Here is a 63,076-nt window from a genome sequence, read left to right on the forward strand (position 1 = left end):
ATTTTAATGTTCAATCAATAAAAGTTTTAGATTTTAGCCCGCTGGCCCGCCAGCCCGCCAAGTTTTCACACTGCTAGCCCGCTACACTGTTAGCCCGCCAACTTCACACTGCCAGGTAATGTATCATAACATTTTTATGTTCAATCAATAAAGTTTTAGATTTTAGCCCGTTGGCCCGCCAGCCCGCCCAGTTCACACTGCTAGCCCGCTACACTGTCAGCCCGTCCAATTCACACTGCTAGGAAATGTATCATGAGGTTTTAATGTTCAATCAATAAAGTTTTAGATTTTAGCCCGCTGGCCCGCAAGCCCGCCAAGTTCACACTGTTTAGCCCGCTACACTGCTAGCCCGCCCACTTCACACTGCCAGGTAATGTATCATAACGTTTTCATGTTGAATCAATAAAGTTTTAGATTTTAGCCCGCTGGCCCGCCAGCGCGCCCAGTTCACACTGCTAGCCGCTTCACTGTTAGCCCGCCCACTTCAACACTGCCAGGTAATGTATCATAACATTTTTATGTTCAATAAATAAAGTTTTAGATTTAGCCCGCTGGCCCGCCAGCCCGCCCAGTTCACACTGTTAGCCCGCTATACTGCTAGCCCGCCCAGTTCACACTGTTAGCCCGCTAGACTGCTAGCCCGCCCAGTTCACACTGTTAGCCCAATAGACTGCTAGCCCGCTCAGTTTATACTGTTAGCCCGCTAGACTGCTAGCCCGTTAGCCCGCGTACTTCACGGACATGTAAAAATGTATGAATTTACTCAAAGGGGAGAGGGGCCTTATTTCAATCCATTTAACTTTAATGTATAAAGCATACATATGGCATTGAAGTAAATATTCGAGATTTGTTATGCCAGTCGGAACACTTTAACGATTATTCAAAAAGTCCCTGTCCGAAGTATGACGGAAAAGACCGAGAGAAAGCGATAAGAATTATTTTATTCCATGAATGAATCATTTCACTTAAATATGGACCACTATACTGATCATGAATACAGTTTACATTATATATAATTTAAGGAAGTCTCTATAAAAATGTTTTTCATTTAAAATCGTTTTAAAATGACATTATGCCCATCTACGGTTTTTTTAGAGTGAGTCAAAATAAGTTTACGTTTTGCGATACATGTAGTTAATTTTAATCTTATAATTTACTTCACATGAACAAATCAAGTCACCCATGTGGCCCAAAGAAATCTCTGGGGGGAAAATCCATCAGAATTTAACTGTAACGTTCAATTTATAAAAGAGTATAAGGAATTTGGTTTATCTGAACCATTTTTCAATTTCCATTTATCAACTGTTAGTGAATAAGATAACTCTATATATTTTGATATTTTTATGTATCACAGTTATCTCGCTTGCAGTATAGAAAGAAAAACAAGATAACTCTTCCTCTTTAATAATTATTCATTTAAGCCGCAGTTGTCTCCCCTAGCATAAACATCCCAGACTCTCTTGATTCTTTAAAATTTATATATTTATCTCTCTGCTTGAATTAAGATTTTAAATTAACAATAGTTATAAGTATAATTTAAAAAATACAAAGGTATTATCAGTTAACAGTCTATTTGCACTAGTTGTTTAGAAAGCAGACATAAGTCAGCACTAATAACAACATGTATATGCCAGCGTCAATATAGCAGGTATATGCCAGCACTAATAACAGCAGATATATATCAGCACTAATAACAGAACAGCCAGCAAAAGACATATACCAGGACGTATAACAAAATGCATATTACAGGATATGTGACAGCAACAGACATATGACAGCAACATACATATGACAGCAACATACATATGACAGCAACAGACATATGACAACAACATACATATGACAGCAACAGACATATGACAGCAACATAGATATGACAGTAACATACATATGACAGTTACAGACATATGACAACAACAGACATATGACAGTAACAGACATATGACAGTAACAGACATATGACAGTAACAGACATATGGCAACAACAGACATATGACAGTAACAGACATATGGCAACAACAGACATATGACAGTAACAGACATATGACAACAACAGACATATGACAGCAACAGACATATGGCAACAACAGACATATGACAGCAATATTAACAGCTTGCTTATGACAGTGCTCATTATACGAGACATATGCCGAGTCATAACAACAGACATATATGAAAGTAGTAATCACTAAAGGTATATGCCAGCACTAATAGCATAATTTGTATGCCAGCACTAATTACAACAGGTACATGACAGTAACATATTTGACAGTACTAATTACATCAGATGTATGCCAGCACAAATTATATCATATGTATGCCGGCACTATTAGCATCAGAAGTATATCAGCACTAATTATATCATATGTATGGCAGCACAAATTATACCACATGTATGCCAGCACTATTAGCATCAGAAGTATACCAGCACTAATTATATCATATGTATGCCAGCACTAATTATATCCTATGAATGTCAGTACTTATAACATCAGATATATGCCAGCATTATTAACAGCAGGATGATGACATCACTAATGACAACAAAATATATCAGCACTTATTACAGAAGGCATATCAGCACTTAAAAAAGCAGGCATGGTACATCACTAATAACAGAAGGTATATGACAGCTTCACTGATTGCAGATATATGTCAACACTTATACCAACAGACATATGGCAACACTTTTAGCAACAGATATCACAGCATTAAGAATGACCGATATATCATCATTATTATTATATAATTCTTGTTGCTGTTGTTGTTACTGCTGCTGCTACTGTTGTTGTTGCTGCTGATATTATAAATTGTTGTTGTTGTTATCATCGTCATGTTGTTGTTGTCGTCGTCGCTGATGATGATGATGATGGTGTTGTTGTTGCTGTTGTTGTTTTCTAAACCTAGAAATTAAGTGGTGTTGGTGTTGGTAGTTTAACCTCCTGATTACTACAGTAAGCCACTTTAAATTCACTAGAGAGCAGGTCTGCCACTGCATCGTTCCTGGGCAGGCTGACAAGCACTTTACCAGTACTAGTTGCCTTCACTTTCGCAAGAAACAGATAACTTCATGCCAGTGTAAAGGAACCATAGATCAATTACAACGGAAGTGACTTGCACTGTTCAGGAATCGAACCCGGTTCGGCGGATTCACTGTTCAACGCTCTTCACCTATTGAGCTAACTGGAAGGCTAAAGAAATGAAGTTATATAAGGGAAATATCTTATTGAAATATTTCATCAAAGTAACATGTTGAAAACTGAATGCCAAGTTTTCAGAGGAAAAAATTGATACAAATTGTATTTCATTGATAAAGATCATATGATCATATCTTTTTTTCTTTTTTTTTTATTGGTAAAGATCATAACTGATGTGTTTTATCCATTGATGTCAAGTCTCTAAGCTTTTGAAACAAATGCCTTTTTACATATTTCATCTTATCTTGAACTCTAAGATCGGTTATTGGTTCCCGCAACAAACAATCGAGTTTTCATTGTTTCAGACCTATTTGCATTTTCCATACTGAAAAGATTTTATCCTGATAAAAACTTAAATAGGCATATACATATGTTCATATGTTATGCATTGGTGTGAATCATCAATAATGTCAACAGCATTTTAAAGCTTAAGTATGATTCAAAAGTTTTATTATACCTTCACCTATAGCATGTACCTGATACGATACATTAGCAAAGTTCATGAAGACCGGTGGTGACATTTTAACTTCTTTAATTCTCTGGTTCATCTTTACGAATTTACAATTTCAACTTCATGAATTCACGATTTCAACATGCAGCAGAATTCACGGTTTCACAATTTTAACTTCATAAATTCACAATTTTAACTTTACGAATTCACGATTTCAACTGCACGAATTCAACTTCGTGAAATTACGTTTTGTACTTCACGATTTTAAGTTCGTGAATTCACGATTTCAACTGCACGAATTCACGATTTCAATTTTCCTGAATTCGTGTAGATGAAATCGTGAATTCATGAAGTTGAAATCGTGAATGCATGAAGTTGAAATCGTGAATACGTGAATTCTGTATGTTGAAAACGTGAATTCGCGAAGTTGAATATGTGAATTAATGAAGATGAAATCGGGAATTCATTAAGTCGAAATGGCCCTACCGGTCTTTCGTATATTAAATGCTATGCTGCAGTATTGCATTATCAATTGATTGACAAAATGACACGAAGAATAAAAGAAACTCACCAAATGCTTAAAACAGAAACAAAATCTTATATTTTTCTCATAGTATCTTTTCAATTAGCTACGCGTAACACATTGAGTTTTTGATATTCAAACTTTATAGAATTAAGTTAACATTCTCTTAGGTCTAAAGCATTTATCTTTGAGTTTTGTATATTTCAACATTTTTAAAGGAACTCCACTGAGGTCCAAAAGCCTAAAACATTTAAATTTGATTACTTACATAGATCAGCCGGGTCACTTAAAAAAGGAAGATATGCAAGAGATAGTTAAGTAATATACTCCGAATACATTGAAATTCTTATTTTTGTTCCTAGTCTGATTTGAGTGAAAGGCGTTGCAACGTTTTTCAACTTACGGTCATTTTTCACAATTTAGATAATTATTCTGGAAAAAACGGACTGAGCAAATGATCTAAAACTTTGTATACAAGTTGTATACAAGTTATTATTTTAGATCTACATCAAATTGACATTCATCTTAAAAAAATATTTCTAGTATAGTCACGTCAATAAAACGTCGGTTGAGTCCATTTAAAGTTGGGTTTAAAATGAAACATCATTTTCTATACTTTTCTGCAAGCCAAAAGTGACCGCCTGTACAGTATTTCCGAGTATCCTACAGCTATCTGAAAGTAATTTAAAATAAAAAAAATCGCTTGATTAAATTGCATGCTTTGATGATTCATTAAAATTAATTGTATACTTTACAAATATCGATCATATCTTAAAGTTTTCTGCACGATTTTTTCCACAAATAGGTACATTGTAATTTCACGTGCATTTTAGTACATGTAATTTGAAATTAAAAGAGTCTGTAAAGGTTATGTCATATAAGGTAATTTTGCAAATTTTCGTTTAAGTGGTAGGTTAAAAACCATTAGCAAAATCCATACCCTATATAAGAATTAGGTTTACATTACACGTATTATAAAAGGTGTCTGTAGTTATAATTAAACCTTTGAGCAAATAAAGATGTTGTAAGGGCAAATTTAAACATACATTTGAAGAACAAATATAGCCAGCCAATACATGCCCACCACATGTACAAACAAAAAAAATCAATGTAGGCAAAATGTAGTCAAATATTTGACATCAATATTAACACGGAGGGAAAATATAGGTTTTGCACAGGCGGACCCAGTCGGGAACAAAGAACAGGGCTGTTTTAACTGCATTGAGTGAATACATGAATGAAAATATAAGATTTTAGTCTATCGCCCAGTCCTTTTTCTTACCAGCATTGTTTAGATTTTTAAACCCTTACCTCGCTAAATATCCGAAATGGAATCGTCCATCCTACAATCTGGGCAAAACCAATAAAAAAATTTAGACAGAAAATAGGGATCAATGCAGTGCAGACCAAAATTCTGGTCTGCACTGGTCGCATGGGTAGATACAACATGCTAAAGGTTAATATAACCTGATTGTGAAAAGAAGCATTTATCCCCTTATAAAAATATGGATGCGTACTGCTTTAAAATGTTTGTTGATCATATTCTATGATCCTGCAATGTTAAAATAATTTTCATGAAACTATTTTTTTTTTCATTCTGCAAATGTGTTTATTTTTTTTTTCATTCTGCAAATGTGTTTATATGAAAACTGCAGCAAATGCCCTTAAAATGATAATAACGCATTTGTAAAAACAAGCCCAAACTGATATGTGCAAATACACTCACACTATTTAAGTCATAATTACAGGATAAATGAAATAAAGTCGACCATTTGAATTATTTTATAAAACATTACTATTTGGGCATCAAGTATAACACTGTACGCCCTCGCAATATGTATATCTCTTATTCATATTTAAAAGTTATATTTTAGGACACCACATGTCATATGATATCGTTAATTAAGAATGAACTTCTATTATACACCACGCACGGCTTTCGGCGTTTATACCCGGCAATTATTCATGTTAAAAAAGCCACAATAGCGAACCTTCAAATAGAATTTATGAAGAAGAAAACTCTTCATTAAAAGGAGTAGAGACCACTTCTATAAAGAAGCCGCTTATGCCGGCTCGCCACGGCGAGCCGGTATTACGTTAGGATTTTACTTAGAAACAACCTAAAACTCCGAATCCATCCAAAAATTTAATCTAAGCTTGGCTTCCAGCTTTCTACAAAATTTAACTGTCTGGGCTGGAATCCAAAATAATTAAGCCAATCAAATTTGATCTTACATAGCGTCAAAAAACCTTCAATTTTCACGCCATTTTTAAAAAGGAACAAGTATTGCTTTGAGCGCAAAGATGATAATGATGATAAAATATTTGTTTTCATGAATTCTTTTCAATAAATCATATTTACACTGACTTTTGATTTAGCGATTCCACCTGTTTTCTCTGTAGTAAGTTAAATAATTAACAATTAATTGGTTAATTAACATAAGTGTACATCTGGTTCTGTGCATATTTTCTTTTTCTTTTTTTCCGGTAATTTTATCCTGTCCGGTATTTTGTGTATGTATTTACTGGATATACTATTCTCCGGTCCGGTCGCTTCCGGTCTCTCCGGTCTATTTTGACCGGGATTTTACGAGGACTTGAGAACTTGTACAAATCAAATAATCATGCCACATGAATCTAAATTCGCCACACCCAAGAGAGTTCTTCAGTAATATATTCCTGTATAGGACTTGTGTCTGTCACTCATTCCAATACTAAATAACATATTACAACTTAACTTTGTATAAAGAGACATCTTTATGAATTCTACCTATCTAACATTTTTGGTCAAGGTCAACAGGCCATATAGTAAATGTGCATAGACATAGGGACTTCATTCTATCTGTTTACATGCATCTTCATAATATACTCATATTCCCCTTTGTTAAACTGGGAGAACTGGCTTCCGTAACTTTATATGTCACTTTTATTTTGATGTTCGCTGAAGTCTCTTTAGGTACAGAACTGTCATTTTTACATTTAAACACACCCCTGGAATAAAATTACGAAGCGAGTCGCTACTAGCTTTTTTAAAAGCTAACCTTGTATCATTTATAATTGTAATCATTAGTTACGATCTATTACTTTGCGTAAATTTGTAATCGATTAAAATTGCATTAAGTTAAAGCGGAGTGTTTAGATTACGGTATGGTACGGCTTTTAGACAATTACGGGTATATTGAAAAAAGAAAATAGATTTATAGAAAAGAAATATAGATTTATAGAAATTTTAGAGAGAAGAGTTTTGACCTTGTCTTAATATACGTAAAAGGTAATTGTTGGATTTGAAAGAAAAATATACACCTGTATGGGATCGGAGATCTTCTCTAATAAATCATTCTTTATATACATGTAACGCATATATTGCCATGATCCTCCAATCATATACGGGTTTTTGTGTGTGTTTTTATTTCATAAATGATGAATATTTTTTAAAACATTGCATTGCAATTAAAAGGAATATTAAAGATATTTTGTAATGTTTTTATGTTAAAAAAGATACCAAAATAGTTGAAGAAAGAAAAACATGTTTAAAAAAAAAAATCTTTTCATTTGTTTTCTTTCGGGTGGGCTTATAAGTCACTTTTAACCTTCCAGGTTTTCTTGTGCGTGAATTTTTTAAATGACATTCTTATCAACTAAATCTGTCCCAGTAAAATAAAAGAAAACAAAGAAACTCATAATGCGACAAACGATGATGCGACAAACTTTGATTTGTCATATCTCTGAGTTTTTGCATTTTCGGATTTATGACGGAATTGTGACAAGGTGTAAATCAGCCACCATGGTCACGTGCACGTGCGAGGACGATTCTACAAAAAAGGCATTCCCCACTTAGCTAAAAAGGGAGAGCACTACATTTGAAAACTAAGGGTCCTGGTTCAATCCCCGCGCATGATGGAATTTCTCAATCGAACATCGACGGTCACATGACTTTTATCAGTTATCTTGGATAAGAACAGAACAGAACAGAAAATACGTTTTATTTTACACTTGTACATAGTAAAATCGCCATGCAAATAGATAAACAAAACAATTATCACGTCACGTGATCATGGTAACATAAAGTACAATATGATACTTATCGGGTAATAGAAAGTACATTGTTTACAAAAGAATGTTAAGATATGTTATTAGTTAATATTTTCTCAATCATAACAGTAATAGAAATCCTACTGGCAACCTCGCATACCCCTTGTTAGTTGTAATTTTCACAGAATTGTTAGTTGTAAACATATTGTGTTGATTTTTTTCACTGTATGTTAAGGACATGTTCTCTTATTTGTCTCTTACAAGTAAAATCGTGTTCGCAAATTAAAAAAATGTGAACAATAGAGCCGCAGTCCACGAACGTTTTGAACAGCCCTCGTACACACAAATATCATATGATAATGAATCAAATAGGAGAAAATACCTTTATCATTTAAGAATATTGCATGATTACACAAACAAACATGATGTTATGTTATATGGAAATTGTGAAATAAAGTTTTTATTTTTAAGAGGATGTTTACAACAAAAATCAAATGAGCCGTGTCACGACCAACAAAACCAACATAATGGGTTTGCGACCAGCATGGATCCAGCCGCGCAGTCTGATCAGGATCCATGCTGTTCGCTATCAGTTTCTTTACTTGTTATAGGGTCTGTAAGCGAACAGCATGGATCTTGATCAGACTGCGCGGATGCGCAGGCTGGTTTGGATCCATGCTGGTCGCAAACACATTATGTTGGTTTTGTCGTGACGCGGCTCATATTTAAGTGAGTATTTCTAATTGCCAAATTTTCTTTAATGTATCTCGCTAAGTTCGTCAATAAAAGCTTGTTTGAAGTTTGCAATAGCTGAGTAAATTTGAACATTGATGGTGTAACATAAAATATTTTTTATATCTGTCTAACGAATATTATTGAAACAAGGACAAACCAAAAATAAAACGATATTCATCTTCGATATCGAGAGATAAGCATTCGGTCATTTTCGGAGAAATTGTAAATTCGTTATTGTTTCGTTGGCTTATCGCCTGGATATGGCCAGATATGTGTTTAAATCGACAAAAAGGGCAATGCAAAAAGGCGCACAAAGTAATGAAAAGAGACGAATTGTTTGAGTTTTGATTGAATAGACATCGCTGATGCGATTCTTTTTTTTAAAGGCCAAAAATAATGTCTGTAGCCATGCTTTTATTCGATTGTTCCTCGTAAACTAGTCGTTATAACGTCAATTTGGTAAGTTATGATACTAGCTAGAATCCGCATTCCATATGCTGAGAACTACAAGGAGATCGGCATACCGTAGTGTCGTTTTAAAAGACAAACTGCAATGTTAGATGCGGGCTAACTGACTATCCTTTAGTTTTCTTTAGGCTGCCAGGCTGCTAGGTTACTAACTTCACAAATTTCGAGGTGTCAGAATGAAAAAAAATAAAGTTCAATATCTCAGAAAAATAAGGGTCACGATATTGAAAAAAGTGTGTGAAATGATCTAAGTAAGTGCTACCGATTCATTTCCGACAGTTTTCATGTTTGTACTATTGTAAGTTTTCTTTAGGCTGCTAGGCTCCAACTTCAGGCTGCAAGGCTGCCAACTTCACGAACATGAAGTAAGAATGTGTCCTAATTGTTCAGAAACGTGAACGCTTGAAATTTATTTGATGCAGTTACCATTTAAGTTGATCTTTCATGTTAAACAGTAAGAATCTGCAGAAAAGATACACTTTTTAACAAACACTCGACAAATTCTATACTTAGCACACATTCCCTCTGTCGATATTTGGGGCTAATTGTCAGACAAGTGCAGCAGGTATATACGAAAGGAAACGTCCTAAAAGCTCTATTATACAAAATGAATTAAGAGTAAATATTTTATTAGCGCTGAACAAATAGTACTATACAACATATTCTGCTTTGTTCGAACAAGTCCTCAAACAATATTTTCAATGGCGGACGAGATCTCGTCTGCGCGAGACTTCGGTTATAATTGTTCCACAAACAAAGCTTTTTGAAATGACATATTGAAATATTTAAGCATAATTGTTGAATTTACCCGCGCATATATCATTTGAGACGGGGAGGTGTCTTGTTTCCCCATTTCAAATGAATTAATGAAAGCGATGGGCAAAGACGCGTAACAGAAATTATTCATTTTTATTTAGTAAAATTGTAGAACATGTTTTTTTTTACTTATGGTTTAACTGAATGACTTTATAAAAAAAACTGATAAATACATGTACATCGTTTAACAATAGATGACTTCTGCCAATGTTCCAGTCGATATTATTATCGTGTGATGCGCGTGATGACAAAGCGGCAAATGGAAGGAAAGCAGACGACACCCGATTGTAATTGAAGGTGAGAGATAATTATTTAACATTTCTACTTCTTTTTTTAAATGATATACTAGCTTGTATTTCACTTTGTAACTGCCGAGTTTAGATCTTAGTTACAGAACATCATGTGTCGTCGTCGTTGTTGTTGTTGTTGTTGAAAAATATCGTCTGCAGTCTTAAGATTCTCTCTTGTAATTTGTAAAATTAAACCTACGGATAAGAATATTTTGTCAATTTTCGATATCTAATTTGGGAAAATAATCAGATTCCAAAACTTATATTCATGAAAACGTGATATTCTTCTGCAGCTTGGTTCTAGTTTGACATTGTTAAATTTCACTGATGTTTGAAACCTTTTTATTTATTTATTTAAACGGCATGCTAATTTAAATGACTGTTTTTCAACAAACACATAGCGTATTGTCGAAACTGATTTGAAAGCGCCGTTAAATATAACCAATTTTAACCTCTATAAACGTTTGAACTTTGTTGAAAATAACTGGACGATCTCAATTATAATTCAAACTCACATATAAGTTAGTTTTAACAAAATAAAGGAGCACAATTTTTGTACAATATATCAATATAAGTCATCTTGTTTAGCTTTATTTACGAAGATCAATGAACGGGATCATATACAATATTAACCCCCCAACCCCATCCAAAAAAATAAATAAAATAAAATAAAATTTTAAAAAATAATAAAAAATAATAATAGATAATATAGATAACAGCAAAAATACTACACTGTGATTTCGAAGACTGGCATAAATTTATTCAAATGTAAACTGATTTTACAAAAGAAAACGACATTTTAAAAAATATTTTCATGTTTTAAAATCTGATTTTAAAGTCGTGATTTGTACGGCCTATATACAAAAACGTAATGGCTACCAGACGATCATAATCACCGAGGTAAACTTTGAACAAGAAGGTTATTTAATTATACATAATTATTTTCAAAGTCGCACATACAATGTAATTCCTGCGGTTTAATTTCTTTTATGATTTAAGAATACCGAAATTGCTAAATGTGAGATCGGCCATTATCCGTAATGAAAACACTTCTTTGACAAGTAAACATACCGTATAATATATACTTTACAAATTGTATTTTTTATTTATTCATAGGATAGAATAAGATATAAAAGAGATAGGTAATACATGTATATATTACAGGAGAAAACATTGTGAAGTATATTGCCATTAGAATATTATAACTATAAAAAAAACTTGTGTAGACTTTACACTAAGATTATGTCGTAGTTCTCTTTTTAAATTACGACATTTACCAAAAATCAGTCTTTTCAAAAAGCTAAATGTCGTAAAAATGTTTCGGTTGAAAAATATAAATAAATAAACATTTAGCGTATTTTGAGGTTATTAGTTTAAGATGCGCTTCCTATTGCCATAAATTGTTAAGGTACTAAATGTTATAGGAAATTGAAATAAACGAAATGAACGAAAAGTTCCCATTATATCCTCGATGTGATTTTCTCGATTGTCGGAATCTAGTTTCTTATTTTCAGTGGACAAAATTGTTGTCATTTAATTTGACAACTACTATTAAATTGTCAGTAACATGAAATGAAAGAATTTACTAATTAACAGACATGTAAAGAGTGGTATTTTTATCAGCAAACACTTACTTCGCACCTTTTTTCTACAAGTTTTTTTTTCGGAATTTAAACTGGGAATTTAGTTGGGCTATTGTTTCGTTTTAGTTAATTTCCTTTTCAACTTTTTCCGTTTCTTGTTTAGTCTTTTCAACTTTCGAATATGTTTAGTTGGTGACATAGTTACCACAAAAAATCGAATAATTATTTTTTTTCTAAGATAGATACAATCTTCAGGGTATTTTTACTATTGAATTTTCTTTTATTAAATACGTATGAAAGGATAATTGGTTGCATATCATGATAAATAATCAAGAGTTGAAATTCCCGCTCATATTTCACAGAGAATATCTCGGCAGGAGAGGCTTAATGAAATATTGCCTTTGTGAAAAATTATATAAAAAAATGTTCCTTAAAAAAATGCAAAATGCACCGTCGGTTTTCCATTGATTATGTTTCGATTTTGTTAAGAATAACCAAACTCAGTTTTATAATTGCCTTTAGGAAATGTCACTAACGCCACAAAGCATTGAATTTACTGGTTTAACCTGTTATATACATGCAAAAACCGATTTATAATTTGGATATAAATGTACGAAGAGCATTGAGTACGAAACACAGGCTCTTTACAATTATCTTTTTCTTTTTTAAATTCTGCTTAATCTTCTTGTTGTTGTTGTCGTCGTCGTCGTTGTTGTTGTTATGGCTGTTGATTACACGAATAGCCCCTTAAAAGCAAAAACATATCCACCGCACAAAAATAATAACTGCCATCTTTATTACTTCATAACCATTTCAATTCGTAATGCTACAGAACGCACGTTTTACGATATACATTAATAATATAAACAAAAATCCCTTAAATGCCTTTTTCTTTCAAAAGACGAATGGTTGAATTTGTCTTCATAAATCTAGCTTGCTTGTAAAATGTATGTTTATAATTTAGAGATAAACCTTTACTCCACTTAACCTGTCGGTATCATTTTACAGGCGTTAAGATTCACATCTTTCTTTATTATAAAAGGTTGTCGACTTATGGAGGAGTGAAGCTTTACACATATCTAGTGTGGCCACATATTTTATTGACTTATCAATTAATCAAATATATGTCACAAAACTGACGCCTACTATAAAAAAAAACCCACTAAAGTCTTAATGAAAAAAGGATTTGACAGTGGTCCCAAACCCATTCCCGATTTAAAGAGTGTGGGGGAGAAGAAACTTTGATTATTTGGCCAGTTTTAGATTAAGTTTACAAAATTTATCATAAATTGAAAACCTAAACTTGTATATGGATTTTTTTGTTCGTTTCATTGTTTTTATGTTGTTGTTTTTTTTTCCTGAATTTTTATATTAGTTCCATGAGACTAGCTAAAACCGTATGCCTTAAATTTATGTGTGTTTTGCAAAAGAATATTAATATTGGCCTGATAAAAGTGTAAAATTTGGCGATTAGTCAAAATTTATTTTGTAAACAACGCAGAAATGGTCCTAGAACCTTAAGAACTTACAGAAGTATAGTATTTCTGCACCTAAAATTAATTTTCCGTTGAATTTTGGCATTTTACAATAGCATTTCTATTCCATTCTGTTAAAGAACACATTTACGCAATGAAGTCTGTCATTCTTTTCTATTCTATTTTGTGAATAAACACATTTATTGCCTTAATTTACGCACAAATGATTGCACGTGCCCGTGCCTACGCTAATCACGTGATAATATTTGCAAATTTACAATCTCGTTCTGACGTGCTTTAGAAGGTATATGTTAATTATAATTATAATTCATTTTTGATAGGATACTCAAAACTTAGCTATTTCATTCGGACTGTTATACAGGTGACATAGATCTTATTGTCGATAAAAGTTCTTTTCAGCAAAAAAAAAATGCAAATAAGCGAAACTATAGGAAATCCCACTTTCTTTGACATATGGTATTTTAGTTGTATACATTGACATTTCGCAATCATCGTCACGATTTACATTACAAGGTATTACGGCAGTTTTGACTACCTCATAAAAACTGATCATACATGTATATGGTTACCAATATGCCAATTATTTCAATTAATTGATCATGTATTTGCCCAAGGACAGTGCGTCTACAAGTGAAGTCACGCTTCATCTACGGTCAAACAGTATTTGTTGTTTTTGTTGCTAGGCCTCTCTTGGCAAACAGTGTACGGAAAAAAAATCCAATGTCGTAATCCATTTGGCTCTTTTGTGTTGAAGTGTCGAATGTTTGCATTTGGTAAATAGAGTAGCTTGAAATAGGTATGGGCCCGTTCAAGGGCTTTTTTGTTCGCTTTTTCTCTCGTTCAAAAATGTAGCTATACAAAGCTAGTCTATGTATGTTTGTGTAGAGATGAAAAGAACACTATACATTTCGGAATGCTTCTTCCTTACTTATTCGGAATGCTTCTTCCTTACTTATTTTATTGGTGTGTCAAGGTCATGGGAGTCAGAGATGATAATAATCTGCAATATATAAATTGATGTTTGCCTGCATAGCACAATCGGTTAGAGCGCGTGACTTGTAATAACGACATTGTGGGTTCGATTCCCGGGATGGCCAACTTGAATTACTAATCAGTCTTTCGGATGTGGCTTTAAATCGAGGTCCCGTGTATGGGTGCCTTAACACTTGGCACGTTAAAGAACTAGGATAAGCTTCTGGCATTAGGGCATCTTTCTGTATCAGTATCTTGCACAATCCTCCAAAATATGAAATGACTTATACTCTTCTTGAGGACTCGCCCATATGGCAACCGATGACAAGTATAAATATACTCAAATACACACACTTAGATTGTGCACAACAGAGTTATGTTTTAATGGGTCAGACGTATAGTATCACTTTGTTCAATAGGGTTTTTGTTGTACCTATCATCTATGGTGATTTATATTTTTGCCTCCGAATCGATCGCCTAATATTTAATAACTCTAACCTAAACGGTTGTTTCAAGTACTTCTCTAAGACTGGAATCGACACTTTTTGGTCGGTGACCTTCATTCGAATATCATTGGAAACAGTAAGATTTTCTTCTTTGAAAACGAATAATTACAAATTGCTTATTATGTACAAGAAGCGTATGTTAATAATTTTATTTCTGTATTTTTATACATTACCAATCCTCATTTGTTAAGTATGAACTACAAACTCGAAAAATATGAGAAGAGTCTAACGCGATAGAAATCTCTCGAAAACTGTGCTAAACGTACTATGCTAAGCATATCGTGAAAAAAGCGTAAATTGATTAATGGCAGAGTTACACAATATGTAGGCTCCCTTTTATAACCATGGGACAGCTGCGTATTGTTATATAGGTAGTCTCTTTTCATATTTCATATAAATTATACATCTCCGGTAAATCTCCAATAAAATTCGCATGTACGGCTTGTTAATTCATGTCTGACTCTATTGAGATCGTTGAATATTATTAATTGACAGCCAATCTGAAATATCTGAAGGTTTTCTATGAATAGCTTCCCATTCAGGGTGAAATGAATAGGGCTATCTGATATTTGAACAAACTTGTCCTATACAATACCTCCATTTGAAATTATTCCGGCAGCAATTATAGTTTTAATATTTAATTCTTTTAATGTGAATGCGCGTATATGTTTTCAATAAAAGAGAATTGAACGGTTGTCGCCGATTGACGTACTTTGGGTTCTTTTTTTATAGTTCGTTTTTTCTCCAGCATTGACATGTTTCAGTCGACGCTTTGTGTTTTATATACAAGATCGAAGTTTGTAATTATGCTCAAGTCTCTTGCAGCATGGACAAAAATGGATTAACTAAATAATAAGCGACAGGGCAGTCGGGTTGTAAAAAAGCCATGTAAGTATCATTGTTTCAAAACGTTTTTTTTTTCTCTTTCATTTTAAAAAAAAAGAGTTGAAGTTAACAAGTTGGTCATGCTCATTTTGTCTTGATTTTGCATCCCTGTGAGGATCTCTGACTTTGTTAACACAAACGCAATCTGACACCGTCAAAATTCAGATCCTTAAAACAGCGACACATAACTCATTTTTCTAAAGATCAATATGTTTCAACTCACATTTTTTTATTAATTTGAGCGTACATTCCTTGTCAAATAAGCATCATAACGACATCACAAAACATGATACAAGCATTGGCTTCATCAGTTGTCCCCCCTTTGCGAATGTAACGCCATTGTTAAACAGGCGGGAAATTAAAATAAAGTTCAACAACTCGAAACAAAGCGATTTCTATTTGCAGAATGATTGATGAATAAGCGCTTTTCATAAAAGTTAGGGTGCGTTTTATTTCTGATTTTATAAGAGTTTTCTGCAATAAATTAATCCAATCTCTGCGAAATCAAAAATCTAAGGGATTACGAAAAGCAGTTACTCTTTAGAAGATTGGAATTTCCTTCTGCAGAAATGAGCATTGGAAGATTTAGCGACCATATGCAATATTTTGAAAACTCTTCTAAACTGAATTCAATCGTTGGATATATTTACATTGGAATGAATGCAACATGTTTTAATCGATCTGAGTATCAAATGGTCCTGATGTATGGAATTATGGGACATTGACATTATATCCGGACGTTTTACGCAAATTTTACCATATAATTTATAACCGTCTCAGATATTCATATGGAAACTTTATGCAGTATTTAAGTGCCTATGTATAAACATGTGAAAACACGGGATTATCTTGGGTATGGTCGCCGGGATATTGGTCTGGGTGGGAAAAACGCTGCTTAAACTTAGCTAATGGATTATAGAAATGAATACAATGTTTGTTTAATGGAAAAATGAGAGTTTGTCAATATTTGTTATTATTTCCCTGTCGGCTAATTGACCATGGCATTGCATACACACCACTTGAGTCGTGAAAACGCGTCATGTAGCTTTAACAAAAATAAAAAGCGGTGCTTAAGAATTCTGTACTTCACAAATGTTCTTGCTTAAGACCTGTGTGGGCGGATTTCGACGTGTTCGTATCTAACAAGGTAAAATATTTTTTGATTTAAGATATAAGAGATAATTTATTTATAGAAGTGAAATTTATTTCCTCCACGTTATCATATGACCTAATATACATGGCAAAATTTTAAGCACGTGATTTTAATTATTCAATAAAGCAGTGAGAAATACTCATTCGTGAAATATGATAAGGACGTAGTGATTTCCAACCACGTCAAGGTACCGTCACTCTGCTTGAGTAATTTACTTTCTATCATCCATTATTCATACACTGTTTTATCCTGTATATTTTCCTTGTTAACAAACTGCCCATTTGTGTTGAAGGTTTTCATTGAAACTGGTAAAAGGTTATAGATTCTTTTCTAAAGCTTTTTACCAGTATAACATTTATCATTTATTCATTTTAGATAATATTTCATATGATAAGAATGACGAATTAGAACGAGCTTTTATTGAGTCATGCTTTATGAAAAACTAGAACACATGCGGTGTAGCGTAAGAATAGAGAATTCATAATTGTTGATAATTCATTAGTGTCATAACTTTACTGTAACACCGGTGTAATTTTAGAGATTTAGTGGCGATTAATCTTTGATATTTTTTTGTTGAATTATTTATATGTGTGCTATAACATGGTACGTGGCATTGCAAAGCAATATATTATTATAAAGAGCAGTGATTCATTCAACCATGATTTAAATGTACATGTACTTTGTTGTTGTTGTTGTATTTTTAAATTGATACGGCATTTTCAACTATGCAGATTATAATACTGAAGTACACTGTAATATATTTATTTTTTTATTTATTTAAAAAAAAAAAATGACGATTATGAAGCAAATCTTAGCACTGTCTATTCTATATGTCTATTCCAATCATTTTCGCAGCAAATAAGATTTTACTATTTTCTATAGGTACATGCATATATGGACATTTGCTACAATATTATAATGTATATTTAAACGCGTAGAACAAAATATGTTTTTAACTGACAGGAAAAATACGGAAAATTTATGATTAAGATTGAGCACCACAATAAATGCCGTATATACCGGTCAAAGCGCTTGAATGATAAAATGCTAAAATCTCGCCTTTTCACACGCCGAAATACACTTTAAGACGCCTAATTCATCTGTTCACACTGATTTATATACGACAATGAATAAAAGAAATGTAAAAATCGGCGTAAAAAGCGACATTTTTCTATTTTGTGATCATGATTTCTGCAAGCGTCTGGAGGTACTGCTTAAACACTGTAGTGAGTTAAATCCATCAATCAATCGGCTGTACGTGTGTGTGTGGGGGGGGGGTGTTTAAGAGAGCGGGTTTGATACTTTTGCACTGGAGCCAAATAATATGGACACTTGGATCGGAAATGGAACAGGAATTGGACTGGAACTGGTAAAAGATAGGCCAAAGAAACTTCAGACTCGAGAGGAACTATATTTTTCGTCGCCATATTTGTAAAATGTTTTAAATCGTTCTACCTTCCATCTCTTAATTATTAAGATTTTCTAAAGTACCTACCGTGCTTTTAATATAAATTAACATATGGCTTGAAAAAAATATGATATTTACGAATTGTCAACCAAAATCTTTTTTCAACAGGCACACAGTCCCCTTAAAAATGTCAGTGTTAATAGAAGCTTATCAAAAGAGTAGTTTTACAATGACTGAATATTATTTAGCTTAAATCAGTAAATTTATGACGCGATGTGTTGATGACATATATATGGAAGTATATCTCTTTAAATTGATATTCCGTGTTGGAAACAGTTTTCAAATACCAACAATATAGTAAAATTGTCAAGCTGTCAGTGAATATGGTTGATGTTTATGCGGTTAAGTTGACGGGGCTAATCGTTTCAAAAGATAACAACTAACTACTACAAAAATTTTGAAATCACAGAAGAGTGCATACATTAAATGTACATTATAACTTAAATCTCTATATGAAATACATAATATGAAAAGTACACCGGCGTTTTAGGAATATTGATCATTTAAACATTATAATCAATCCTGCCTGCTTTTGAAACTGTAGCTTTTTCTTTAGAAATATAGAGGACATTTGCAAGTGGTAATTACACGTAACTACAAAATTGTTCAAATTTGACCGAATCAATTATTAACAAGCGTTCTGTATGTACAAGCGAAACACCCTTTTGAAAAATTTCCGACGAGCGCTTTTATTTGTATATCGACCAGTTATTTTTCGATTTTATCTTTTTATAACTTTTGTATTCCAATTGATTAGCTTATCGTTGCTAAGGACGTTGGTGAAATTTGAAACTTAATAATTTCGGTAGGCAGAGCTATAGAAATTGAAAAAATAAATTCAATAATTGGTCGGAAAACTCCAGTTCGAGAGCTGGGTCAATATAAATATCGTTCAGCTATATTTGCATTGAACCCACTTGATTCTTTTTCACAAAAATTTTGTCCTGAAATATAGGGTTTAAATATATTTAGGACGTATTTGGGTTATTTTTTTAAGTAGTACCATGGGAAATAACAAAAGCTAGAACGTTATTAAAATATTAACTGCAATGATATTGTCCTTTTATCTGGAAAATGTTTTGAATAGAAATTGTATATGGTAAAAGGAATAAATAGTGTTTGATTAAAATGGATATGGAATTAAATCCAATCAGATGTGAGTATTAAAGTGATATATACCCGTCTAAAGTGTAATAGGTGAGTATACAGGTAAGACAAATAAAGCTTTACATTTTGCCATAATTATTTTTTATTTTGTATTCTAGTTTACAATTTTTTTTTCAAATACCATCGTGACTTGCCGAAAACTTTATAAATATTCATCAGAATGTATCTGTATAAACGTTCAACTGATGAAAAGAGTGGGACAGTTTGTATATATTGTATGGCAGTTTTTGTTATAATTTATCCTTACCGTCTTTTATTATACATTTTTGATCAATGATCATTATAATGGTCTATCTTTTGAAATATATAACTAATTTAGCTCAACTTGACAACGAAAACATGAGCACAAAGTTAAATAAAAAAAACACCCGTTTAACTGGGCTATGTACAAGTTACAATCTTGTCACTGACTTTGGTTTTTTAAATTATTATTTTATTTACATTATTATCATTATATTTTTTTGGGGGGGAGGGGGTGGGGTGGGGACGTGAGGAGACTGTCAGGCTAGGTTACGGAAGGTCAGAAGTTCTACTAAAAAGGTACCCCATAGTGCCTGAAACAATGCACAAAGGGACAACCGAGGTCTTCTTCCGCCAGCCAGACAAGCTTGAAATACAATTTATAACATTTACTGTCTTGGTATGACTTTATTTTAATGATTTTGTGGCGATTTTGTTTTATTTTTGTTAAATTACTTATATTTGTGCTATACATATCATGGCACGTGTCATTGCAAAAGATATAAAGAAACAGCGATTCATTCAACCGTGACTTAAATGTACATGTACTTTGTTGTTGTTTTTCTTATTGATATGGCATGAACAATTTAAAATCCATCAAAGAAGTTGGTAAACTATATACAAGTAAGTGCTGTATGTTTCCATAAACAAATTATATTTTCAGAAATCGCTGTACTTACGACTCAAAGGCGGATACTTTTTAAAGTGTGCAATAGCAAGTTTTCTTCGCATGTCTGGAGCACCATCCATTCAATAATGTATTTTTGTTGTTGTTTTTTGTGTATGCAACGGTGTAGTATTAAGATATTAAGCATTATTCTAAAAATAGGGGAAATGGTAAAAAGAATTGGTCAAAGGGCAAAAACAGTCGACCACTTGGTGCGCTCTTAGACAAAAACGGTCCATTCAATATACAATAATTGACTATAGCATATGAATAAAAGCTTTCACTGACATCGATATTTCACTTTTCAATTTTAGTATTGTCGTCAACATGGCCGGATATCGCTATTTTACCGGACCAAACAATAAGCTATTGGCATTTCCTGTTACTTTTTACAAGAACTCAGGTCCGCGGAAGGATACCGGTCGATATATATTATAATAAACCCAATGTAGCGTACGAGACGTTTAGCAATTTACCGATGAGTATTGAATGAGCTTTATTGATAATTATTGTTTAAGGCCCACTGTCTGCACCCGCGGGGTGTGAACCCATTTGACCCCTGACTTAGCAGATCAAGTAAGTATATGTATTCTTAAAATTATTACAGGTATGATAAGGAGATAGATTATATTAAAGCACATTTAAAACTGCTTCATATTCAGATGAACTATGTCTTTAAAGCATGGCACAAGAAGAAACCATTTAAGATAGCGATTTTTTCCAGAAATTTGATTTTAAATAATAATATTCAAAGGAGTCAAAAGAAAAGGTGAAAGGAAATAAAATGGCACGAAAGGAATGAATTTTTCTTACAGAAAAAAAATCCTACCCGTCAGATCGTTTGGGTAATGATTTTTGTAAATAATACGTTATTAAAGTCAGGAACCATTTACTGCCGAAAATTCGACTCAGGGAGTGAAAAGCTACGCAGCATTTGACGAGTGGATATGGTGTGACGTTAATACTCCACACGAGCTCTTCACTGTGAAGTTTTGAAAATGGAGCAACAGATATATGGCGGGGAAGGATGATGTAATTCAAAAGATTGAAAAAAAAAATCAGCAAGTCAGGATTAGGGCAAGATGTTGGCAATAGCTGAGCATCTGTTGTGTGTTTCAGCTTTGTCACATGATGCCATATTTAGGCTTGCAAAATCAACAACATCAACACTTCGGGTTTACCTTAAGACACATATGGAAAACTTCGGATTTAACAATTGATGCCACATATGGAAAACTTCAGATTTCCCTTGATGGCACAATATAGAAAACTTCGGATTTACCTTGATGTTTTTTTTTTTTTTTTTTTTTTTTTTTTTTTTTTTTTTTTTTTTTTTTTTTTTTTTTTTTTTTCTACATATGGAAAACTTCAGATTTTTTCCTTGCATGCACATATGGAAAACTTCTGGATTTACCTTGACCCGCACAATATGAAAAAACTTCGGATTTACCTTGATGCACATATGGAAAACTTCGGATTTTTATTGATGCACATATGGAAAACTTCGGATTTACCTTGATGCACATATGGAAAACTTCGGATTCAACTTGATGCACATATGGAAAATATATACTTCAACTCTACGGATTTGCCTTGAGGAACATATGGAAAGTCACATTTCTCAAAAAGAATACAGTTGCATCTTACAAGATTTCGATTTACATGGAATATCATTGAGAGCATTGGTTTTTAATACGGTAGTTGTGACAACACCATTATGCCAACATTGCATACAAAACCTCTTTACCTCTGGAACTTTTATTTGGAAATCAGGTTTAAATCACGTAAGTTTAACATGGTTTTGGGGGGAATCGTTTGGCGGAGGTTGTTGTTTGTTTGATTGATTGATTGATTGATTGATTGATTGATTGATTGATTGTAAGTTTGTTTGTTTTGTTTCGTTTTTATCTCTGATGTTAAAAAATCAAGATCAAATGTGAAAATCGGTTTTATCCTGAATGTTTTTTGTTGTTGTGCCTAGCGGCTCGGGTTATATTTAAAAACAATCGTTTATATACGGCCATATTTTTACACATGAAAATAAGATTAAATAAATTTGTCTCAAACCATCATTTATCATTAACAACAAGTATTGATTTCAGCTTACTTATTGTCAATATTAGAACGATTCTATTTAACGAAAAATGGCTTTTTCTGGTATTGTTCATTATTGCCAATGCCTGTCAAATGTCTTACTTATTTTCCTTTTACTACTCGTTTGTGTAAAGTCCTTTATCATAACCCCTCGAGCTAGACACGAATGTTAGCCATCGTAAAACACTTAAGACCTTACAGTTATATTAACTATTTAGGTGTGAACATCAATGCGATAATGTATAAAAGAACTTCCAAAATAGTTATAAATCAGAGCGGGCGCTGTGGTGCAGTGGTAACACTGTCTGACTACAAGTCTAGGGGTTGCGAGTTCGATCCCCCGCTACTCCACTAAAAAACTAACAATCTTTCGTAAGAAAATAATAGAAATTAAAATTAATTAATAAAAACAACTCACTTACTCACCTGAAGTACAATACACTACTCAAACACTGACACACAAGACACTTATCAAACACTGACACACATGACACTACTGACACAAAGGACACTTCTCAAACACTGACAAACAAGACACTACTCAAACACTGACACGCAGGACACTACTCAAACACTGACACACAGGATACTATCAAACACTGACATACATGACACTTCTGAAACACAGTAAACTACTCAAACACTGTCACGCAGGACACTATGAAGCACTGACACACAGAACACTACTCAAACACTGACACACATGACACTATCAAACACTGACACACAGGACGCTACTCAAACACAGAACACTACTCAAACACTGACACACAGGACCTATTCAAACACTGATACACACAGGACACTATCAAACACTGACACACACAGGATACTATCAAATACTGACACTTTGTACACTATCAAACACTCACACACACAGGACACTATCAAACACTGACACACAGGACACTATCAAACACTGACACACAGGACGCTACTCAAACACTGAAACACAGACCACTACTCAAACACTGACACACAGGACCTATTCAAACACTGACACACACAGGACACTATCAAACACTGAAACACACAGGACACTATCAAACACTGAAACAGACAGGACACTATCAAACACTGAAACACACAGGACACTATTAAACACTGAAACACACAGGACACTATCAAATACTCACACTTTGTTCACTATCAAACACTGACACACAGGACACTACTCAAACACTGACACACAGGATACTTCTCAAAAACTGACACACAGGACACTACTCAAACACTGACACACAGGACACTACTCAAACACTGTCACACAGACACACAGGACACTACTCAAACACTGACACACATGACACTACTCAAAGACTGTCATACAGGACACTATCAAACACTGACACACAGGACACTATCAAACACTGACACAAAGGACACTACTCAAACACTGACACACATGACACTATCAAACACTGACACACAGGACGCTACTCAAACACTGAAACACAGAACACTACTCAAACACTGACACACAGGACCTATTCAAACACTGATACACACAGGACACTATCAAACACTGACACACACAGGATACTATCAAATACTGACACTTTGTACACTATCAAACACTCACACACACAGGACACTATCAAACACTGACACACAGGACACTATCAAACACTGACACACAGGACGCTACTCAAACACTGAAACACAGACCACTACTCAAACACTGACACACAGGACCTATTTCAAACACTGACACACACACAGGACACTATCAAACACTGAAACACACAGGACACTATCAAACACTGAAACAGACAGGACACTATCAAACACTGAAACACACAGGACACTATTAAACACTGAAACACACAGGACACTATCAAATACTCACACTTTGTACACTATCAAACACTGACACACAGGACACTACTCAAACACTGACACACAGGATACTTCTCAAAAACTGACACACAGGACACTACTCAAACACTGACACACAGGACACTACTCAAACACTGTCACACAGACACACAGGACACTACTCAAAGACTGACACACATGACACTACTCAAAGACTGTCATACAGGACACTATCAAACACTGACACACAGGACACTATCAAACACTGACACAAAGGACACTACTCAAACACTGACACACAGGACACTACTCAAACACAGTCACACAGGACACTACTCAAACACTGACACACATGACACTATCAAACACTGACACACAGGACGCTACTCAAACACTGAAACACAGAACACTACCCAAACACTGACACACAGAGGACACTATCAAACACTGAAACTCACAGGACACTATCAAACACTGAAACACACAGGACACTATCAAATACTGACACTTTGTACACTATCAAACACTGACACACAGGACACTACTCAAACAATGACACGCAGGACACTACTCAAACACTGTCACACATGGTACTACTCAAACACTGACACACAGGACACTATCAAACACTGAAACACACAAAACACTGACACGCAGGACACTATCAAACACTGAAACACACAGGACACTATCAAATACTGACACTTTGTACACTATCAAACACTGACACACAGGACACTACTCAAACAATGAAACACACAAAACACTGACACACACAGGACACTATCAAACACTAACACACACAGGACACTATCAAACACCGACACACACAGGACACTATCAAACACTGACACACACAGGACACTATCAAACACTGACACACAGAGGACACTATAAAACACTGACACACACAGGACACTTTCAAACACTGACACACACAGGACAATATCAAACACTGACACACACAGGATACTATCAAACACTGACACACAGGACACTATCAAACACTAAAACACACAAAACACTGACACACACAGGACACTATCAAACACTGACACACACAGGACACTATCAAACACTGACACACACAGGACACTATCAAACACTGACACACACAGGACACTATCAAACACTGACACACACAGGACACTATCAAAACTGACACACACAGGACACTATCAAACACTAACACACAGGACACTACTCAAACACTAACACACAGGACACTATCAAACACTGACACACACAGGACACTACTCAAACACAGTCACACAGGATACTACTCAAACACTGACACACAGGACACTACTCAAACACTGACACACAGGATACTACTCAAACACTGACACACAGGACACTACTCAAACACTGACACACAGGATACTACTCAAACACTGACACACAGGACACTACTCAAACACTGACACACAGGACACTACTCAAACACTGTCACACAGACACACAGGACACTACTCAAAACACTGACACCACATGACACTACTCAAAGACTGTCATACAGGACACTATCAAACACTGACACACAGGACACTATCAAACACTGACACAAAGGACACTACTCAAACACTGACACACAGGACACTACTCAAACACTGTCACACAGGATACTACTCAAACACTGACACACAGGACACTAGTCAAACACTGACACACAGGACACTACTCAAACACTGTCACACAGGATACTTCTCAAACACTGACACACAGGATAACTACTCAAACACTGACACACAGGACACTACTCAAACACTGACACACAGGATACTACTTCAAACACTGACACACAGGATACTACTCAAACACTGACACACAGGACACTACTCAAACACTGTCACACAGACACACAGGACACTACTCAAAACACTGACACACAGAGAACTACTCAAAACAGTCACACAGGATACTACTCAAACACTGACACACAGGACACTACTCAAACACTGTCACACAGGATACTACTCAAACACTGACACACAGAATACTACTCAAACACTGACACACAGGACACTATCAAACACTGACACACAGGACACTACTCAAACACTGACACGCAGGAGACTACTCAAACACTGTCACACAGGATACTACTCAAACACTGACACACAGGACACTACTCAAACACTGACACAACAGGATACTACTCAAACACTGACACACAGGACACTACTCAAACACTCTCACACAGGATACTACTCAAACACTGTCACACAGGATACTACTCAAACACTGACACACAGGATACTACTCAAACACTGACACACATGACACTACTCAAACAATGACACACAGGACACTACTCAAACACTGACACACATGATACTACTCAAACAATGACACACAGAATACTAGTCAAACACTGTCACACAGGACACTACTCAAAGACTGTCATACAGGATACTACTCAAACACTGACACACAGGATACTACTCAAACAATGACACACATGACACTACTCAAACACTGACACACAGGACACTACTCAAACACTGACACACAGGACACTACTCAAACACTGACACACAGGATACTACTCAAACACAGTCACACAGGATACTACTCAAACACTGTCACACAGGATACTACTCAAAACCTGACTCACAGGACACTATTAAACACTGACACACAGGGCACTACTCAAACACTGACACACAGGATACTACTCAAACACTGACACACACACGATACTACTCAAACACTGACACACAGGACACTTCTCAAACACTGACACACAGGACACTACTCAAACACTGTCACACAGGATACTACTCAAACACTGACACACAGGATACTACTCAAACACTGACACACAGGACACTATCAAACACTGAAGCACACAGAACACTACTCAAACCCTAAAACGGGACACTAATCTTCCACACGGGACACAACGCACACACTGACATATAGGACACTATTCAAACACTGACCTGGTACAGCACACAACTGACACACTGACACACAGGACACTACTCAGATACTCAGAGACTCACAGGAAGAAACTACTCAAATACAGACCTGACACACAAGACACTGCTCGGACACTCTCACACACAACATTACTCACTCACTGATCTGACATACAAGACACTACTCACAAACTGACACGCAGGGCACTACTCAAACACAACACTGATACAAAAGACACTGCTCACACACTGACATAACATACAGAACACTACTAAAACAATAACTTACATAGAGAACACTGAGCTTACACACGGCGAACGTGACTCACAGGACACTTCTCACACACAGATAACTACCAAGATAATGCATCCACTATGTTCGAACATATACAGAATTACAACGGGGACCTAGTTGATTATATTTGTGCGAATCCCCATTTACCTACCAGTAGTTGGTATTTCGAACTTTGCATGCTTTCCCCTCAAAACAGAAAGAACATTTCCGGAATAAATGTAACGGATATTTAACAAAAAAAGATCTGTTCTTCAACAAGAAACACCTTGCATCCTTATGCCAACCAGGGGACCCAGTTGCTTATTCTCGCATGTACTCAACTACCTACTAGAAGGTTATTGGTAAATCGAACTTTGAATGTTTCCCCCTCAAAACAGAAAGTACTTTTCCGGAATCACGCGAATACCCAACCAAATGTCTCCTGGTCGACTTAGGGTGATAGCATTTGATAGAATTCACCCATCTTGCCATATAAACATTTTAAGTTCGAATTACCAACTACCTTGATTCAATTACCAAGGATTAGCTGTTTAAAATTTGGAAATTGCCAATTTCCAAATACAAACAGTAGGTACATTGTAGTGGGTTTTTCGAATATTCAACCACCAACTACCTACCAAAGTGACACTCATTCCGAAGTTGCCTGGAAGGTCCCTGTAATAATATAGGGGTCTGAAGTTGACTGGGACGTCCTTGTGTTACTACAGCAAACTCCTCACAGTGATTACGTCCCTTGGCAGAATTGTAACGCCGTATAATTAAGGGGAGATCGCTGCGTGGAGATTGTTACTACAGGAGTCCGAATATGACTGGGAGGTCCTTGTAATACATGTAATACTCTAGGGGCCCAAAATTGACTGCGAGATCCCTATAATAATATAGGGATCCGAAGTTGACTGCGAAGTCTCTTTAATTGTATAGGGATTCGAAGTACTTATACCATACATTACATTGTTACAACGTGAACGGAACCAATTTACACGCGGAAAGAAAATATAATCATAAACGATTTAATATTGAAAAGCAGTCAAAAGTTGTGTGGACAACTACATACTGAAATGCACTCTTTGTTAAACTAGTTAGCGTTTACGCACATTATTTTACATTTTCGAGCAGTTGTTCTCTTACTCTTCTTTTATATCTGAACATGGTCGAGTGATTAGCACGTAAAGTAGTCATCTATGGAGTACTAGCCACGTGGGCTTAAATCCTGTCGGGACAAGCTGTTGTATCATTGTCCTCATTGCTAAGTACTGGTTGGTTCCAAGAACAGATTCGACAATGTGTCTATAAGCTTATAGCTACATACACAATCTAAATAAAAAAAAACATGTATAAACTTTCCATTCGTTTAAATAGATTATTGATAATTTAGTAAATTATCTTGTATTTCAATTCACCGTAAGAATACCCACCGTAAAAAAGCAGCCTCGAAAAAATATACATGTATATTAGATTCTGTACCAAATAAATGTTACAAAAGATTTCGGGGGAATTTGATAATTCAGATACCCGGGAACTCTATAATCTGTGATAGTAATGTCGAAACTTGTCGTGTTATTCGTATTAACAAAGTTAGCGGCGATTGAATCGTCCTCCCTCGTGAAGAAGATTGCTTTTAGATCTGAATCATCGGGAAGATTGGATGTATGGTCTATCAATTTCGATCCTGGTCGCACAAATTTACTGAAATGTCCCATTGCGTAAAACATAGGCTGTTTATAGAACTCGTCCGTCTGCGCGTTCACAATTACCGGGCTGTCGGCGAAGTTATTTTGCCAGTTTGGCCCTCCTTGCATATTTAGTGCCATGTTCCAATCAACCCAACCGGAAACTCCGTTTTCAATATCTTGCAAAATGTCCGTAAAATATCTCTCGCCACGTTGCCAGTTGCCAAGCAACACTGTATTAGACTTATTTGCTAGATCCTGGACGCAAGCTTCTGTGTTGAGAAGAAAATATTTGTCTCCAAATTGTTTAAATGTATCGTTAAGAACTGAAGGCGGAACGTTCATGTCGTCATACCAATGGACGGCTATTCCGGAAACGTATTTTGCGGCAAAAGGATCATTTAGAACTGTGTCAGCCCATGCTGGCAGATATTTTCTTTCGTCATCTAGAATCATCAGCTTTACGCCACCGAAGCCGTTTTGCTCTAGCGCTGGACCTAATTCATTAGCGATGAAGTTCTTCTGTGACTCAGCATCGAAAGCGAGACACTGATATGGAAACCCGTCGATATTACCGTCATTTGGCTCATTTTGTGCTGTAAGGCCCCACATGTTGAGTCCTAGTTGTTTATATCCTTGTAAAAACTTCACAAAATAGTTCGCCCATGCTTTAGCATATTGTCCATTCGGTCCACCTTTGATAGTACCTTTACCTGTCATATTGTTGTTAGTTTTCATCCAAAATGGCGAACTCCATGGACTTCCAAATAATGTAACATTTCTTTTACTCACTTTCATTGCATCTTTAATAGCAGGAATCTTATACACGAGATCTTCCTCCGCCAGGGCGAATTCCTTCAATTCAAGGTCACCATCTATGTCATCATAAGAATAAACTCGACTTGAAAAATCGCAGCTCGCCATTGGAATTCGTCCCATGGTATACTCGATTCCATTTTGTCCGTAATAAGAATTAATCAAATTAGCTCTGGCTTGAGGTGATAAACTATTCATGTTCATGGTAGCGGAATCAGTAAAGGCACCGCCAAAACCGAGAATTGTTTGCCTGGTGTTGTTTCCCAAGTTAAAGACGTACTTGTTTGGCTGTATCTGGTCGTCCCATGAACCAAGTTGTCGGTCCAGTCTGAGGCCGTCTTTAGTGGTTACAAAAGCGTTAAAGTATGTGAAAAGTAGTCCGCCACCCTCAATCCCGGCATAATCGCAATAAGTTGAGTTACATACGCAAACTGTGGAATCCTGGTCAAATTGTCGTGGAGAGCAGGGTACCTCATCCGCGAGAATTCCGTGCATCAACAATGGAACAAATATGACAACTCTAAACGAGAACAACATTGTGGATTTAAAACATGTCCTGCGATAAAGTATAAGAAGTTTGTATTAATTACCAATATTAAGGAAATAGGTCATTTCTTTATCAGTTTTACATGAAAGTCATTTAGAAAGTATACATGTACTCTACTTATAGAAGGGAGGTAATCTGAGCTGCTTACTTATTTGTGTACATGTTGTGTTGTCGGACTTTGGGGAAATGAATGACTCAGAATTTGATTGGGATCACTTATTCGATTATATATATTTCTATGGTTGTAATAAATTAGGTAAAAGTAATGTTTTGATAATTTTTATATTAAGATGTATTAATTGTTATTTTCACTGAAGCGTGATAACGGACTAATCTGGATAAGAGTGGCTTTTAAAGTTTTTGTGCATCGGTAATACAAGTGGAGAAATTGTAAAGATGTTGTCACTATCGAGTGTGCTGCCCATTTTCGTAGATTTCGTGCTGCTGATAATCCCGCGCGCGTATGGTATCTTGTAGGATTCGATCCCACTCCTCTCAGAGGGCCTGGATGGTGGCTGGCTTAACAGGGTGAGTTGAACTGAACAGAGATGTTAAAAATATGGAGCGGCAGTTAAAACCAGATTTTATTTAATACATGTAATATGTTGAGTTTTCTTGAGTTTATACATGTATATATCTTCTAGTATTTTCCGAATATTTTTGGTAACATCGCTTTATATTTTCTAAACCTGAGACCGTGTATTGTTCTAGTCGAATTTTAAGCTGCTTTTTTATCATGATTTTTATTTTGTGTTTTACATTGTTTTTGTAAGCTATTGTGTTGTTTTTTCTTTTGTATTTTATAAACATGTAGATTTAGCTTATTCTTGGTACAGGCCTTCCTTAAATTCTCTGACAGTAATTTGGAACAAGAACTATATTACTACTCCACGGTAATATTATTGGTTCTATGATGTTATGAACAGTTTTTGGACCTCTCCTCTTTTTGCACCTCGATGTGATCATGGAATCGTTCTCATTGGATATTTTGCAAGCTTCGCAACATATTCTATAATTTTGCTGTTTTTTTTAATCCGTTTTTCCTATCGGTGTAATTGTGCAATGTGTAAACTAGCATAATGTATAATCACCCGAAGCAAATATTGCCTGCTTTTTAAATTTTTCTGTTGACGTCTTATTTGTGATATACAGGCCTCATAACCTCTGATCCCCTTTCTAATTTCCATGTATTGCCTTCCGTTCATTTTGTTTTTTTTATTTTTTCATTCAAGGCACATGCATTCTTTCACTTGTGGACCAAACGCCACTTTTCAGGAAATGGAAATCTGCAGCTGTTTTTAAATTCAAAATGTCACTCACCATTTCAATGTTTGGATGTTGAACTCTGCTTAAACCGGTGCTTTGGGGGGCGCGGACAGTAGCTTGGAATATTCACTATTGTCAATCAAACCGAGGACGCATCATTTTCAATTTTGCTGTGTTTTTTTGTTTTTTTTTTTTGTTTTTTTTGCGTTCTTTGGGGATGCCGTCTATATTACATTAGATGTGAAATATCTTTTCAAAGACAGCCTTGTAATGATTAAGTAATTAGTTTTCAAAACATTACTTTGTTCATGATTTAGTATCTCGTGGCCACGACTTAGCTATCTCGTGGCCACGACATAGTATCTCGTGGCCACGACTTAGTAACTCGTGGCCACGACTTAGTAACTCGTGGCCACGACATAGTATCTCGTGGCCACGACTTAGCTATCTCGTGGCCACGACTTAGTAACTCGTGGCCACGACATAGTATCTCGTGGCCACGAGATAAATAAAAACACACACATGTCACCTTTGTGCCACCGTAAGAAACACAAGATCTTGGCCAAAACATATAAATTTCAGATACGGAAACTAACGAACACAGCCGAATTTTGACACGAGTTACTTTTGTAAATACATGTAAATTATACCAAAGACATAAAATGAGATAAAGACATTGCTCTCATAGTTTATTGAACATTTTATTAGTTCAATGAAAGCTTTAATAGTTCATTAAGAATTTATAGTTCATTGACAGCCTAAATAGTTTATTGGTTATACCATTCAATTTTCATGAAGTCACTTTGTTGCTTCTCCAACAATACATTTTCTAAGAGTAAATGGAGCAGACTTAACGAAGACATATTGTATATCTACGTCAGAAAACCCCGCTCCTTGGATGTGTTTGTCAATCTTTCGATTATAATGACAGCTATACAATAACCAAAGAAATGGAACCAACATTATTCTAATCACCTTACTAAACCACATGTCATTTTCGGAGACATCATGCTCAAGGAATATCAGTTTTCCACCCTAAAAGATAGAACAAAATTATAAATCATATAAAGAATTATCCCGAAATACATATAAAATGTTTAAGAAAGATAATATTATACTTTTGTATGCTGGAAGCTCTATTTATTGGGAATACACATATGGATATTTTGTTGATATTTTTTTTTTTATTTCTAAATATAAACTAAACATTTAAGCTGCCAGTATAAACGAAATAGGGCAATTTTTGCGGTTTTCAGTCATTTTGACGCGTTCTAATTTTTAAACGGGTACCTGCTAAAATGAAATTGGACGTCATAATTTGCTACATCATGTATGAGATTGGACGTCATTCATGTCGTCACGCATGTGTTATTGATCTTTCATACTAGAAATCGCAAATGATTCAAAATATGCTTTTGGAGAAGAAAAGTAAATGTGAGATTATTTTCGTGAGGTACAGTGCACATTTTGGGGACGTGAAAGAACCCAACATCTATAAGTGGTATAACAGGTTCTCTCAGTGACGAGAAAGGGTAAATGAATAACCGCGGAGTGTCTGAAAATTGACGTCATTTACGGAAGAACATATTGGACGCATCAAGAATTATTTTGGTTTATAAACGCAAAACTGTGTCGGAAATTTGGGGAAAATTACAATAGTCATTTAAAGCTCTGCATCGAATCTTTAGGACGAAGAAGAAGTTACCAATGAGAAAGAAAATTAAATAAAATTTAAATATTGCAAAACAATAAATTACTTTTTTTTAAAAACGTTCTTTAACATCAATCAGCTGCGTCCAGACTTCACTAGTTAAAACAAATAAGATACATACTGGCTTGAGAACTCTCATGATTTCATCCAAAGACTTTCCTAAATCGCTAACAACACACATGATAAGTGTGCATATCACTGCGTCGAATGTTTCATTTTCGAACGGCACGTTTTCCGCATACCCTCTTACGAAATGAATCTCCGCTAGCGATGTGTGTGAATTAATTTTATTTTTAACATGCTCTTCGAAAAATGGGTTAGGATCTAAACAAACTAACTTTGAAAGTCGAGGCAGACAATCTACATTTACGGCTGGTCCTGACCCTACATCAAGTATTGTCAAATCCTTATTCATCTTTTTCTTGTGCGACTCCAAAATCTGCGAAAAGTAGTCCTTTTCTTTTGCAAAAGCTTTTAAATGCAATTGCTCGTATTTCTTAATCATCCAGGCATAAAATATCTGAAGAATGTAAAACTTTAGGCCGCTTCTGTAACACCAATAAAATATAATCAAAATTCCACCGACGATTAATGCATTTCCAACTTCAGAAATTTCCATAACTGTTCATTAAAATGTTTACGATTAAGTTAAATAATAATCGATGTAAATGTCATACGCTGTGAGATATGTCTGTATCCAACAATTCGCCAAATGTTACATGTTGTTGTTCTCTATATATCGTCTTTTAAAAACAATAATTGATTTTGATATTATTTTTTTATTGTAATATGTTATTAAAGGTGTATGCTTGTGTTTCACAAAACATAAAGCAAATGAAAACTGTACAATGAAAACGGATTGATATTTTGCACGATCTTACGATATAATAGAAACATTTTAAACGACAAAAAAACCCGTTTCTGAGAAACGTGACCTTGAAATAGATATTTTGCCGGTCATTTCAAGGGCAGATTATATATGTATATTTAATCTCTTTTTTACTATTTGTTTATGGTTTTATTTTAACTTCGATCGGACTACAGAATTTCACGGAGTTCTATCAAACCCTTACAATGTTTCAGTCATCTGCCTTAATAAAGGGACTGATAACACTTGACAGAAATTTGGCATAATTCTAAGTAAAGAAGATAAAATAAACAAACTGCGAACACTATTACTCAATGGGAACTGATTTTTTGCGGTCATTTCAATGAGAGATTACATATATATTTGTACAATCCTTATTTTTTACTATTTGTTAATGTTTTTCATTTCTATTTCAGATCGAACTACAAAATTCCATAGAGCTCCATTAAACCCTCAGTGTTTCCGTCATCTGTTTAAGTAAAGGAACTAAAAACTCGTTTAGAAATTTGGCATAGATATAAGTAAAGAAGATAAAATAAACAAATGAGTAATTATGAATTCTTGCACTACGAGTATAACTCAAAGGGAAGTAAGCTACAATCCTATCAATTATCTCCCCTTGATATTAGCTTTTTTTTTCAAATTCAAAGGCAGACAACTCACAGGCGAGGTCGGTGGCTCACGTTTGTCTTTCGCCTTAAATATATTTTGTTGTCATATTCTAAGATCATTTTAAGTTTAAATTTAAATTCATTTTCACAGTTTTCACCATGTTATGTTTATATAAAACCGTAGCATATGCCTTTAAAAGTAAAATGAGCTGCCTCGTTGACAGATTGTGTGTGAATATATATAGATAAAAGTGCATGTTAAAACAAGAAGGCAGTTATGCATGTATTCTGTTAGCTTTATTTAGGATTCATCATATTATAAGGTATGAAAATGAATCCAAATTAATTTTGCTTATTGTAAGCTTCGCCAAACTCACGGAACTAGTCAAATTGATAATTTTACCATTGTCATTGGAAAGGAAACATAGGATGGAGTCTAATGAAATATTGTTTCAAACAAGGGTTTTTTGTGCAAAAGTTATATGTCTTTTACAGTTATTATATTTGTTTATTGTCCTATATTTGATTTACTTTTACAGGCTGTGTTGTGGTATCCGTTTAATGCTTTATACTCAGTAAATACATCAACGCACAGTGTCATCCTGAATCCTTCTAAGAACTGGGTCAGGGGGACAACCGAATATGGATTACTAGGTGACCCCTGCCATAGAATTTTATTATGAATGGTCTCTCCATCGCGAGAAAAGCAAATGGCGGTTTGCCTCATGTATTGCTTTTCTGGAATGGCATTGCCTCTGACAATATCAAGTTCCGTGGCAGCGTTATTACAAAGACTAAACTGATCTTGAGAAAGATTTCCTTGATATTGTGTTAGCACTTTACAAAATCTTGTCTTTTGTCTTTCAAGATTAGTACAATTACATTGTTTACCTTTGTTATCAGATTTTATTTATTTGTACTCAAACTTGGCCAACACCTAAACCGTATATTCTACGATACTTCCGTGAATATTTAGGAGAAGTATTTCATTTACTAACACAATTTTATGGGAATTAATTCACAACACAAGACGGTCTTGAAAGCATATAAAAACATATTTAATATGTATGCTTATTTTCTTTTCTATTTTTTCTGCTTTCAATTCTTGACATTATTTTGTAAAAAAAAATACTGACCCTGTCAGCCAAAAAAAAAATGAAATAAATAACACCATCATATCAAACAACTATCTTCTTAAGACCGGTTTGCATTCTTTATCTGAAAATACACAAATTGTTAAAATAATTAAAACGCGTTTCAACTGAAAAACTTAAATCTACAATATAATGAATTAAACATTGATAATTTTAGGTCAATAATTATCTAGATAAAAAAATTCTTTTAACGTAATGAAATTGTGATAAAACTTTACAGTATTTTTAAAAGGTCGTTGATTCCACTTGAGTGTCTGAAATAATGCACGGAGTGCAACTGAGACCTGCTTTGCGAAATACCGGATGTGACATTACAACTTCTTTAAATCTCGGGTTCATCTTCACAAATTCACAGTTTAATTTCATGAATTCAGGTTTTCGGCATACAGAATTCGTAAGATGAAATCATGAATTCGTGAAGTTGAAATCGTGAATTTGTGAAGTTGAAATCGTGAATTTGTGAAGTTGAAATCGTGAATTTGTGAAGTTGAAATCGTGAATTTGTGAAGCTGAAATCGTGATTTGATGAAGTTGAAATCGTGATTTGATGAAGTTGAAATTGAGAAGTTTAAAACAGTAATTCGCTGAGTTGAATTCGTTAAGGTTGAAATTGTGAGTTCATGAAGTTGAAATCGTGATTTGATGAAGTTGGAATCGTGAATTTTTGAAGTTGAAATCGGGAAATAGAAATAATGTAATCGTGAATCCCGTAGGTTGAAGATGTGAATTCACGAAGTTAAGATTGTGAATTCAAAGAGGATGAATTCGGGACTTTATTAAATTAAAATGACCCAAACGGTCTTTCGTATTTCATGTAAGTAACAGTTTCGGTGTGACTTAAGGCCTGACGAGAGAATAGGGGGAAAGATACCTGTCTTTTTATGGCTGCTCCATTTAAACTGCTGCTATCGTATTGTGGCTTTTCGATCCAGACTTTCTGGCATGGAATGTTCTGTAAACGTAACAGTATTGCAAAATTATTTTTTTCATGCACAAACAAGAATAAAATTTGGCCATATCGCAATAATAGGATACACACTTTCATTGAAACGATTGACTATCAATATTATCTATTTCGCAATTATACTCACATTTAACCCCCAACCTCTCAAAAACTATCATCCCCTCACCCCTTATCCTACCTTTTTTCCTTTTCGCCCTTTATAAAAAAGTGTATGGATTGAAACAATAAAGGATTCATTTCTTTTTATTTTCAAGACGAAAAAACAGAAATTTTCGGAAATAGCGTTATTCTAAAAAATTAGAGACAAATGAAATGTATGTTTTATATCTTTGACAAGCTTTTTGAATACTTGATAAAACCGCGGTTTCTGATCATAATAAACTGCGCATGTGCGAAATATTACTTCCGTTGGAAAGGATGCTTTTTAAATGTTAAAAGACGTGTATAAACGAACCTGAGCAATGACAAACTTGTATGATCGACATGTCTGATAGTAAAGTTGGTGGGCAAGTTTTCTCATATTTGTATCACTGTAAAATATAAACGAAATAAACAGAGAATTTTGAGATAAACATCGTGTTGTGATGACATACAGGTTATTAAGATTTTAGGACTTGTTTGAGCATTAACAGTGAGGCTCGTGAAAACGAAGAGTAATTCATTTTGAAATATAATTTTGTGTAAGTAAATTGATCAAATATTTCACATTTAGTAAAAGAACTTCAACTCCTGTGGGGGACATCATACATTTTTTGCAGTCTGACAAAGTTGTAAATTGTCGGCTGCTCACGTTAACGTGTTTTTAATATTGCGGTCCGAATTCAAAGTCCATTTCACAAAGTAAGCAGCTTAAAGATTACCACAATTCAAATACTAGTAATAAATACAGTGTAAAATTAAATATATCACGTGATACACATGTTAACTTACCTTATAACCTGTTTATTGTCAGTCATCATAACTCTAATTCTATCTACCATCATATCAACAATGTCAGCTTCCATATCTCGAGCAATCTAAATAAGAAAATAAACATCCACTCAATTTTAAGATAATTAGCATTTCTTGTCTTTCTTTTTTATCACAAGAATTAAAAAAAAAAACGGTTATATATCAAAAACATAGTTTTAAGTTTTTTTTAAATTTAATTCATTCATTCGTTCGTTCGTTCGTACGTTCGTTCGTTCGTTCGTTCGTCCGTCCGTCCGTCCGTCCGTCCGTCCATCCATCCATCCATCCATCCATCCATTCATTCATTCATTCATTCATTTATCCATTAATTCATTCATTTATTTATTCATTCATTCATTCATTCATTCATTCATTCATTCATTCATTTATCCATTAATTCATTCATTTATTTATTTAATTAATTAATTCATTCATTCATTCATTCATTTAGTTAAAAAGAAGTGAGAACATACCTTATTAATTTTCTCTCTTAAGCTTATTTCAGCTAGGAATTTTGTCTCAAACTCTCCGAGAAATTGTTCGTGAACAAGCTTTCTCTTCTCTAGAAATACTTGCATAAGCTACAGAAAAAAAGATAGAATATATGATGATTAGAGTTATTTGATGTTTCTGCAAATGAAATAGAGAGTAATATATAATTAAAAAATTATTTTTGTATTGCTTTAAATGAAACTTATTTTATCATTATACAACCAAGAATATACAAATGTACATGAATACATGAGTATCACCGGAAGTGACGACAATAAATGTCCCCTTAAAGTGATGTTTACAGAATAATTTTCATTTTATAATTGTATAATGTCTAGAAAGACACATACCTTAATGGCAGCGGTTCTTGGTTTCTTTTCATCTTCGTTATATCTAAGAGCGGATTTTTGTGTTTCTAGAGAAAGTTTGCATTCGTCTAGTTTGTCTTTGGATTTCCAACATTTCTATAAACAAACCAATATCAAAATGTTTGAAACAAGAGAAAACATAAATAGAATGAATAATATTCATAGTAATATTTTACACGGAACAAACAAAACAAAGAAAAAAGAACCTTTGAATCTAATTAGTTGCAATTTCTATATAATATTATTATTATATCATTTTCGGTGTATGTTTCCCCGACGACCCCTTTCAATAGAAAACCGTTCATATTTCAAAACGATGGAATTTGGTTATTTCGTTGTATAAAACAGAATGTGTTTTCCTAATGCATGTACTTAATTTTAATATCTCCAAAAATGTATTCAGTTTTATTGCCAATAGTTTTAGCGTCTTTTGAAACAATTCCGTGTGTGTGAAAAAAGAAAAATATCATTTTATATTGATCAGGAGATAATGATTTTCAAAAGAACTTATACCAAAATAATGTTAATTTACCATTCTAGCGTCTCTGAGGGCTAGCAGCGCCTTCTCGTGTCTCTTTATTAACTCTACCAACGTCTGTTTCCGTTCTCTTAACTTGACTTTGGTCTCTGATGAAAATCTATGAAAACAAAAAAAAAAATACTTGAATAAGGACAATTCGAATTCGATTTGTAGACGCATACATTGAGTACAGTGGTGGCAGAATGTTTATAATTACAAATTAGTAGCAATATATTTAGTGCTAAAGAAAGAAAGAAAGAAATAAAGAAAGAAGGCGACATTTCTTACAATGTATATCTGAACTCGTCATTTGTAAGAAGGTTATAATCTGCACGTGATTTCTTGAGGACAGAATTTCTCAAAGTACGGAGGACATTTGTAAGTCTGTTGCCTATATATAGAAAGAGAAGGAAATATAGAAGATAAGAAAGAAAAGTGAAAGAAAAAGAAACAATTACACGAGGGCATATTACAAAACGAGAAATCTGTGTAGCAGACGACATTCACAGACGCTGTAACTGCAGGCGAAAGTATATGAAGCAGAAACCAGTTATCACAAATAAATTGACTAATGAGAAACTGACATTAGATTAAAGGAATAGAGAACAGTAGAGCGATGTATGCTTTGCACTGCCATAGAGCTATGTCATAGCAGACGACATTCTTGAACGCTGTAAATACAGACGACATGATAAAAAGCAGAAACAAGCTATCACGTCTAAGTATATATCGCATTAGACAAATAAATTTACTTGATGAAACAGACATTAGATTAAATGATTACAATGTAGTTCATTTAAATATACATGTATGATTGCTTTGAATGAAAATTATTGGTTTCACAAAAAAAGATGGAATGAAAAAAACATCAGAATTTCACCACTATATATAGTAAAGACGAGTTATGAACAAAGATCGAAGACATTGCACAAAATAATCTTTCATAAATCGAAATAAAAATACAAAAGTTAAAAGAAATTAGACTAACCTCGCACTGTTTTTATCTTTTTTGATACGTGTTCCATGTTTGGAACATATCCCGTTACGGCAGAAAACTTTTCAATGTTTGAAAACCTGAAAAGGAAAACGAAAATAAAAATGAATTGACAGGACTGTTTATAAATGTTTTCTTTTGTTTTGTTTCATTAAAACTTGCATTTTAATATCATGTCATGTACATGTAAAATTGGCCATAGTGTTCATTGTATACGAGTATTAAGCACATTTGTCAAAGATTGAGACAAATGTACAGACTTATCGGGAGTCGAACTCATCTTTGTGTGGTTTCTTAAAAAAATATTGATGATATCTTATTGAAAAGGATCTTTGGGCTTAAAAATACCTTGCTGGATGAATTTTAAAAAGTATTGCTCTGATAGCTAACTATAGCACGAACTCTATATAACCAAAAAGGAAACACATATTTTTATATATTTTCTGTTATTTCAGTGGTGAAAACTATCAGATTTACTGAGTTATTGATGCACAAAGACGCACGTGTGTTTATATAATGTTTCTCATTGACTAGATTTAATCGAAGATCTATAGAGATATATATATAACAAATCAGGCTAAAACGATTGTGTTATATTTAGCAAACTGATATTTAGCAAATTAGCATAATATAATAATTGATAGGACTTTGTTATCTTTATGCCACAGCAAGATTAAATCTATTTAATAACCCTTTAATATACAAGCAGATAGCCTAGTCAATTATTTATATAAAATTGTACATTTTTTCACAAATAAAAGTAAATATATTTACATTTCCATATCTTTTGTCAACGTAGACACTTTAGGAATCAATATCGTCTCCATGTCCATGATAAAATCGATGAATTTCCGATAAAAATTCGCTGATGAAGTTGTGTGTATGCAATCGCTTAGTTGATGCTAACGCTACTGTAACGTCGCTTAGAAACGACGTCAACGTTTCATTAATAACGTTCAAACTCTCGCAAAACGGGAAATTAAATTTCATCGTTTTAGCGTAATAAAACCGGTAGAAATTGTTAATATTTTAAGTATTTGTTTTTAAATAAGACTTAATCAATTAAGGGAGTACAGAGATATTGTGTGTCTTAAAAATAAAATTAAATAAAACCAAAAAACAAAAATGCCGCATAACGGAACTGACGTCATAATGACATGACGTTTAAATTGCCTATCGGGATATCATAATTGTAAACGGTGCGCCATTATTTTTCAAAACTTGAGAACATTAAACATATGAATCTTGTTAACGTATACTTGCAAGATATAGAGGATAATATGAAAAAGGCAAAGCTTCAAAGCGAGCTAGATTTTCTTTTACCGTAAAATAGTTTAAAATAATCGTTCATTTTTATTTTACATTTTCCGTTTTAATATTGTCATTCAGTATTTTATACACTGCTTCAGTTTATTCTGGCTCCCCCTTTATATAATGGTTCATAATTATACAAGTAAAATGGTTACCTGCGGGTAACATTTTTAAAAATATAAAGATATTTCATTTAACTATTTTAAACATTTATTGGGGGGGGGGGGAATAAACGTTTGTTGACAATAATAAGCTCTCTGGAGACTTGTGGCCGTTGAAGACCGGAGACCGGAGAAAGTCGAAAATAAAACAATTATTTCTTTTTAAGAAAATGATTAAATACCATGGTATGAATAATTCCATGTAAAAAAGGGGAAACACACACGTGCACGCAGAAAATATCACTATTTATTATGGCAGCTGCCACTAAGAATGTTTTAATTTTGTAGATATTTCACTGTAAACAATTTATTGTTTACACATGTAGATATTAAAGAAACATTGATAATTTTCAAATACATCATGCCAGTTTTTTCACCTTAAATGGTATAATAATTATAGTAAATTAGAAATATCACGTAATAGTTTTATGTTCTTAATTAGGTGTATTTCGGACTAATTCCCTAGAGGTAAATCCGTAACCTACCGGGCAAACGGTTTCGAAAAGGTCAATTAACCAATCATGTACTGTTCACAGATCACATGCTCCTCCATGTACCGAAAATAGGTCACGTGCTCCTCCATGCCTCAAAAATTAAACGCGTACCAATACCCTGCAGGCTTCGATCCGCAGGGAATAAGTGCGCAGGACACCAGTGTACGCTTCCGTTTTAAATCAGAGTACATCGTTATCTTGTAATTCGAAAAGTTGCGATGTGTCGGTACTTCGTACGAAAGTTTTCAAAACCATCACTAAGCAGGTACTCGCGTTACCTTAAAGCTCGCTTTGCGAGCAGGCCCTTCGGGCCAGCTCGTCGAGCTCGCTATTAAAATAAAATGAGTGTAAGTTCAATACTGAATTTATTGAACGAGTTGAATAAAATTATATCATGCAAACCTCAGGCGAGTTCAATAAATTCAGTTATGAACTAATATAATATTCTATTTATCACATAGTCAAAATAAGGCCGGTTTAAAGTAAAAAAAAAAAGTGGCCGTGCAATACCATTTTTATGGAGTCGCAAAATCGGCACGTGTATGTGATAAAGAATATACACGTGATATACGTTCATGAAACATGTTGTTAGATCTACGTTATATAAGCAATTTTGAAAATTAATTTTTTAAAGAAAACAGGCTCATTATGATGGCCATATAATTGTTGTACATTTAATATAAAAATCTTAAATGAAATATACTTCTATATGCTCGCATAATATATTTTTATTCAACTGTTCAATAAATTCAGTATTAAACTAAAACTCACTCAATATCCTCTATACATTTTTTATAATGCCTGCTTATTATTAAGCCAGTTTTACACACCACTTACTGACAGATCCAAAATACGTAAATCAACAAGGTACATTGTTCTAATTACCAGTTTTCATATACATGTTTATTATATACTTACAAATGAAATATTGAGAAATATTGATGAAATAAAATGCGTATTTTCATTTTCCGTATTTTCACTGTAAAAATTTTATTTTTCACTGCAGTGAAACATATTTTCCGTATTTTCACTGGTGTCTTGCCGGACTACTTTCTTTTAAATTCTGCCAGTACACAAAATTTGAGGGAAAGTCTTTCAAATTTTAATGTCAAAAAAGAGAAAAATGTATATATAATAAACAGAAAATTCAAGTTTTTTCTATAAATACATGATTTATTTTCATCTTGTGGCATGAAAATAACCATATTTCACTCGTGGCTACCGCCACTCATGAAATATTTATTTTCATACCACTTGATGAAAATTATAGACAAAACTTGAATATCCTCTATATATAATAATGTAGCCAGTACAATAACTAAGACTTATATGTAGCAGCCATCATCTCGTGGAAAAGAAATACATTGTAATTATCTTTTTTTAACTCGAGACAAGCTTCTTAAAAAAAGGTTCAGCGGAATAGTGGCCTGGTGACAAAAGTGTCTGCTTCTCAACTCGGGGATTGTGAATTTGAGACCAGTCACTGGGCTCATGATGCCACCAATCATAAACCAAATTTTCAAGGAGTATATACTTTCTGACAAAGAAACTTAATGTTTACTTCCCCATATAAAAACAACATTTGATTTTTATATCAAATTTAATGTACTCTTAAACAAGTTAAATACACTATCAAATATACACTCTATTCTACAAAAAATGAACTTTCATCAAGAAAATATAGTAAAATAGATCAAAACAACATACTAACTAATATTTTGATTTAAAAACACAACAGTGCTTACTTTAAAAACAGTGCTAGGAAGTGAAAAAAAATACAGGTAACAGTTGTTTCTATGGGTTTTTCACCAGATCTTTCAATATTATGCACTTTTTACAATGGCTACAATATTAAAGACATATTCAGATAACCTGTTTCAAAAGTTTGGGATTTTTAAACTTCCCATGGGAAACATAATTAGTTTGTGTCCGTCTGTACAGTTTTCTTTATGTCATTATCTAGAACTTTCAATTTGTATACTGTATAAAGGTATAAATGAAATGATTAAAATATTTCATAAATAGTTAAAAATCATAGTAGACTTAAATAATAACAATAAACAATTACATGTTATTGTATTTTTATCAAAAACAAGTAATGTTATCACAGTATATCAATAAAATAATAATTCCATCCATGATTTGCAATAAATTATACTCCAACACGTTTTTATGAATTTAAATATTAGGTGTATAAGTTATAACTTACACCTTAATTTAAACACACATTTCAGAATATCTTTTAATAATGTCATTATCATTTATTCTTTAATAAAAACAACCAGTAAGAAACAAGATTTATGAATAATGGAATAATATGTTAATGCATCACAGGTAAATACATGTATTTAATTATATTAAAAAAAAGTTGTTTTCCCAAGTTTTATCACTACAGTAAAAACTTTTTAATATATCATATCAACAGCATTGCATAAAACTTGTCAAACAAGTTTAATTTACAGCACTTTTGTGCTATATGATATAATCAAATACAATAATGTACAATATCTTTTTTTTTTAAATGGTTTCATAATCTCATAAGTTAGTGAAATAGTTAATGCACACACCATGATAAACTTGATGAGCCAAAGTTCAAAGGTTATGTTAAACAATATAATAAAAAAAGATTTGAGGACTAGAACCAGTCTTCAAATACAAGCATCTGATTGGCTCAAACTGACATTAGATTTGAAATGGACCAATGGCAGTGCTTTATTTTTAGACTGGTTTCCAATCTTAGCTTTGGTTTGCCATATAATACATACATGTATATTGCTTGAAATTTCATATATAACTGTAACTATTGAATAACAATCATTCAAACATTATCTTTATCATGCATGAAATGGCATATACTAAATACAGATATATATTTACTTGTTATCCTCCTTAGCCTTGCATGTTGGAAAAATTAGTGTCTGCTCAAAATGCTGCTTGACTAAATTTTTAATACTATCCAATTTTTAAGAAACAAAAAAAGGTGGGTCACACAGTTTGGTAACTGACAAGAAGCTAAAGTACTTGCTTTTAGGTGCTGGTCTGGTATCAAGCTGTAGGCAAAGACTATTGTATGTATATGAGAGTCAATACACCAGTTAAGTCACAAAAAAAAGCAGATTCCGCTGTAAAAAGTGGTGATAATTTATCTCCATGCAATTTCCATGGAGTATTAGCCAAAGATATGAATTTTAAGCCAAAAGTAGGTCAATGAGAACCTTTATGAATGTAAGTAACCTGAGGAGACTGTTGAGAAACATTCAGAAGACTAAGGGTTTATCATATATAGTCATGGAATTTCAATAAATAATTACTTATATGTATATGTAAGTTTCAAAACAGACAAAAATATCTTATATAAATAAAAATATTATAATTTCACTTTACATATCAATAGTGAAAAATGTGAGATAATCAATCGGCAATTATTTATAATGTTACAAATCATCATGAAATCATCAAAAATTAATTAAGTGATTTTAATCATTCAGTAATTAATTGTTTGAGTGATTTGATTTTTTTAAAGTTTACCCTTTTCTTTCTATAAATACTTTTTTCAACTTAATGAATATTCAAAATGGTACACATTACAAATAAAAATGAATATGTAAATGAGATACAACAAATTTTCTGAATATTTAAGACGAAACCAATGTCTATACTGTTGCCTACTGAATTTAAAGCAGATTGTAACTGAAATTTCTAACATCATCTATAAAGAATAGGCAGTCCCAAGTCCATTTTCAACTATTTAGCATTGGTAAAGCTTATAGGTTAGAACAATAGAAAGTTCTTAAGTCACTGTCCGTAGAACTGTTTTTCATGAATATTAATTATGCGTCTAATGGTGATGGTTTATGATAATGATGATTACATTTTTACTCGAGGACGAGTTACGATGGATCAACCGTTGAGGTTTTTATGGTGTGGTCTGTCTTGTGTCCCGATTCGCTTCTTTGCAAGAGGGTTACCCTCATCTGGTTTATTTAAAGCATGAAATTTCCATGCAGTTGCAAACATATCAACCTGAAATGACACAAAAAAAACAAGCATTTGATAGTATTGCGGGCAATACAGTAGTCCCCTACCGGTCCCTCAAAAAGTTCTTTAATTGTCATACACTCCTGTGTATTGCCATTTATAATGAATTTGAGGATGAAGTCTGTATTTGAAAATATCAACCACAAAACATAATAAAATAAGTTTGTCTATATCACAGTAATGTGTTAAGTTTCCATGCTTAGTAAGGAAATTATGTTTATACAACCTTGTCATATTATTACGATGTGGGATTTTAAAGTAAATCCTATAAGGAATGAAGAAGTTGGAGTGAAAATACCAGTTTTCTCGAAAAAAATCAAAGTTCAAGGGGGACATAATTCTGGAAATAGTCTTGCTAGAGTATTTAACCTTCTCAAAAATGTCGAGTGATAATAAGAAACATATATATGAAGTTTGAAGTAGATACATTAGGAAATAAAGAAGTTATTTAAAAAAGACAACATTTTTTCCCCTAAAAAATCTAAGTTCAAGGGAGGTAATACTGATATTTTTTGTGCTAGAGTTATAAACCTTGTCACATATGATGTGGTTGATGACCAGAAACTTATATTTAAAGTTTGAAGTAAACACCTTAAGAAATAAAGAACATATAGTGAAAAAAGCTGAAAAATTTAAATCAGAAATCTTGAAATTCAGGCTATTTGTTGCCATAGCAACCAGAATTTTCAACATAGGAAGAAAAGAAAAATATGTGCATAATCTCCAGACTGCCATCTACCCATATTTCAAGTTTCATAAAAATATTTTCAGTACTTTTTGAGTTATCACTGGATCCAGTTTATGTGTTAAATTTGCCATATTTTCAGACTATTTGTTGCCATAGCAACCAGAATTTTCAACATAGGAAGAAAAAAAAAAGACGTGCATAATCTCCATACTGCCATCTATCCATATATCAAGTTTCATAAAAATATTTTCAGTACTTTTTGCGTTATCGCGGGATCCAGTTTTGTGGACGGACGGACTGACGGACTGACAGACAGACGGACAGACGGACGGAGGGTAAACCTAAAGTCCCCTCAGGTTAAACCGGTAGGGGACTAAAAACCACTGATATTGCTTTTCATATAGAAATGTTATTATAGGTGCCTTCAAAATGGAAGATTGTGGAAGATGCCAATCTGTACATTAATAATGCATGCATTATGTACATTAATTGAGGCATCTGCACATTAATTAAGGCATCTAGACCATAATAAATCAACCATTGGTACATTTATTATTAAATAAAGGCATTTGAACTTTCATTAAGGTATCATTCCATTAACTCAGGTATCTGTATGCATGTTTTAATTAAGGCAATCTGTTCAATAATTATTCAGATATCTATACATTAAGCAAATAAATCATCTGTACATTGATTAAGGCAACTGCATATATAATAAAGGCTGCAGCTGTACATTATATAATAAATAAGAAATCAGTGTATTCATTAAGGCATCTGTAAAGTAATTTAGTCATCTGAACATTTATTTTAGCATCTATGCATTAATTACATTTAGGCATCTGTATATTAATTATGGAATCTGTACATTAATTAAGAAATCTGTAGATTAGTTAATGCACAGGTACAAATCTGATCTGAATACAAATTAGTGCCAAGCCATATTCAAAGGCAGTGACAGTTTAATAAAACTCAATCATTAAGGCCCAAATAAAACTTTATGAGATCATTACATCACTGACACTTTTTTTACAAGATAACTTACATTATTCAACTTAAATACACATTTTTTTTTCAGTGACCATAATACCCAACTTTTTGGGGTCAAAACAGAATATATAAGATTTCACTATAATAAAAAAAAACATATCTCCAAAATTTCCTAAATATCTTTAATATGAATTTAAGGCAGTATCTTTTATAAACTTCATGTGTAAAAGGTCTTATCTTTTTACAATTACATCATTCAAACAGATTCTCAGTTGTCGTGATAGGAGTTGAGCATTATCTTAATCAAAAGTAACTTAAAACAAGTAAATTTTATATAATAAACTTACTGTCACAATATTGTCTTTTTTGTTCTCTTTTTCAATTTTGGAGATTTCATCTGGGGTAAGAATTGGAAGCCTGACCCACTGTATAACATTTTTAGCTACATCTGCCACTGGTCTTCCAAGGACAACCTGTAATGTAAAAGAAAATTATGGCTCGGAGGTTAAACAAACAAAGTTGTCAAGTAGACTATATGTACGTGAATGATATAGTTATTAAAAGGGGAAATTTAAACATTCCAATACATAAAGTGTCTGTGAAAGTTTAAATACAGTACAATTGTTTGAAGACATTCTCTCTATTGTCCTAACGAAGTACAGATGTTTAAGATTTAGATTTGTGCATTTCTTCTCTATCTTTACAAATAAAATGTAAATATTATTGTGCAAAAAGAAAAAGAGTATAGACATAAATCAGGGCAACAAAAGTTTTGTTTTACCAAAGGACCATAGGCAAGCATTACCCATTTTGCGATCTGATAAGATTTAAATTGCAGTGGTGACCTGAAGTGTCTCCAACCAACGTACAAATATTTCTGATAATAAAACAGCAACAAATGAAATACACCCAAAATATTCATCACAAGAAACTACTAGATTCTTAAATAACATAAAACAAATGTTCACACAATTTAAAAGCACAGAGATGCTTACTGAATTAACTGCAGCCCATTCCTTGATGTATTTAATAATTTCAGCTTCATCCATATTAAGACCATCGACTTTGAGTATCTCGGACAAGGCGTCCTCAGAGAGTTCCTGGAATGCTTTTGACTTAAACACACTCTGCAAATAATAAGATACAAATGTTATTTAAAATTTAGCATATAATTGCTGTCTATAAATTAAGACTCACTATAAGCATTTTTGTATTGCTTGAAAATTTTGTTTAAAGGCAAACATTATGCCTCAGAAACAAAATAATTATTTCCATTTATAACATGGAAGTTCTATCAAATTTGAAATAATGATTTAATAAGAAGCAAAGTCAGATCTTATCTCATATAAGAAGAAGTGTGCGCTGTAGAAATCGCTCGTAAAATGTAAACAAAGTAGTACTTTGACCTTCCATACAAAGTACTAACTCATTGTAAATATTACGTATTGCCAAACAATGCAACAGAAACAAAAGATTGTTCATTTGCGAATAAATATTTTTTTTACCTTATAATACAGAACACAATTTTTTTTTAGCTTTTTGAGGAATAAATGAACGCCATAAACCTTGAGACTAATAGGCCTTTAAAAAAAATACAGGCATTAATGTCATCTGAGTTGGACTAAATTTCTGAATTTCTCTTATTATAAAGTTAAAGATCGTTACACAAACTTACCTTGGAAAACTAAAGTATGATCATGTATACCATGTAACAAAACTTTCTGAAAGAACTATGAAGTGTTTCCTGCTGTCAGAACTCACAAAATTGGTATATTTTTTTAAATACCAGAGTCCAATTATTTTCCTCCACACATTTCAAAAGATTGCAGGATACATGCTACAAAAATTGATGCTAATTGTTCCACTTATATTACAAAGTACAAGTATACAGTAAATATATAAACTTACCACTTTAATTAGAAAACGTATGATTTAAAGGTACATGTAGAGGATAAAAAATATTCTTTTCCGCAATTTCAAATTAAAATTATAATAGAAATGTGTCAGTGTTTTGACAGTTTAAGTCAAAAGAATGGATAACATGTCAGTGATTCAGACAAACAAAGAAGCAAATCTATGTCCTGACCCACCTCCTTCGTAGTTGGGGGGAGAAAAATACACAAAAGAATAGAATAAATCATACTTCAATGTTAGATATATCTGTCTTGTATGAAATACATGGTATTGAAGTGGGATGAAATATCTACGAATAATGGGAAATAATTAAGTCTTTATCAGAAAACAAGTCAATGTTAACTTTTAAAGATATAACAAATGTTGGACTAACAAGAAGGAAAAGAAAATGGAAACTTTAAATTTAAACAAGCTTAAAGAAACTTATTTTTTCATTACTCAAGTGGCATGTGGTACTTTTAAAGTGAATACCCAAATGTAATGCTGTTGTTTACTTTTCATGGTATAAATACCTAACACTTCTTTTATAAATGGGGGAAAAATGACAGCAAAACTGCTAGTAACTTTTAATGATATAAAAATAGACTTACAACAAGTTTTTGCAATCAGCCTTGATAAGGTTACAGGAAACTATTAGCCAAATTTTACCAAGAAATTAAATTAAACAGTATTGTTGCTTGATTTTAGTTTCAAGCGGACTTTTCAGAACAGTCTTACCTCTGTATGCGTTCAATGTATGATTAACATTTTTTCTTTCAAAGCTCTTCTTGGCCGTAGTTACTGCCGCTTGCATACAATCACAGCATTCTGTACATAACTGAGATTTTTCTCCAAATATTCCAGCATAATGAAACATCCATAAACTAATCAACTATTTCAGTCTCTGATCTTTAAACATTTGAGCCTGCTACATTTTTTCACAATTAGGTTGCTTTTACATACAGAAACTTCATATGTCTCATAATGTTAAGTATATATTTATTTATCAGAAAAATTTAGTTTTTTTTCTATAGGCTGACTGTGTTTTCAATGCATCAATCACCTTGTGTAGTGCAGTTGAATGGGTTCACTCCTAATTAATAATATAAGGACTTACCTGTTTCGCACTAATGTGTGACATAATACATCTTTTTTAAAAACATATCGCACAAGCTTTAAAATGCATACCATAAAATTAGCAAATTGTTTTAATCAACATTTAAAGACTAACTAAATTACAGCTTTAAAGTTACATATTAAAAATGGAAAAAATGAAAATTTTATTAATATATACCCTTCGTAATCTCAAAGTCCATATTCAGGGCTGTTGCAGAACCTCTATTGCCTTAAAAATATATATATAATAACATAAAACCAAGAATATCACATAAAGCAAGAGAGACAGGTTACATTTATGTTTATACACATGTACATTTACATTTTAGTATTAATACTTACAGGTAAAGTCAAATCTATGAATTTTACAAAATATGTTTCTAAGTGAAATGTTCAAATATTTTTTTATTGTAGAAAGTTGAATAGACATGATAATTGGATTAAACTCATACAGGATTGGAGCAGATACTTCTAAAGAATCTTGCAGAAATCATCATTGATCACAAAATACGAACAAATATCCCTTTTATTCGCCGATTTTTAATTTTCATTCATTATCATACATAATCGGTGGTAAAAAAGATGAATTAGACCCTGTTAAAGTTCATTGCATTGGGTAAAAAGGCAAGATTTCAGCATTTTATGATTCAAGCACCTTGCCGGTATATACCCGAAAATACAGGTGTGTGCTCCATCCCTTTTTAAGTCTCACTCATGATAATTAAGTATTATGTAGTAGTTTTAATCCTTTAACTAATGTAGTTGACTTAAGAACATACTGTATTAGCAGATACTTAGAGGCTCTGTGATAATAAGTTTTAATCATTTTTGGTACTAAACTTCTGTGACTATATAATGGAAAGATCCAGAGTTGGAAACATGCTCACATTAATTAAAAAAATCAAAAGATTAAAGATGAAATTATTTCATTATTATAAATCGCAAATAAAATGCTACTAACAGTGAAATTTGTATTTATAGTGTACTACAGAAAAAAATAGTTTCACTTACAATTTTTGGCGTAAGAGTTACACCAATTTGGTGTAGATAAACTCTAGCATTGCTGTAAAAAATGTCCGCATTCATGTCAGAAAGTACAAAAAGGAGTTTCTTTATCTATTGTGCCATTTCTTGTTGTGTTTGCTCTGCAAACGTCGCCTTGAAAACAGCACATCTTGAGGACAGAATACATCTATGAGCATACACAGCCTTCTGTTTTGTCCAATCGAAAAACTTGACCGTCACTGAAAAGAAAAATAATAATTCAAACATATTACATATCAACTTAATAGAATAACGGATAAGAAAAAAGAAAAAGTTGAACAACAGATTTCTTAATTTTTAGACAGCAAACATTTGAATATTCTCATATGCTTGATAGTGGAACAAGCCTAGCTGCACGACCAACCCGTGGATGGAAATTCTGAATCAAAAACCGCAACATATGACAGATATTATATTCCTGTTATTGCTAGTTATCACTCCTGTTACAACTTCCTTATTTGGGCAAAGGACCGTGTAGAAAAATGCAGATTGTGTTTGGAATTGGAAAAAGACATATTGCTGCGATCAAAAACATAAATTGATGTTTCTATGACAATTTTTAAAATAAGTCTTATTTGTTGATTGTTATGTTTGTTTCATTTTACAACCTTTTACCAACATATTTCAGTCATATAAGGCGGGTAAAATTTAGTTTCCTTAGACAATCGTTCCTGGAGAGTGACTCTAAGGTTCAACTGACGCTCAGGCGCATGAAATGTATCTGAACTAAGATTAAAGGTTTTTAAATAGAAAATTAAAGCAAATGAACTTTGCCACTAGAAGGAAAGACAAAGAAAGAATTCATTAAATTCAACTTTTCACATTTCCCTTTCTATAACATTTTGTTAAAACATAATTTTGTAGAAACACTAAGGTTCTTATCCAAATATATTGATCAAACTTGTTCTTTAATACAGTGCAATCAAAACTAAATAGTAATTGTCTGAACCTGGTTGTAATGGGCTAGCTAGGGATTATCAAAATGGCAAATGGTGTTTTTATATTGGAATTTTCCAAACTATTAACTTTTTTTTGGAAAACTACCTGTGCTCTTTAATTATTAACCAATTTCTTCATGTTGGAAAGCAAAACTCCAATATAATCGCCTTTTCATCACTTTTCTCGTTTGCCATCTTGTCTTATAGTTTCTTCTAGTTAATTGACAAGATAATTGAATCTCCTTGTGAACTAATTGTCAATTAGCGTAGCGTCCGGTTGTCAAGCACCTGATACTGAACTTCCGGTATAAGCAAGGGAGTTAAATTTCTGAAACGCACTAAATATTTTCCTTCCAATAAAATATCTATCTGATAAAAACCCATTCGCTAGGAACGTATAGTAGAACCGTATTATACAAGATTATAAACAAGTAGCCCAATTTAATTCGGCGTTAACGGTTTGAGCCCATTTTTACAAACTTTTTTTTTTCTTAATGGAAAAAAGGACATCGCCCGTCCAAAAATTAATCTCGATGTCCTCTTTGGAACAAAGTCTAATAGTTGGACGAATAAACAAGTACAACAAAAGCAAAAATTTATTTTATTTATTTATTTTATTTAACATTTTAGGAACAATAGCACATGATACAAAAATATAAAATCAATACAGTTAGAGATAACATATATATAATCAATTAAATAAAAATGAGAAATCATAAAATTTGCATACAAGAGCACACTTTTTGTCATAAAAATAAAATAAGAGGTATATGCACCTATGGATAGCCCATTAAGTCTAAATGCTTATTTCCAATGGTCCATAGAAATAAAACAAACAACATAATTTTAACCCTTTCCCCCCTAAAGAAAAAAAACAACAAAAAAACGAACAAGATAAAAAACTAAATAAACTTTGGTTCAAAAATTTTGGTTGAAAAAAGGAAAATATATTTATAAAAAGTATGCCCTTTTTTAAAATAAGCCTAGTATTACTATCACAGAAATTTTTGAGACAGTGCCTAAACACATTAGTTTGTACAATTATATATCTTCTGAAAGACTTTTATAACTTTCTAAAGTAGGTACTTTTTAACAGATTTTTTTGTATTGCACAAAATTATAAATGGATTTTTATATACTCTGGCAGATCATTCCCATCTTTATTCCATTATAATAAAAAGGTCCTGTTTCATCACAGAATTACACTGGGGGACAATAAAATTAAAATTGCTTGATCAGTGTTGTAAAATCTTGCATCAGCAACATCTAAAGTCCCGGCTCTAAGGATGATGGACTCTTTTGTTAAAAATCTTATACATATGATTGAGTCTTACTGTTTGACTCTGTTTTCCTAACATTTAACCAATTAAAATTTTTTCAAACTCATACACTGTTACAGGAAAGTTCTGGGCGTTAAGTTTTGGACAAATCTTAATACCTTATTCTGAGTAATTTGTAACTTTCTTTTCAAAAATGTTTTGAATAAACCTTCATCAAGAGGAACCAAAGTAGTCAAAATGCACACTGAATCAGGGCTGAACATAAACAGCTGTTTTGTTTTAGTATTCTAAAAGTCCTGCTCTGCCTGTATAAAAAATTGAGCTTGGCATTCACTTTAAGAAATAATGTTATTAAAAATATTTCCCCCAATATCACTATTGATATATCGCCAAGATACTTGAAGACTAAATTAGTTACCCTTATGCTATGACCATGTACATGTAACAGTAAATTGTTCTTGCTTTTGTAATTTTCTTTTGGGGCCAAACAGCATACATTTGTCTTACCCAAGGTGGAGTGACAGCTTTATTGGTCTACAAGCCATTCTGAACAGTTTCTAGGCTGTCCAAGTTTTTCTGTCTGAAATTCGGGTCTTTATGTGAGAATAAAATAGTGTGTCATCTCTGCATACCACGTATTAACTGCAATCATATATCAATACTTAATAATCCATATCATTTACGTAGCAACAAGAAAAAAAGCAACCGGCCCTAGAATACTACTTGGGGGACGCCACAGGTCACACTGGTTTTGATTTAAAGAGTAAGTATTTCCTATATTAACAAATTTGTGGAACCTTCTGAAATAAGATATGAAATCTGAACCAGGAATAGACTGAACAACCATTAATTCTAACTTTCCACTAAGAATATCATGGTCTACGGTGTCAAACGGCTTTTTGAGTCAGATCATCACCATCCTGTGTAATAACCCTTTACTAGTATTAATTTCTTATAACATCTTGTAAGTGAAGTGAGAGAGATATCTTAAGAATAACACCTTCTAAAACCCAGACTAAAGTCAGCATAGCTTTTGGAAACCAAAAATGTTTCAAGTTGAACAATAAGCCGTTTCTCTAAAATTTTTGACAAAACTACACTTAAAAATACTGACAGGCCTATAATTACGAACTTCTAGAACACTAATTTTCTTTTGTAAAGTGGTTTTTAACTCTAGCCAACTTTTCAATTTCATCAGGTACTTTACTCTTCAGAAAAAGATTGATTATACAAGTAAGTAATTGGGTATTTTCAAAAACACTAGAACCACCCCTTCAAAAATCGCAGGAATACCATCTATCCTGTGCTTTTACTAAAACATTTAAGTGCATAGTTTACTAAAAACAAAATTTTCAGATACATGTTTGTGATTAAAAATATTACTTCGTTTCTTTTCTATAAAAATTGAAAGCTTTTTCAGACCCTAAATCATACAATTTTTACTTGAAGGTAAATTTCTCAATACAAGTTAGAAGCAAACACCTTGTAAAAAAATCGTTAAAAATAATTTTGGAAACAAGTATGCAGCCGTCAATGGCAAGTTTTCCCATTAATGATAATACAATATTTGAAGATTTTCTTCTTGTCATTTTTATATCCAAATCTTTAAGTTTTGCCAGAGTTTGCTAGGATTAAATTTGTTTTCCTCTATTTTGTTAGTAAAATATTCCGACTTAGCAGTCTTTATATCTCTTTTGAATTTGATTCCTTAACTTACAAAAAATCTTATAATCTCTCTTTCAACCATAACTTTTTTGTATGTATATAATATACGAGTCTCTTTGTTTGATACTATCTAGTATTTCGGAGTTAAATCCAAGGCTCTGACTGTTACGTAGTCTTATCTTCCCTTTACTGGGGCCAACAGAGTCTAAAACACTAGTAAACACATTTTAAAAAGAAATCCATGGCAAGTATTAACATCAGTAGAGTAAAAAACAAGTACTCCAGTCAGCATTTGTTTCAATCTGGAAATAAAATCTGTTTTCATCATAATTTTATGGTAGATTAAAACGGGCTTATGTTTATTGTAGGTAATAATACGCCAAAAGTTTCTTTATTCATATTGTTTAACAATATGGTGGGTGAATCCGGGAACCGCCCTTAGAAACGTCATTTTTCGTCAAAAATGTAAACTTCTTACAAGATCTCACGGGAGGGTCGTAAAAATGTCAGAGATGAGAAACATAAGACATATCTAGACTCGGCCCGGTGAATTTTCGTACTACATGTATTTGTTCTATAGTAAATCAGTCCACATTTGAGGCTTAAATTTGATCCAACTGTTTCTTGATGAAATTATATACTGTCTTCAACTTTAAACATTAACACATATCTAAGTCCAATGAGGGCCCAAAATATGATAGGTTAGCCATCTACTTTTTTTCAGAAAAATCTTTCATTCTGTTGTAACACTGTTTAAGATTCCCACCATTTAAAACTCCCTGACAGCTGGTAGGGTAGTGAACTCTTTAATCCTTCGAACAATGAGTTCCGCGAGAAATACACAAAAAACAACTTTTAAAGTCATCAAATAACACAAAAAACTAACACACAATGGCAATAAAATACAACTTAAAATTTGACCAATCTAACTTTGAGATGAATTAAATTGGGCCCACTTCGGGGTTTGGTCTGAATCCGTACCCGGGTTGAGACCTTTAGTGGAGAACAATTTTCTGTTGCACTGTCAATATTTATTGCATCGATACAATTTGATTGAACGAATTATTTCTTAAATATTAATAACATTTACAGTTCGCACAAATGAATCGCCTCTATTTTGTTTAAATTGTGTCGAAATATTTTACGCATAACAGTGCTGAAACTCAACTTGTAAATTTATACGTTAAACTTGAGGCCGATTTAATGGAACTCCGATATTTACATAAATGTACTCGATTTAATGACGGGGCTAATTGTAAGTCGTTATAAGTTATATGCAGAAATTTAAGAAACTAATTTTTCTCGCTAAAATTTCTCGCTTCACTTCATTAATCGCTCGAAATTAATTCTTAAAACTCTTGTATATAACTTAAAACCTTACTTATAGAATCAATTTAAGGCTTTTAAATTTAATTTTTCCATATTGCCACTCGAAATGTTTTTTACGATGTTTTTTTTAAATATTTTTCATGTGAAAGGAAATAAATAAAAGGCGACCTCTTATGATTGTGGGATTTAAAATCTAAGTCCTCAGATCAAATTTACGTTTTAACTGTGTCGCTCATAGTTTTACTGACATTTTCATTCCAAAATATCATAACAGTTAATTTGTCGGCAAAATCAGGAAATGATAATGTTTTCAGTCATTTTCACATTCTTAACATTAGTCGCCAAAGAACTATATTTTCGATACTTTCTGATACAATGTTAAGTTTGGTTTACAAGTCTTAAATCCAACAGAAACAAAGGTGGAAAAAGTGAAATGTGCCTTTACTATTTGTGTCATCTGGAAAGTGAACTTTTTAAGACTGATGAGTGACATAACAAACAAAGACTGATAAATAATTGGTTAGATGGGATAAACTTTCTTGTTGCAGATTGAAATGAAATTTTATTTACTTGAATTTGCTCGCAATCTTGCTTTTGTAAAGTTCTCCACAAAATCGGTTTGCATACTACAACATTTTTGTTCCACAAGCAATATGCAGATATCCCAACACATCTGCACCACTTTATATTTTATTAGAATGATTTTCCTGATAAATATTTTATCAGTCATGTACTTTTGCGAAATATCCAGTAGTATTTTTCCTTTCAACTACCAGAGACGTGCACTTACCGTCTCTGCCACTAACTGAACTGTAGTTTCTGAAAAAAATTAACAAAAGGAAATACATTTAAAAAGAGCACTGAATGCGGCGTTAACGGTCAATGCAAAGGCAACCAACTAGCTATCAATAAAATATAATACAATGTAATACAAACTTTAAAAGGGGATAAACTTTCAAAAGTGGCATGCATTGTTTTCCAAAAGAATATTCCCATTGCAATTTACTTTTTGGTTGGAAAAGAACTCAGAATCAAAAGTTGAATAGCTTTTTTATAGTTTTGAAACGGACCGACATTAGCAAAACAATATACCCGTCTTCTTCGAAGAGGGGGGGGGGGCATAAATATATATAATAGTGAGAGTGTAAAATGTTATAAAAACTTGTTTTATGGGCATTTTATAGTCCTTAAATTTCTCATGCTTAATTTTATTGGTGTTCAAAGTTTAATATCTAAACAAATTTTTGCATAAGAAGTAGAGTGAAGGGGTTCTCAACTGTGGGGGTTTTTAACCTTCTTTATTATATTTGTGATAAGACTATGTATGCAAGAGTAATGGATAGTGGATTCGTGTAACCATAAATGTGTAATATGTGAATTGGTGAGAGCCTAATTTCTTCAGAAAATCATTATAAGTATATTTTTTATACATGTTCGTCGGTGCATGTTTATTATCGAAATAAATATTCAGTGTGTCAGTGAGTGCCTACTGCCTATAAAGGACTTAAAGTTTGTTTATTTATTATGAAATTAGATAATAAATATAATTATGTTGGCTGAATGAAATGAAGTTTTTCACATACAATAACATTTGATACTTAGATACTTAATATTTGATGCAGACTTCGGTATAATGTTTTCTGAATGGTATTAAATATGGAAAGCCGTGAACTGTCTTATGCTGATCATAACTGTTTGCTAATTTGTGAAACGATGATATTACTTTGTCGTGTGAGCATGTTAACATGTCAATTCACATCATGTCCCTTGTTCAAAGGATCATGCTGAACTTGGTTCAAATAAGCAATGTTAACTTGTCCAATTTATCATGAATGACATGTGTAGACAACATGTTAACTTGTCAAGTATCGCGATGACTTGTGCAAATAACAATATTAACTTGTCAAAATATCTACTGATTTGTACGGAAGCTTGTATGTCCCCCGCTAATGAAGACATGAAGTCGTCTCCTCGACTTGTAGAACACCAACAAGTTCAAAATTAGCGACGACAAGTTTATAAATATAACAATTCATTTTGACAAAATATATGTATGATGTCGAATACGGCCAATCCCGACTTTCTTACTAAATAATGTGTCGACTACAAGTAACATATATGTCGACATCCATGTCTTATTTCTAGTCATCCAAATTATATTAACGCATGAAAGTCCGGAATATCCGTATCTCGATATGATGAATATATGTTTCAAATGACATGGTATAATTAAACTTGTCGTCGGTAATTTTGAACAACGGTTGTGTTCTTAAGTCGAGGGAGACGACTTCATGTCTTCATAGTGGGCGGGGGTACATACAAGCTTCCCGTAGTTGTGCAACGACTTGTTACGTGTCCAAAGTATTGTGATGACATGTGCAAAGACAATGTTAACTTGTCAAATTTCATGATGAACAGTTGCAAAAAGCATGTTAACTTGTAAAGTATTCGTAATGACTTGTGCAAACACCATATAACTTGTCAATTACAATGATGATTGTGCAGACCAACATGTGAACTTGTCAAAGAATCGACTTGGCAAAACGACATTTTAATTATCTTGTATCATGCTGACATGTCAGAATGCACTGTTAACTTGTCCAAATTAATTTTGATAACATTCAAACACCATACTAACATGTCAAAATTTTAATGATGACCTTTGCAGACAGCATGTTAACCTTGGTCAAAGTATCATGATGACTTGTGCGAACAACATGTTAACTTTGTTAAAGTATCATGATTATTTGTTGCAACGACATATTAACTTGTCAAAGTATCGTATGACTTTGTGCAAATGACATGTTAACTTGTCAATAAATGTCATGATGACATGTGCAAACAGCAAAGTGTTTAAACTTGTCGAATTAATCGTGATGACAAGGGGGGGGGGGGGGGGGGGGGGGGGATGTGCAAAGAACATGTTAACTTGTCGGTTAATCGTGTTAAACAATGTGCAAATCAACATGTTAACTTGTCGAATATCGTGATGACAATTGCAAACAACATGTTTAACTTGTCAAATAATCATGATGTCCTTTGTGCAGACAACATGTTTAAACTTGTCAAAATATATTAACCAATGCTGTTTGCGATGTCATCATGAATTTTGACAAGTTAAATGTCGTTTGCACAAAGTCATCATGATACTCCGACAAAACATGTTTGTTTTGCATAAGTCATCATGTACTTTGACAAGTTAACAATGTTGTCCTGCCATGCCATCATGATTATTTGACAAAGTTAACATGCTGTTTGAAACAAAGTCAGCATGGTAATTTTGCAAATATATCATGTAAATTAACACATGTTAACATGCTTAAACGACAAAATAGTAAATCATCATTTCCAGGATGCAAAAACCTTGATCACGTAAGACAGTCAAATTGGCCACGTTCCATACATTACATGTATTAATTATAAGGTGTGCCGTGAAATTAGAAACTGTATAAAATATTTGTTGTGAGGTTCAAGATCATATGCGGATACCATACCTGATCCTTGATCATGGATATGTCCTTACTTTGTTATTTTATTTTTTAACTGTGTTGGGTATTTTTCTTGTAATCGTTGTTGTTCCAGTTCTCAAATTTGGTAGGATTCCATATACTAAGTATTGGACATCTGGAAATAAAGCAACGATTTTTCTATCAAAGGGTATCACGGCGTTATTCTCCGACAATCGAGACTGCGACTGTTTTGCTCGGAACCTGTCATGTATGTCGTTTACGTTGAATGAAAAGAGACAAAAATGTGTCTGCATCGGACTGCTTGCATTATAAGTTTGAGTCAAGGATCAGATCAAAGGATGGGTTGTACTTTGTCTATGGTGAACAATTCCTATTATTAATCGGTTTTCATTCAACGACAGAGAGATGATCTTCTTGCATTAGAATTTCTGAGGAAAAACTGAACTGCTGACGAGGAGAGCAATTTTCTGCACAGATAATTCCGCCGCAACTTGTTTACTCTTGACAAGCCACACAAGCTTCGTTTTGAAAAGGTTTCTAACAAGACCCCTATTCTTTCATCACGGGGCCCGTTATGGGTTTGGGGTTAAAACACATTGGAAAGAAAAGGGGGTTGGGGAAACAAGGGAAAATGTTTGACTTTTGATAAGGGGCAAAAAGGGAAAAAAATCTGAGCGTGCATGCGGTGGTGTTACAGTTAAATATACTGGTTGGTATGATAATGTCGATGTTCTCGATAAATGCTGGAATGTTAATGCACAATCTGTGTGCGAGATAAAGCTGTGACTTTTTAAAACAAATTGCGATACATCGACGTTGTGCATATATTCTCTTTGGGCTTTACAAAAATTTTTGCAGGAAAATGTTCTTAAAAAAAGTTAAAAAACGTTTTTTGTCATTTATCGTCATATCAAGTTTGAAAAAAAGTTTAAATGGGACATTAAAAAAAGTTTATAAGCTTTAGTCTTTTCCCTTTAAAATTTTAATATATTAAAACTTTGGGTTTTTATACAAAGTTGATTTAAAAAAAACTACATTTTTAAAAAATGGGGGCTTTTACAGAACAAAGACCAAATAATTTTTCTGGGCCCCCTTGTATGACAAAGGTTTAACCCGAACAAACCAAATTGGGTTTTTGCTGGTTTTTAAAAGCTTCTTTAACGTTTCTGCAAAATAAAAAAATTTTTTTTCGAGCTAAATACAAAATTTTTGTTATTTTTTTTAATTTCCCAATTAAAACATCCAAAGAATAAGGAAACGGATAAATTTAAAAGCAAAAGGGAAACTACCAAAATTAAAAGCCCCTTAAAATATGGGTTTTCTTATTTTTGCAAATATGAGTTTTGATAAAACTGTGATTTTTGGGGGCTATGCCGACCCAATGTTAATAAATGTTCGTCAAATCTTAAAAGCCCGCGGTAATCAGGTTTAAAAAATGTACTTTTATTTTTTTCTAAGCTGATTTATCACTCATCCCCAAAAACATTTTTAAAAATGAAAATATTTTCATTCTTTTTAAATTTTATATTTTGCAATTTGTAAAGATAATAAATTTCTTGAAAAAAATTTTTTTTTTGTTTAAAAACTACTCCGTTTAAAGTCCCTACTCCCCGGTAATCAGGTTTAGGCATCGTACGTCTGTAATAAATAGTTCTGGTATGAAAACCCTTCAAAAATTTAAAAACTTTTTTCAATTTTTTTTACAAAAAGCATAAATGAAAATTTTTAAGTTTAAAAGCTTTAAATTTTGTGGCAAATATTCTTTATTATTTTTGATAAAATTTTTTCCCTTACTTACGCCCCGAAACCAAAATTTTTTATTTTTGGGTATTAACTAAAGTTCCACACCCCTATTCTCCATTGTTACACCCCGGGCTTTTCTGACGATTTTGAGACCCGGGTATATAAAATGCCGTATTCTCGATATCATGCATGTTCTTTTTTTTTGTT

General features: G+C 33.2%; 4 protein-coding genes across 4 annotated transcripts; all 4 read right to left on the reverse strand.

Annotated features, from left to right (window-relative positions):
* Positions 1 to 28,697: 28,697 nt before the first annotated feature.
* Positions 28,698 to 32,154, reverse strand: LOC132727905 (lysosomal acid glucosylceramidase-like). Its single transcript, XM_060713502.1, has one exon. It carries the CDS (start codon positions 30,801 to 30,803, stop codon positions 29,232 to 29,234), a length of 1,572 nt encoding a protein of 523 aa, XP_060569485.1. The 5' UTR covers positions 30,804 to 32,154; the 3' UTR covers positions 28,698 to 29,231.
* A 353-nt stretch (positions 32,155 to 32,507) lies between these two features.
* Positions 32,508 to 34,507, reverse strand: LOC132727906 (thiol S-methyltransferase TMT1B-like). The gene is made up of 2 exons (XM_060713503.1): positions 33,912 to 34,507; positions 32,508 to 33,114 (listed from the first exon to the last, which is right to left on the reverse strand). Exons 1-2 carry the CDS (start codon positions 34,407 to 34,409, stop codon positions 32,878 to 32,880), a joined length of 735 nt encoding a protein of 244 aa, XP_060569486.1. The 5' UTR covers positions 34,410 to 34,507; the 3' UTR covers positions 32,508 to 32,877.
* Positions 34,508 to 36,349: 1,842 nt separating this feature from the next.
* Positions 36,350 to 41,614, reverse strand: LOC132727909 (uncharacterized). Its single transcript, XM_060713504.1, has 10 exons — positions 41,487 to 41,614; positions 40,707 to 40,792; positions 40,007 to 40,109; positions 39,731 to 39,836; positions 39,181 to 39,294; positions 38,812 to 38,919; positions 38,318 to 38,403; positions 37,842 to 37,917; positions 37,295 to 37,375; positions 36,350 to 36,487 (listed from the first exon to the last, which is right to left on the reverse strand). The coding sequence occupies exons 1-10, from the start codon at positions 41,543 to 41,545 to the stop codon at positions 36,464 to 36,466; spliced, it is 843 nt and encodes a 280-aa protein (XP_060569487.1). The 5' UTR covers positions 41,546 to 41,614; the 3' UTR covers positions 36,350 to 36,463.
* A 3,589-nt stretch (positions 41,615 to 45,203) lies between these two features.
* Positions 45,204 to 51,425, reverse strand: LOC132727910 (BTB/POZ domain-containing protein 19-like). Its single transcript, XM_060713505.1, has 4 exons — positions 51,402 to 51,425; positions 49,387 to 49,518; positions 48,739 to 48,864; positions 45,204 to 46,701 (listed from the first exon to the last, which is right to left on the reverse strand). The coding sequence occupies exons 1-4, from the start codon at positions 51,423 to 51,425 to the stop codon at positions 46,579 to 46,581; spliced, it is 405 nt and encodes a 134-aa protein (XP_060569488.1). The 3' UTR covers positions 45,204 to 46,578.
* Positions 51,426 to 63,076: the final 11,651 nt, after the last annotated feature.

The sequence above is a fragment of the Ruditapes philippinarum genome, unplaced genomic scaffold, assembly GCF_026571515.1.
Source record: "Ruditapes philippinarum isolate M1 unplaced genomic scaffold, ASM2657151v2 ctg11534_1_1_1_1, whole genome shotgun sequence".
In the NCBI taxonomy this organism is placed as follows: domain Eukaryota; kingdom Metazoa; phylum Mollusca; class Bivalvia; order Venerida; family Veneridae; genus Ruditapes; species Ruditapes philippinarum.

Coding starts and splice junctions, on each gene's coding strand:
- LOC132727905 (XM_060713502.1), bottom strand. CDS start 30,803: ATGTTGTTCTCGTTTAGAGTTGTCATATTTGTTCCATTGTTGATGCAC.
- LOC132727906 (XM_060713503.1), bottom strand. CDS start 34,409: ATGGAAATTTCTGAAGTTGGAAATGCATTAATCGTCGGTGGAATTTTG. Junction 33,115..33,911: donor TCATGAGAGTTCTCAAGCCA/GTATGTATCTTA, acceptor TCTATCTTTTAG/GGTGGAAAACTGATATTCCT.
- LOC132727909 (XM_060713504.1), bottom strand. CDS start 41,545: ATGGACATGGAGACGATATTGATTCCTAAAGTGTCTACGTTGACAAAA. Junction 39,837..40,006: donor GACGAGTTCAGATATACATT/GTAAGAAATGTC, acceptor TTGTTTTCATAG/ATTTTCATCAGAGACCAAAG. Junction 37,918..38,317: donor GACAATAAACAGGTTATAAG/GTAAGTTAACAT, acceptor TATATTTTACAG/TGATACAAATATGAGAAAAC.
- LOC132727910 (XM_060713505.1), bottom strand. CDS start 51,425: ATGTCACACATTAGTGCGAAACAG. Junction 49,519..51,401: donor CACACATTAGTGCGAAACAG/GTAAGTCCTTAT, acceptor TATTATTTGCAG/AGTGTGTTTAAGTCAAAAGC. Junction 48,865..49,386: donor AATGGGCTGCAGTTAATTCA/GTAAGCATCTCT, acceptor TTTACATTACAG/GTTGTCCTTGGAAGACCAGT.